Source organism: Condylostylus longicornis, unplaced genomic scaffold, assembly GCF_029603195.1.
Source record: "Condylostylus longicornis isolate FDR11 unplaced genomic scaffold, ASM2960319v2 ptg000011l, whole genome shotgun sequence".
Taxonomy (NCBI): Eukaryota; Metazoa; Arthropoda; class Insecta; order Diptera; family Dolichopodidae; genus Condylostylus; species Condylostylus longicornis.
Window position 1 is genome coordinate 3096164 of NW_026577980.1, and position 72089 is coordinate 3168252.

General features: G+C 27.5%; 7 protein-coding genes across 10 annotated transcripts; 3 read left to right on the forward strand and 4 right to left on the reverse strand.

Moving 5' to 3' along the window:
- The first annotated feature begins 7744 nt into the window (after nt 1-7744).
- On the forward strand, nt 7745-9252 carry LOC129619290 (putative nuclease HARBI1). Of its 2 annotated transcripts, XM_055534471.1 has the most exons (5): nt 7745-8093; nt 8150-8588; nt 8648-8673; nt 8731-8792; nt 8852-9252. In XM_055534471.1, exons 1-5 carry the CDS (start codon nt 7960-7962, stop codon nt 9229-9231), a joined length of 1041 nt encoding a protein of 346 aa, XP_055390446.1. In that variant the 5' UTR covers nt 7745-7959; the 3' UTR covers nt 9232-9252. The 2 variants fall into 2 exon arrangements, with proteins under 2 accessions (XP_055390446.1, XP_055390445.1); XM_055534470.1 differs by having other exon boundaries at nt 8648-8792.
- Nucleotides 9253-18491: 9239 nt separating this feature from the next.
- On the forward strand, nt 18492-22615 carry LOC129619255 (protein preli-like). Its single transcript, XM_055534415.1, has 5 exons — nt 18492-18673; nt 18976-19266; nt 21054-21267; nt 21333-21482; nt 21543-22615. The coding sequence occupies exons 2-5, from the start codon at nt 19169-19171 to the stop codon at nt 21786-21788; spliced, it is 708 nt and encodes a 235-aa protein (XP_055390390.1). The 5' UTR covers nt 18492-18673; nt 18976-19168; the 3' UTR covers nt 21789-22615.
- A 384-nt stretch (nt 22616-22999) lies between these two features.
- LOC129619254 (erythroid differentiation-related factor 1) lies at nt 23000-27543 on the reverse strand. Of its 3 annotated transcripts, XM_055534413.1 has the most exons (7): nt 27441-27543; nt 27259-27346; nt 26814-27031; nt 25709-26759; nt 24270-25629; nt 23782-24197; nt 23000-23716 (listed from the first exon to the last, which is right to left on the reverse strand). In XM_055534413.1, exons 2-7 carry the CDS (start codon nt 27277-27279, stop codon nt 23036-23038), a joined length of 3747 nt encoding a protein of 1248 aa, XP_055390388.1. In that variant the 5' UTR covers nt 27280-27346; nt 27441-27543; the 3' UTR covers nt 23000-23035. The 3 variants fall into 3 exon arrangements, with proteins under 3 accessions (XP_055390388.1, XP_055390389.1, XP_055390387.1); XM_055534414.1 differs by having other exon boundaries at nt 25709-26756; nt 27259-27521; XM_055534412.1 differs by having other exon boundaries at nt 27259-27521.
- A 674-nt stretch (nt 27544-28217) lies between these two features.
- Nucleotides 28218-31638, forward strand: LOC129619257 (zinc finger protein 729-like). Its single transcript, XM_055534419.1, has 3 exons — nt 28218-28888; nt 28947-30449; nt 30585-31638. The coding sequence occupies exons 1-3, from the start codon at nt 28258-28260 to the stop codon at nt 31613-31615; spliced, it is 3165 nt and encodes a 1054-aa protein (XP_055390394.1). The 5' UTR covers nt 28218-28257; the 3' UTR covers nt 31616-31638.
- Nucleotides 31639-31680: 42 nt separating this feature from the next.
- LOC129619264 (probable methyltransferase-like protein 25) lies at nt 31681-33306 on the reverse strand. The gene is made up of 3 exons (XM_055534435.1): nt 32938-33306; nt 32676-32870; nt 31681-32594 (listed from the first exon to the last, which is right to left on the reverse strand). The coding sequence occupies exons 1-3, from the start codon at nt 33304-33306 to the stop codon at nt 31689-31691; spliced, it is 1470 nt and encodes a 489-aa protein (XP_055390410.1). The 3' UTR covers nt 31681-31688.
- A 1-nt stretch (nt 33307) lies between these two features.
- LOC129619265 (protein LTO1 homolog) lies at nt 33308-33812 on the reverse strand. Its single transcript, XM_055534436.1, has one exon. It carries the CDS (start codon nt 33704-33706, stop codon nt 33308-33310), a length of 399 nt encoding a protein of 132 aa, XP_055390411.1. The 5' UTR covers nt 33707-33812.
- Nucleotides 33813-34491: 679 nt separating this feature from the next.
- On the reverse strand, nt 34492-41484 carry LOC129619218 (proteasome-associated protein ECM29 homolog). Its single transcript, XM_055534360.1, has 18 exons — nt 41406-41484; nt 41084-41214; nt 40750-40982; nt 40523-40672; nt 39970-40467; nt 39166-39898; nt 38944-39115; nt 38497-38859; nt 38289-38438; nt 37743-38222; nt 37492-37675; nt 37001-37434; nt 36721-36935; nt 36538-36659; nt 36257-36479; nt 36084-36200; nt 34845-36024; nt 34492-34766 (listed from the first exon to the last, which is right to left on the reverse strand). The coding sequence occupies exons 1-18, from the start codon at nt 41431-41433 to the stop codon at nt 34555-34557; spliced, it is 5625 nt and encodes a 1874-aa protein (XP_055390335.1). The 5' UTR covers nt 41434-41484; the 3' UTR covers nt 34492-34554.
- Nucleotides 41485-72089: the final 30605 nt, after the last annotated feature.

Genomic DNA, 72089 nt, shown 5'->3' on the forward strand with positions numbered 1-72089 from the left:
CTGAAGCCTGTTTGCAAACAATAAGATTTAATTTCTATTTTTGTGTTCTATTATGGATATAATTTTAACACTAAATTCTGTATAATTGAAATATTTAAAACACAAGGTTGTTTCCAAATTAAGAAAAAAAAACATCAAAATTAAAAGAAAAATCCGTCCTTTTTCCTAGAAATTAGGCGGAATTCAAATAGATTTTTGTATAAATCCTCTTATTTTTCTTTTTTTTTTTGGAATTTCGTTAATATATAAAATGGTGAAATAATTAAAAATATCAAAATACAGTAGGAACGGGATAAATAAGTAGATTAAAAGGATTACGGAATTAATTTTTGGTATTTAGAAAAAAAAATAGCAAAGAATAAAAGAAGATTTATAAAGACTTTTAATTACAATTGAAAAAATAATCTCAAAAAAAAATTTGGTGCAATATTTTGCCGCTCATTTTCGGAAATCTAAGTACACAAACAGAGAATAAAGAAAGAATAGCACTTTAAACTAAAAAAAATTTTAAATTTTTATTTGTTGTTTATTTCTTTTTCAAGTCGATTCAACATTTAAATACTATTTTTGAAATCCAACTAGGTGAATCAGATGAGTTTTTTTGATTTGATAGGAGATGATAGGATAGGAGTCGACTTTTTGTTGTCATTGTAGAATGTTTATGATAAGATAGAAAATTACTGAAATTCGACCTGCCAACTATGTCCAGTTAGAAGCAAAAGAAACTATTTTTAATGTAGTGAAAGAGTATCCTTCATTAGAATGACATTAGCGCTGATTGTATAGACACACATAAATTCAAGTACTAATGAAAGTAATTATGTCGTTCTGTTGTGGCCCAATATTTGAAATTTGTCTGTAATATAGTATTTGTACCAATTGTTTCAAATCTAATAACTTGTAGTAGATAATGTTGATTCATAATTTTTTTTTCTTTTTTAGATTCTGTGATGTCCAAAATATCCAATAATACGAACATAGTGCGATAGGGATATCTATCAAAATGTCGGTAAGACCACAGCTGCCGGTAAGGGCTTGGCTGAATTTGTAAGACGTTCAGAGAAATCGTCAGTAGGAAAAAAGGAACACTTAGCGAAATTAATAAACCAATTGCTCAAGGGTCTCCCCCTATAGAGGAAGTTAAAAGGAACCCGTAGAAGACTGTCTGAAAAACTCAACAAAAGGAAAATTTCCCGTTAAATAGGGAAAACCAATTAATGGTCGATTCGTGTATAAGCGATTTGGAAAATTTGTGTAAAGGGCTGAAAAACTAAGTCTGCAAACTAAAGTCAGAAAATTTAAGATTATTAAGTTAGCAGACTATAGTTTCAATTTAATTGCACTAAGGATAATAAACAGGATGATGTACGAAATAAATGAGAAGAAATTTTCTAGAGAAACCGAAATTAACTCAAAATTACAACTTTTTGCTATTTGTTGATAACAAAACGGAATCAATCTCAGGGTCTAGTCTAGTAGCTTTTACAATATTATTTGATTTGTTTTTTTTTTTTTAAAAAGAAACACTTTTTTTTTTTTATTTCGTTATCAAACATAAATGACCAATGTTTTAGTATATGCATATTACAAAATGTATCATACGTTTACATAAAATTTATTAATGCTCTTCTCCCTTACATTTTTTGCACAACATTCCAACATATTACATAAAATATTATAGAATATAAAAAAATACAACAAATATAATTTTATGTAATAAAAAATTATATTTCCGTATATATACATACACAATTAATGCATTTATACAAAGGCATTTTAACTCCTTTATATGCGCTTCTATACTCCTTTATCTTTTTAAAAAAATTCCCTATATCATAAAACTTATCAAAATACAAAATATTATAGGGTTTCAAGTAAATTTTTAGAAAACAAAAAAAGGGGAAAAAGCAAAAAAAAAAAAAGAGTCCTGCTGATGATTGATGAAATGAATTAAAGGATAACCCAAAGAAAAACATATAATACATACCTACGTGCACATTTAATTCAAATATGTTTGAATACATACAATAGTATTGTTATACCAAAGATGGACATCAATAATTTTCTATAATGTTTAACATAATATGTGTGTATTTGTATAAAAAAAAACTAAATTTACAAGAAAAACAAAATTTAGAAGGGTCAATATCAATATTAACTTTGCCATAATGTACAGTTATGAACAGTTAAAGAATAAAAATTGCACAATGATAAATTTTATTGAATTGAAAGAGAACGCAAAAAATTAATTTTTTTTATCTTTAAATTTATATCTAATTTTACAATATAAAGTCTATCCTTCTTTGGACAGTATGTGTATATATGTAGATGTAAATGTTATTCTTAACAACTATGAAGTCATCTGGACATATAAACCCAAAAAAAAAAGGAGAAAACAAAATTGAAGGGTTCAAAACTTAAAAAATCAAAATGGTGGAAAATTTTCATATACAAGGAGAAATTGTTTTATTTATATAAAAAAAATGTGAGAACGGACAATAAAATTATAAAAAGGGCCCAAAATTTTTATTACTTTAGACATTGGGTAAGGAGTTGAAAATATTTTTATGTCCACTCTGCCTTTTCTAATCCATTTGCTGGACCTTTTTGAAGAAATTATTGTTGATTTATTTCTTGCAAAAAAAAAAAAACGAATATCTCTGTTTGACTCTACATATTACTTTTTCCTCTTTTTATTTTTTTGTTGTTTATCTAAAATTGCATCAGGAAAACAACTTTGTTGTTTGCTTTAAAAAAAAAACTGATTTCTTAAAAACTACCAAGTTACCAATAACAAAGTAACTTGATAACCAATCTGTTTTTTTTTCGAGATGCGAAAAATAAACGAACCAAACAAAAAAAAGGTATAATGGACCACAAATCAATATGAGTTTGTTTTTTATCAGGACACTAAATGAAACAAGATTTTGTTAAAAATATTATTAAAAAACGGAAAGTATAAAGAAGAAGAAAAAAACGAGTAAAACATATTTTACATTTAAAAAGAAAATACTTATGTATGTGTGTAAACATGTAAAAAATATAAGGAGAAAGTTTCATTGTCCAGACACCAACAAAATTGTAAAACAAATTTTCTGACTCATGTAGCGATTTTTATCATCATTTTCTTACATAAATTAAAATGACCAGTCGTCTATGGATTACAAACTTATTTTATACAATATTTTTTTAGTCCTTTTTATTTTTAAGAATCGTATATTTTACAATTTATAAATTGTAAGTAGTTTTATTCGAATTATTTGAGAAAACTAAATTTTATTACAGCATATGAAATAGGGATTTAAGTTTTCTTAGAAAGGTATGAAAAATATAAAACAGATAAATTTGAAAGTTTGATGAGGTTAATTATAAGATATTTATAGGCATTATTAAAAAATCTTCTATATACATGCATACTTGTGGTTTATCGATGAAATCAATTTCGAATCTAATTACCATATCGCTTCAAAAGCAAAACCGGAGCCACGTTTTAATCAATTCAAGAGCCGTTCCATTATCAATAATATTTGGTTGAAAATGGGATGACTTTGGTTGTAGATGTGATTTCAACATAATGAATCTTTAAACAAATACTTGTAACAGTTGTGTAATTTTGTATTTCCAGATTATTTCCTATGGAGCTACGTGAAAACCTAAACTTATACAGATAAACTATTGGAACGTGTGATGCGAATATTGAAGATGTGACAAACCCAAGGGAAAGCTCCAAAAAGGGACCGAAAATTTGATATCCAGAGTTTTGTTAAAACTCTGGCTGGTAAAACATTTAATTTCATTAATATTTAATATCATTAATATTAAATTTTTGCGTTGTTTTTTAAAATTTCAAATATTTTCAGGATTTTAAAAATGTTTATGCATTCATCTTCTAATTACAAAATATAAAAGTGAGTAGAATTCCATTATTCAAGGCTTCCTTTCTTCTATAAAAATCCAGTATTATATTATTTAGTCAAATACAGCCCCAGGTGGTATACATGTAGATCAAATGTAAAAACAAATTTTTTGCGCCAAATAATTTTTCCTCTAAAATTTAACATTATAAAAGAGAATACAAAGCAATTATGGCCTGCAACGTTTACCAATTATTTTTTACGAAAAAAAGTTCTGTGCATATATTTTTTACTTTCGGAAAGAAGTTGTAACATCTTGCTCATCTACAGAAAGAAGATTTTTAATAAAATCGACATTAATAAAACTCAATCTGATGAAATGTGAGCAATTTGTTTTTAAATATTATTTACCACTTGGTGCATTAGTGACAAATCGATTGCCAATGTTCAAATATGTATTATTTTGGTTTTTCTACAGAAATATAACAGCTCTATTTAAAAAAACCTGCTGGAGGCCTATAAATAAAAAGCATATATACAATATATTTTTCATTATACCACCATTTTAACTCTAACATATTTTGCGGTTAAAATTTCATCCCAATTCCCGTTTTTAATGCTGAAAAGAAAATATTCAATTTTCACTTTAGATTAATTGGATTTTAAGTATGAAGGATTTAAATATTGTATTCTATATAAGTAATATGATAACAACTAATTTTTTTCAGATGCACAAGATTTGGAAGAACTTCTTTAGAATGTTGAATAATTATATGATATGCCGAGATATTACAAAATAATTCCATAAAAAAATTATAACAATTTGATATATGTGAGAATGCTAACTGACTGTCTATATACCACAATATATAAAATAAAATCAATAACACAACAATTAAAAATGATGCTAATAGGACATGTATAATAATTACCTCATTATCTCATTTTATTATAATTTCATAATTATAATTTCAAAAAGTTGTTCATCACCATATTTCAAAAGCCTACATCGCAATGACTAAGAATGTCTGTATTAAGAATCAGATTTCTGGAATAATCAAAATAATGTGGCTAAATAGAAGTAAGACGAAAGAAATGAGTTAAATTATTTGATAATCGATTACAAGGTCTACCACCATTAAGCAAAAGTGATTTTAGCATTATGGTATGCGTTTTTGAACTACACCTATAAATTAAAATTGAAATTTGTGATGCTTATCATGATTTTTGAAGAATAAACGTATATGCGCTTTACGTATACTCTAGAAAGAAATGGTAATTTTAAAAACAATTCTGCTACAATGAGTCTAATTTGGAAAATTTATTGAATTTTACATTTCTAGTTTAAAGGAATTTAATTGTGGAAGAGTTGCTGATGAACATTTTTCAGCCTCACATCTTCCAAGATCTTCTGAAATTAAAAAAAAAAAAACTAATTGCTGAAAACTTATTATAAAGACTAGAATTCTTAATCAAAATATTTTTGTATAAAAGATGAACACTTTTTTTTTGTTCTATATATGAGTTTGTACTCAAATTTTCTTTTTAATACTTTAAGGATAACTTTTTAGTTCATTTTTTAGAAGGCAAAACAAAAGCAACCTTAAGAAAAAGAAATAGTTTCTCTTTTTTATCGTATATAGCTTATTATTGTTATTATTTGATGTTCATTTTATGCTTTTTTCTTCAACTGGACATTTCATAAATCATTTTTAAGATGATAGCAATTCACTTTTTTCTTCTTTTCTCTTTTTTTTTTCATTTTACTCTTCCACACTGTATAATGGCTATATATAGTCACTTAGTTATCAAAAAAAAAGAGGAAAAAACAAAAAAAGGAAGTTGATTTTTTTCTTTTTATAAAAACTGACAAACGAAATAATAATTTATCATAAAAATTCAGTCATCATCATTATTAAAAATACACGAAACACTATGTAAAGAAACTACTAAAATTCAAACTCCTTTCTTCATATACATAATTTTTTTTTTGCTCATATGGCATAAATTTTCTTCAGGGTCTTGTCGTTGAATTATAATAATAGGCTCGACTCATCCATTAACCGAGTTTATTCAAAAAAGAAAAAAAAAATGAAAAACAAACATTGTTCATAAAAATGTCCAAATGAATTCCAAAACAAAAATCGAATAACAAGTCTCTTCTTCTCTCTCTCGAACATCATCCAGGAAGAACCGGAAACTCATTTTCAAAGGATATAAATTATAAAAAAGAGTGTTAGTATATTCTACGATATACTCAAGGATTATATCATATTCATCATCTAAAAAAAAAATATCATCGTATTAATATGGTTGCTTGTATCACAGTAATATTTTGACATGAGAAAACAAGAATTGTTTTCTTTTAAATTAAGTCTATAATAAATAATTTACTTGTATAATGTGCGAGTATAGGCATCTGTGCATATATTTCCTTAATATTTTCCCTTATGGGAAATCTATTTTTCATAAACATATATGCATATTTCCAATTCCTAATTTTATAATAACTAATAAGAAATAATTAGATAAAAATTATTGAAATTATTTTAATAAGAACCAAAACTTTATATTAAAATTTTGTAGCTACTTGTATAGCTCCCATTTAATTATGATATAGTTAATGTTTTAATATATGAATTCATTCTTAACATAGAATTGGCATAAAGTTTAAAGATGCATGCAAATAGTAAATATTGTATAGTTTAGAATTTTGGGAAAAATTACTTTGAATAATTTGAATTTTAATATGATGAAATGTTACATTCCATGCGCATATACATTTATTCAAGTATGTAATTCCATGTCTTTAACTGTATTAAATATTAATATGTAAACGGTTAATTATAATCAAGTAAATAGTAACAGAAAGAGAGTAGAAACCGCTTTACAGGAACATTCTAGGCAGCTATAGTCCAAGGCCTTCGATACGCGATTTAAAGTCTCGCGAGATGTTTGGCATTCTTCAGGAATCCCAGAAAGCTTTATCTAATTTCTGAACTGGAATTCTCCAAAATCAAATTTTCTCTACATCAACCGGAGGCAGTTCCAGAACATATGATACATTTTCTCTATCGCCACAACTTCATATCAATATTCAATCTATTGACTACTTTCCCAAAACATAAAGACAATGTTCCATAAAAGCATCGACTATTTTACTAGTCTCTCCTGCACGGCTTCAATAGAGTTATCGTTTTCGTTCCATGTTACTCCATAAAAAGCGTGTTTATGTTCAACCCCTAAGCACTTTCTCCTTTTTTCTCCTCTCCTTATCTATATAATGTTTTTAACTTTCAAGGATCCAATAGTTTTTAAAATCAAAACTGTAATTAAACATAAATGTGTTCTAGGCCAACCAAGTATTCTTTGAAATTTTTTTCATTTACAGTACAATTAAAATTAGATCAACTAAAATGTGCACCATATACAACTCTTCCCAAAATAATATAGGAAGTCGTTATGCTTCAACGATACTTTGGAATGAAGAAAAGAAATAAATATATTTTATTAATGAAATTTTTTTTCTTTGAATGTGTCAAAGATTATTTGAATAAAAATAATTTTCTCACATATAATGAGTTCATCATGACAATATGTACGTACATACATATGTGACATACATGTATATTTAAATAAGTACAAAATATCCTTTTCATAATTCCATAAATTATTTTAATAAAACATACATGTGTAAATTTTATTTTTAAAATTTTCTTCTTTCCTTTGAGTCCGTCGCGAGTCCCTTTTTAAATGAAATTTTTTTTTAAAATTAATGAAATTTTAAATTTCTTCAAATCACAGTTCAGAATATATACATACATACATAAAAATCCTTATTGTAAATGAAAATCCAGTGAATAAACTCAATGAGCCTTATTCTAGTTGTCGCGTCACTTACGTGACATTTGTCGTTGTCGCTGTCACGTCACTTGAAATGTGGTATTCTAGTTGTCGAGTGACGTGACTGCGAGAAATAAACGAAAATGAAACGTTTCAAGTGAAATTGATACATTTTAAAAAGAAATTTTGGCGAGTAAAGTTCAAACTAAAAAAAAAAATTCGGTGTATATATTTATTTTTTTAAATAAGAGGGAAATAAAAAATGTCGTCATTTGCATTATGGTTTACGGATTCATCAGATTCCGAGAGTGATGAAATCGAAAAAAAACAACAATTAAGGATCAAAAGATTTAAGATTAGGGACAACTCTAATCCATTGGATTTGCCAAATGGAGTGTAAGATAATAATTTTTTCAAATACATTAGTTACAAACATTTTATTTTATTCACAGATTTATAAGCTATTACAGACTTTCAAAGGAGGCCTTTCTATATTTACTAAATATATTTGAGGGAAAAACAAGTACCCCTAAAAGGTGTTTTGGAGTCTCACCTATAATTAAATTAGGAGCTGTTTTACGCTTCCTATCTGAGGGCAGCTATCAAAAAGGTGTTGCTAACGATTTATATACAGGTTTAGCGCAGCCTACGTTCTCTAAAATATTAAAAGAAGTTTTAGCAACTTTAGAAGCTGAAATTTGCAGCAGTTTGATAAAGTTTCCAGAAGAGAATGAAAGAAATGAGATTAAATTAGCATTCTACGAAAAATTTGGGTTTCCTGGAGTGATCGGCTGTGTAGACGGAACACACGTTAGAATTATAACTCCGTCAAAAAATCATCAGCATTTATATTATAACCGGAAGGGTTATCATAGCTTAAACGTTATGTTGGTACGTATAACATTGCTTGTTAAATATTTGTAAATATTTTAATATAATGTGACTTAAAGGTTTGCGATCATAAAATGCGCATCAGGTATGTTGATGCTAATAATCCGGGATCATCTCACGATTCTTTTATTTGGAATTACAGCAGGTTAAATGCAATACTTTCAAGAGAAAATATCAACGGTACACGAAATACCTGGATTTTAGGTAAAAATTTGATTTTTTTTACTTTTATGTTAATTTCATAAACAAAAATTGTTTTTTAGGGGACGCAGGGTACCCACTTAAACCATACTTGATCACGCCGTTCAGAACATATATAAACAGAGGTGACAGCAGTCAAAAAGGAAGATTTAATGAGCTTCATTCCAAGGTACGAAATATAATTGAGAGAACTAATGGAGTTCTCAAAAATACATTCCGCTGCCTGTTGAACGCTCGGGAGCTTCATTATACACCAGAGAAAGCCACACAAATTGTGAACGTGTGCTGTGCTTTGCACAACTTAAAAATCAAATATAACGTGCAAGATGAACCTGTGGAAATAGAAGATGAAAATGATGAAAACGATGAAGATTTAGAGCAGGATGAAGAAGATGCCTCTTTAATAAGAACAAATATTATGAACTCCATTTTTAATTTATAAATAAAGTTTTTATTAGCAGTAACATAAATAAAGGCGTTCTCCGTCATAAAATTCCCCAATTCTTCAAATTGCTTCCTTGTTGTTACTTTTACGCTAAAAATAAAAATTAAATAATATATTATATGGTTTAATTTATGTATTAAATTACAAAATTTATTATTTTTTATATTTTTATTATATTTTTATTAAATTGTTTTGTTTAAACTTACATTTTTGGTGTATCCATCTCGCTTGTCACTTGTTAAATACATTTCGACAAAAAACGTCGTTTCACTACGACATTTGTCGCTCTACAACGACAACTGGAATATACCTGAAACACATTTTCCCGCTATTCCACGACACGTGTCACTGTAATCGCCATTTAGAATACCAAATTCAAGTCGTGACGACAATTGTCGCTCTACTTCGACAACTAGAATAAGGCTCAATTTTTTAAAAAAATAAATATGTAAATATATTTACGTTTTATACATCGGCACGTAAGTAAAAAAAAAAAAATTGTAAAATTGATAAATTATCATAAATGGAACCAGGAATTGAAATTTTCGATAAACTAAACTCAAAAGTCTTATAGATGTAACAGAAAAAAAAATAGAAAACTTTATTGGAGCACGCTGAGTACCTTGCTCATACACCAACGCACCATTATCACTGTTAGATCGCACACTTTTTTAAATATAATTTTTGTTTTTGTATATTATCTGCTCCGTTTTGTTTTTGTTTCTTTTTTTGTAAATGTCCTTTGACATTTTTTGGATTCCTCATTTGCAACAGCTTCCTGTTTTCAAAAAAATTTTCATTTTTTAGACCCTTTAAATTTTATTTTTTGTTTTTTCTTTAAATTAAATGTAAAATTTTACTTATTTTAAAAAATTTTGTTTATAGTTATTTTCTACATATTGACGGTTTAGAGGGTGACTTGATTATACTGATTAGGTGCTAAGAAATATTTCGACTCTGAATCGATTTTTCATTATAATTTTGAAAACGAACCCTTATTATATGTAAGAAAATAATTTTCCTTATATATAGCAGATGGTTTTTAATTAAAAATTATTTATTTTTTAATATTTTCAAAATTCATCTTTATTAAAAATTAAAAATTCTTTAAGAAATTTTTGTATTACATGTGCACTTACTTACAGTACCTAATATTGTTCGTGTATGTAAGTAAGTAAATTTGTCGTAAAGCATTTTTTGAATAAATTATGAAAAACCACCAAAAAAAATGTTCTATATTTTCATTGAAAAGTCATTTGGGTACATAAAAATTATGTTTTTAATTAAAAATAAATAATTCTTATTTTATACATATACTACATACTTATGTACCTAAAACACCTTTTCCATAACAAAAATATTATATACACGTATAATAATTTATATTAATAATTTATGTTTAAAAATTTTGGAACAATTATAAAATAAATTTTTATTTCAATTACTTTAATTAACTTTTGTACATTAAAGCATAAATAATTGCTAGAATGATTTTCTTTTTTTAAATCAGAAATTGTTTTAATTACAATTATTTAAAATTAACTCTACAATTTTAATGCGCGATTGATATTTTTAGAGTAGATATGTACATAGGCATTCTTAAAATATTTGATTTTTATATGAAAATCATGAAAAATATAAAAATTAAAATTCCCAACAAATAAGTGTTAGTCAAATAAATAGTCAAAATGAATAAATGGAGTTGTGTCGCAAAAAAAAAAAATTGGATTCTGTTGCATTTCAAATGTTTGGCACGTCGCCGCATCTAAATTTCAGATTTCCTATCACGCTTATAGATATAATTGCATAGACGTTGTCGTAATTTTAAACAATATGTCTATCACTTTAATTTTTGGACAATATTTCTTACCCAAAATTATTACATATTTATATTACAATAAATTTAATATTTGAGCAGCTTTATTATTGCAACAATTAAAATAAGGGCTCATAATTTATTACTAACTTAATACATGTTTAGGAGCCAGTATGAATCTCCTTGCTATAGAAAATTATATAACAACAAATTGAAATATAAAATTTAAACCAATGCAAAAAAATTAACTATGAACCTTATAATTTTCTAAATTTTTTTGTGCCGTTTTTCTTGCAAAATGATAAATTAACTGTAAATTACTACAAATTAACCTCTTAATGAATCCTTTTCTTTTTTACTTTCTTCTTAATTTTGTCTTTGTTATTTTATTTTTTTCTTAGTTGGTCATATTTATTTTATTAATATGCGTGTATACTCAAGTATGAAAACTTTTTTTTTTTGATTTCAGTTTTCTCTTGTAAAATGCTGTTTGTAAGTATAATTAACTTATACGCACTAAATTATAGAATAGAATTAGAAAATCAAAACAAAATTTATGTGGAATTTTTTCGAAAATCAATTCTTAACTCATAACCCGCATAATACTTATGTACGTACATACAATGCTCAATTTTTTGCATGTTTATATTATGAAAATATATAACGTATACATTATCAAAATCTATTCAGAAAAGGATCTTAGTATATTAATGTTATATTATTATCCTTATAGATTTGAAATAAAACATAAGATGATCAGTTAATTACATATTTCTAAAAAAAAAGAACAAAAATTATATACAAAAAGTTTTAAGGCCGAAAATTACACAAATTTCAAACTACACATACATACAATAAAAAGGATAACAATATAAAAGTAAGGCAAAAAAAAAGTACAAAAAACAAAAGGATAAAAACTAAAAGGATAATAATTATCATTAATTTTAAGGATAACAAACGTATATTTCATTATGTGTACACGAGTGTACATGAACGTATATGAGAATTCATTTGAAGTATCGCCCACATCATCATGTGTTACGATGCTAGAAGAGAAAAACAAAAATATAAATTTTCGAAATAATAATGGATCTTAGCTTTCGGCAAATTAAATACTGACTTTTTTCCTTTTTGGTTAACAGCCAAAAAAAAGGATAGCAAAATATAAAAAAATAAAAGTGGTAACCATCACACCGGCCGGATATTTTCAATTCGGAAATCAAACATCTATCACCGCCTTCTTTTTTTTTTATATTTCCAATTTTTTTTGTTTTGAGCCTAATTTTAAGATAATAAGTGTAGGTATTTATATACATATATGCATGTATGTACATAGGAAGAAAATTACATATTATGTGAAAGAAAATTTCGTTTGCTTAAATACTATAGATCCTTGCATTTGGTTTCCTTTCAAAATTTTCAAAACAGCTATATAATATAAACTGTTGAATCGGGTTGTTTAACCGGGTTGAATCGATGAACTTCTAAAAAGAAGTAAAAATTAATAATAAATCCTTTTCTAAATTTATTTACTTGTGTTCTTGTTTATTATCCTTTTCTATAATACCATATTTTATAATTTTTGTTCATTTAACAAAATATTATCCTTTAATTTTGAATTTCCACCTTAAAAAATACCTTTTATACGTCGAACTAGAAATTTTTATATTAATCTTTTTTTCAAATATCTTTGATTTATGTATTTCATTTTTGTTATTCTTTATAGAACTAAGAAAATTTTAGAAGAATAAAACTTCCTTTTTCCGTTTATATTTTCTTTAACTTTTATTTAATACTGAAAAGGTGTTGATCTCTATAATATTAAGAATAAAATTTATGAAAATGTTTAATAGAATCCTTTTATTTTTCTTCTAAAAATTTTATTTCAAATGAAATACTTACATACTTTATGTATCTGACCATTCGTCAAATAATTCTCATGAAATTTTCAAAATTTTTATAGTTGATTCTTGACAATTTAAAGAAATAAATTATAAAATTTCATATTGTAGTTTATTTAAGGCCTGATTTCATTGTTGAAACTCATTCTCGAAGCTGAACTGATTAACAAATAAAATAACAAAATTTTATTATTTATTATTCGTATGAATCTTTCTCAAGTTTGTGTTAAACGATACTAATAATAAACTTCAAATTTAAACGTAGACTAATAATTTAAAACATGCAACACGACATCCAATCTCAAAAATTCTTTTAAAAAGTGCCATAACGCGTAATTGTTGCATTTGTATTGTAAAACAAAATCCTTTTCTATTATCCTTCAGTGTATACCAGTGTCCAGTTTATTGTATTTTATTCATATTATATTCTATGACTAGAGTTAGGACAATAGATTATATATGTGTGCATAATGTACATATAAAGATATACATATATACATACACATGTGAATTTTCATGATTTTTAATCTAGAAGTGTAAGTACGTAGTACTAAGCTAAAAGGGTACAATATTACTTCATCTATATAAATAAATTCTTTTTTTTTTATTACCTGCTGTTTACCGTGTTCATATACTTGAATAAAACTATAATTAAAGAATTTTTTGTATGAATGCATGATGCACATATTTCCGTGCATGTATGTTTGTTATTGTCCTGACTGCACCAATTACCTATTTTTTCATCCTTCGTTTTTTTTGTTTATTATTGCTAATTAAGAGATAACACAAATAATAAGGATGTACATACACAAAAATAGTGTAGTTACATTTATTTTATTTTATTTTATTTTGTGATTATGGTTACGTACGTACATACATAAATTCAGTACCCATTAGGATCTAAAAGATACAATGAAAATTAGAAATAGGGTAGCGTTTTATTTCCTACTTTCTAATATAGATATTTTAAATCTTACCTTTGCTTTTTCAGTGATTATTCATGGTCTCCAATTTTGATCAATTATCGAGATTAATTAGAAAATTATTCTATATAAAAAGTGTATTACTAAAGTCGATCATGCGTTAATTTCTTTTGCTTCTGTTAAGAAGTTGACATTTATTTTCTATACTAAATTATTAAGTCACCTATCGGAATAAGTGCGCATAATAGCTTTTACTAATTACTTTTTTGCATATAGACCGGCGTCCCCGAAATATACATCCCTTTAAGACGAAACCACACGACCAAATTGTTTTTCTTTTAATTTAATTTCTACATGATTGTGTATGCTATCAAAATTACAAAACGCCAAATTTTGAGATAAAAGATGGCGTTAAAGATTTTCGATTTGTATAATATAAAAGGCAGATGATTTATCGAAAAAAATCAATTTCGATATGCGAGAAACCAATATTTTGAACTATTGTACACTTGCAGTAAATCTAGATATCTCTACATAATATCTGTGTGCCATAAAAATAATATTAACTCAAATTTTTTAAACTTAATTTAAATTGAAATTTAAGAGTTTTAATAAAAGTTTCAACTTGCAAATGCATATATATATAGATATGTATGTGATTTTATATAGTGCTTATTTTATTGTATGAATGTAGTTCTTTGAAGGACTTCATTTCAAAGAGCTTTAGACAGAATAATTTCTGTATAATTTTATGTCCTTTGAGTTTTTGACAATCTTTTGTTATGATTTTTTTGGTTTTCAATTTTTTCTTTTTTGTTTCATCAGAAAAGATGCTTCAAAAAGTATTCAACATGGTTTCATTAGATTTTCTAAATAATTTTCAAAAAATATTTTTTGAATTTTTGTTAAAAAAAAAAAAAAAAAAACCAAAAAGGGACATAGCTTTTAAGGTTATTTTTTTGATGGCAACCGAAAAGTTATCAAAAGAATTAAATAAAACTTTTGAGTTTCATTTTTTTATTTTTTTTTTGTTGTATTTTAAAGCCCATCAAAAGAAGTAAAAAACTCATTGAAAGAATTTTATACACAAACATATAAAAATTACAAAAAAAACACTTACCTTACATGGTATTTTTAAAATTTGTACAAAAGTTTCAGTTTACGACCGAATACCGTTCGATACGGAGCTCGGTAGTCGAATTTTGTTCGCTTATCAATAGAATGATTGGATCGCTCATCAAAAGAATCTATTGAATGATCAATAGATTGATTTTTATTTTCGATAAAAATGCATATAAGTTAATAGTAAGATTTAGATCAAGCCCGGCGACCGAAACGGAGGCGCTACTTCATTGGTATAAAACTATTTGTTATAAATCTTTATGTATGTATGTTTGATTAATACATAAAAAATTTTTTATACACTTTAGTTCTCATTTTTCTCGCAGTTATAAGATCAGTTTCAACTGCAGTGTATTTAAGTAAAACTTTTAGTTACTATTTTATAACTATATAACTAAATCTTAATTCCTTATCCTGAACCGAAACATTTTAAATTACAGTTAAACGTTGTTATCTATAGCTTAAGCCTTATCTATGAAAAGCTTTTAATGAGTATGCATCAAAGTTTCTCAAAGAATACATTTGAAAGTTTATATGGGAGAGATGTAGAAGAGCATATACATATACGATAAGATTAGATGGCTATAGAAGAAATTTCATATATATGAATATAAGTTGATAGAGTTGTTGTACATCAAACTTGTATATCAGAATATCATAGCTAATTACTTTTCATTGATGTGATAAACTATAAAGAAAAGAAGTGATTGGTGTCAAAATATATTGATGAATTCGACTATTCTTCGTAACAAAATTTCAGTATGTATACATATGTATGTATATATGTACATTTGAGTGTTATATTGTATAGATGCACATAAATTATTATAGAAAACAAAGCCTATCTGTATACAACACGCCTAAGATCAAGGAAAATGTAAGAAATTAAAAAAAAAATAAGAATTTTTTTTTGTTTTGAAAAAGGATATTTTTTTAATCATTTTGAAGTTCTTTTGAATTTTTATAAAAAAAATTGTATGATAACTTATATGCGTATATATATACATATGTATATGCATAAATGTATGTACTAATATCTGTGTATACTTATGTATAAAATGTATATAGCTACATATATGTATGTATGTATATAAGTACAAAATGAAATGAAAATGAAAACTCATTCGGAAATAAAAAGTTACCCTAGCAACCCCTTTTTCTACTGGTCATTTTTGCCAAAAACAAAAAAAAAAAGAAAAGATTAAATTGTTTTGTTTTTTCATTTTATTTTGCTTTTAATTTCATTTGTCATTTCCCCTTGATTTGGCATTTTGAAAATTTTGTTGAAAACTTGTGCTTCTTATAGGACCTTTTTGAACTCATGCTTCTAAAAAGCGTTATAAAACATACGTATGTATGTATATATGTATATATTTATTCATTTATTTAAAATTGTATTTAATATAGATTTTATTATCCTTGCTCTTTAATTTTCCCATTCTCTTCAAAAAAAAAACAAAGTACTCTTTACTCATCCATGCTCCTTATTGTACCAAGAGCTCAAACCACTTTCATTTTCTTCTCTCCTACAATTGAAAAACAAAAAATAAAATAAAAAATAAAATTAAAAAAGAAAATTTTATTTTTGTTGACATTTTTTGTTTTAGATTTTATTTGTTTGATTGTATGTTTTTTGAAATTTTCCTGCGATTCTTATATACTTATTCTTTTTATATTTTACCATGGAAATTTACAAAAAATACAATATAAAAACGAAAAACTTTCATTTTTTAAGAATTAAAAATATTTTTTTGTTTTGTTCTTAATTTTTTTATTTTACTTCATACCTTCTTTCCTTCGTAAAGAAAAAGAATATTTTCTAGATTTTTTTATTGTAGGAATGTATGCAGTATCTATTGCTAAATTGTTAACTTAAAATACAGTTCCCTTTTTTACCAACTCACATCACTCAATCACCAAATTTCATCGTGGTAGAGAAGCGTAAATAACCTATTTTTAGAGAGATCTTCGGTTTTTTGTGTGGAGTTAATTTATTTGGAAATATCAGGCCTCGAAAACCGAACTTAGAGCCGATATAACATTTCTTACCATATCTACGAAACTAATTGATGGAGTTGGTACCAAAACTAAATGATAGGTGACATTTGACAGTTGACAGCTGACATTTGCAAGACAAATTTTGACAGGAGAAAACTGACAGCTGTCATTTGACAACTGACAGGTGACATTTGATAGAAAAGGGTTGATAGTTGAAATTCGACTGGTGACTTCTGACGTATACACTTATAGAATTTGTGCTTCACCCAGATGAAATTTCTATATACCATTGTTCGAATCTTCAAAATAAACTATGAAAAATTAAAATTTTTTTTTTTATAACATTTTTCAATTGGAAAATTGATACTTAGAGTAAAGTACCTGCGCGTGTTGGATATTTGTTTACCTATTTTAATAAAATATAAAAATATATACATATAATATGTAGAAGTCGAACTCTATATATATCCACGCATTGTCTCTCAGGGTGACGTATCAACTAGCAAGAGTAAAATAGTAATTAAACCAATGTTTTATTATTCTATTTAATATGTACTCTATTACATTATGTATACAATTTTTAAATAAAAATATTGATTACTGTTTAGGTGTCTCCGATATTAGGCTTACGTCAATTATACATACATACGTGCATGTAAAATTGAATTTCTCAATCATTTAGTTTTTGAAAATATTTTAACCCTTAACGCAGTTTGCAATAAAAATTGAATTTGTAAATTATTTATTTAGTAATTTACTCACCTCTGAAAAAAAAATAATTTAAAGCAATTGTGTAAATACGGACACAAACAATACTTTTAAAAGATTGAAAAAATATATTTAGACAAAAACCAATTTCAAATAAATTGGTTTGTGTAAAAACTGTTATCTGTTTCAAAGTGAATTTGTCTAAATTTAAGGAACACCTGTCGGGAATTTTCCAAAAAAAAAATACTATGTTTCTGCTTTTAAATCAAGAAAATGAGCTTTTCAGAAAGTTCCGCACGAAATATATATTAGTATTTAGTACAAATAAAAGAGTAAATATAAGAGTAATGAATAAGAATTTTTTCGAATTTAACAAAATATTTTTTTTCATTTTAAAAAAATTTTTTTGGTTAATTTTTCCGTTTAAGCTTTTGTAATATCGAATTTGATTTTACAATGGATTTTTCTACATAAGTTAACAATTTTTAAATTAATATGAAATGTCTTTTAAAATAAACTTTGCCTTTTAGCCTATTTGTAATATAGTAATATAAAACTACGAACTAAAATTAACCCTAGATAATTTGTTCAGAATTACGTTTAGATTTTTTACAATTATAAAAAAAATCTAATTAATGTAGAAACATTAAATTAAAATAAGTTAAAAACAATCAGAATAACATTTTAGTACATTTTAGTAATCAAAATTTTAGAACCAAAATAATTAAAATGCCCATCCCTAACATTATCTGCCAAAAGTTGACATTAAAAATTTTATTTTACCAAATATCAAATACCAAATAGTCGGATAGTTGTCTCGATTCAAATTCATCGTGTTTATTGTATTGCTTTGCTTTTTCCCATTTTCCAAAAGAAAAAAAATTAAAAGAAAAAGCATTATCTGATTAAATTTATTAAAAAACCGTCTTATTAGATTTCATTCTTGGTATAAATTTAATCTGTTTAATTAAGTAAGTATCCAGCTAAAAAATGCATTTGGAAAACTAATTGTAAATTGTAAAACTAAATAGTGAAAAAGATTCAAAAAGAATTTCAAATAACAAAAATAGAAATGTTTGTAAAAATACCATTAATAACAAAGGGGCTAAATCTGTAAATGTAATTTTAAAGAATACGTAAAATACGTAATTGGATTTAAAATTTACAATATATTGGAATAATATTGATTTGTCAAATAATTAAATTACAAAAGGAAATTACAAAAAAAAAATTTGAATTATCTTTATTAACATAAGATTTTTTTTTATTAAAGGGCAAAATATTTGACACGTGCAGCAACTCACGTACATTTATAAATTTCCACATTGAATTTTAAAATCAACAAAAATAATTTGTTTGGATCTTTGGATGGAGCCACATTTAATTTTATTTAACAAGCATTCGCAACAAATATCAAAAAAAGCATATAAAATTTTAAAAAATAAGAAATAGAAAATTTTTTAAAAATGGTTAAAGTTTCTCATTACGAAACAAGTTCAACATTTGATTATTCATGGAAACAAGTTGTGCAAGCATTTTGGAATCGATATCCAAATCCCTCAAGGTAAACTAATTTCATTCTATTATTATATGCTTAAATAATTAATTATTATTAGATAATTTTTAATGAATACAAATTTAAGGTTATATTAGGAAATTAAATTAAATTAAATATAACCAAATAAATTTATTACATACTTATGCACCAAATTTATGTTCATATATAGATAGGTATGTATATATTTATCTATCTATTTGCATATCATCTTATAATATAAGTACATAGGTACCTACCTATCCACCAAAAATATTATTATTGGCTTGCCGATTATAAAATGACGTCACAAACATTCTAATAATATATTATTTAATGAACTTTTAATTTATATAGATTGGTAGGTACTTGTCTACACCTACGTACGTTAAAGACCAATTTTTAATAAAGAACAATATGGAACGAATTATAAATAAGGAATTTTGTTTTAATATTAATCTGAAATTTTTATAGATTGTAAACCGAAATTTTTGTTTTCTAAAATAGATTTAATTTGAACATGAAGGCAAATTGATTATATAATGTGAAACATTTCATTTAAAAAAAACACAAACTAAATAAAATACAGTTATACAAAAATTGAATTAAATTTAAAATAAGTATCTAGTTAATATTTTTATATTTATTGGGTAATCCTACTTCAGTAGGGACCTCCCATTTCTTTTGTGACTACTTTGCTTTACACAAAAGAAAATTGATCTTAAATATATTAATTACATTATGTAGTTATTATTGCCTGTTTTCATAAATCTAATTATCTGAACTTTAGCTTAATTTAAAAACAAAAAGGAATGTTATTTTTGTAGATTTGGAAAATTAGGTCAAGTATCTTCATTATGTACAATTTATACACATATTATTAATAATAATTCACGCCTATCGTTTTTATTGATCTTCTATCTAGCTAAGATAAAAACAGAGAATTTTATTTAATTTTATTTTCAATTTAATTCAAGGTTATTTTACTCAACGAAATAATTATAAAAAATTGGATATTATTTAACTAAATATCTTTTATTACAATATTGAATTAGAAGTCTTAAGAATCGATAATGTAAATATAGGTACCTACAAACATAAATACATATGCTATATATATTTAAAATAAAATCTAAAAATAGGATGACACAAAAATACAATTTAAAATAAATTCATATAGATAACAAAATATTTAAATAAATTACAATACTAGATGTTTAAGCTTATATGTATGTTAGAGTATGTACAAAATTTATAGAATTTATATCAGTTGCCAGATCATTAACTTATGTTAAAATTAGAATCATAACATATGATAACGATTAAATAAAAAACAAAATTAAAAAATAATACTAAAAAGGATGAAAAGATCATTCTATATTAATTAACATTTTGGAAAATTAAACTGTATATAAATTTGTAAATATTATCATAAAATTAATGCCGCTATTGTAGAAATTAACAATATTTATTTATTTTTATCAATTCATTTAAGTCAATATACTTGAGTTATTAGCAATAAGTAATAAATTTATTTAGCTACAAAGAATTTTATAACAAGCACAAAGAATATTTTATCTTCAAAAAATTTTTTGGGAGAGTTATCACTTTATTTATTTTTGAAATAAAAGAAATCTTTAATATTGAGAATTATCTTATTAAAACATACGCCTTCTCTCAAATTTAAAAGCTACAGTCACAGCATGCAAAGTCTATTTTCTTTATTTTTTGTTTCTGATTAATGTAATAGTAAAGTATAGGTATAAAGAGTTTTAAACAAAGAATTTTTTTTATTTTAAATATTATTGTATTTTTAGTGCTCATGTATTAACAGAAGATGTTGTTAAACGAGATGTAATTGAAGGCAAATTATATACAAGACGTTTATTATCAAAAACAAATCCATTACCAAAATGGGGTGAAAGATTTTATAATGCAAAATCTGTAAAAATAATTGAAGATTCCATATTAGATCCAAAAACTAAAATTCTTGTTACATACACGAGAAATGTTGGTTTTAAAAAGGTTATGGTATGTTATTTTTTTTTCTTAATTTGAACTTTCTATTGATTTTCTATTTTGATTTTATTTAATAGAAAGTGGATGAAAAAGTAGAATATCGTGAAACGGAAGATGGGAAAACAATTGCAATACGTTCAGCTTGGGTTAGTTCACAAATTTTTGGATTCTCGGCTGCAATAAGAGCATTTGGTGTTGAAAGATTTAAATCGAATTGCAACAAAACGGTATTTTCATATTTAATTAACAATAAAAAATGTATGCGATAAAAAAATAAAATTTTTTAGGTTGCCGGCTTTAATTATGTATTATGTAAAATGTTCCCAAGTAAATTAGATAGTATAAAAGCAAATGAACCCTCTAATATACATTCAGCTTCTCAATATATACAACAACATCAATTACAACCGCAATTACACAATTTACAGCAATCTTCAAAAATAACTAAAATAAAAAATGCTGGCCATGCAACGTACATTTTCGTTAAAAATCAAGCCAACAAAGTTTATCAATTATTTTCTGTTAGCAATTGATAAATTAATTTTAAATTTTTTTTTTTTTACATAATAAGAAAAATTTTCAAATACATATTTGTATATTAGGGACAAAATTCAAATTTTAGATTTTATTTAAATTTTAATTTTAATTATTTTGGATTTGGGTTAGAAATTTTATTATTAATTGTATAATTAGAATATAGATTTTGAAGAAAAAAAAAAAATTATTAAATTTTTAATTAATATTATAAAATTAAGTTATAAAATTTGTAAGTCAATCTATTTTAGTATTTAGTTTCCAAAATAAATGAAATTAATGACTTAATAAAAATACTTGATACAAGTTATGTATTGAAGTAAAAATAAATATCTAATTGATTAAAAAGAAAAAAATTTACAAAATCAGTATGGAAACTAAAAAAATGTTAATATTTTAGGAAAATTAAATGAAATTAAAATTAAACAAATTATAGTTAAAAAATTATTTATGATAATTTTTGAAAGATTTCTGTTATGCTAAAACAAAAACATCAATTAAAAACAAAACTCATTCCAAAGTTAGTAAAAAGAAAATCTGTTTAAAATATATAAACTTAATTATTCCTTATCGTGAATAAATAAGTTGTGTTGATACTACAGACAAAAAATTTTATGTATATACAATGTAAGAATTCAAAGAATTAAATTGAAACAAAAATCAATTAATTTTTAGCGGTAAAAAAAAATTGTAGGTATTACAAAATTGAAATTGTTATGATAAACAAAAATTAAAAATATTCCTTTTAAAGCGAAATGTATGTTTATAGATTTTAAGCATTAAATTTCAAAATAAAAGTTTAACAAATATAAACTATATACGTATATATTTTGTGTATTTTCTTTAAATATTCTAAACAAGAAACAAACAATTAAATAATAATTCTTGCTTTCTTACTTTTTTATATGCAATAGTTAAGATTATAAATTGTAAGGCTAATTCAATTGTTTCAAGTCTCATTCTAGAAAGTGTATATACTACAATTCTATTAATTTAGAATATGCCTTTATATACAATGTATATACAATTTATTACAAGAGGGAAATTAAAAAAAATGCACAGATTTATAATTTAAAAAATGAAATTTTTATTCATAAAAAATAAAAAATAAAGTCACAAAGTTAATTAGTTTATTGTATTTTAATAAATACAATATATTTTATGAAAACTTAAAAATAAATAACTATTTTCACCATTAAGAATATTTAGCTGTAAAGGTTTAGAATTGCAAACTTAAATAACTCATTTATATTTTAAAAACTTCATTTATTTTATCCAAACAATTAATTATATTTCGTGCAAAATCTTTATGATTTTCATTTGATTTCGTATTTATTGATACATTATACATATCAGCATATTTTTTCATTTCTTTATTACCAATACTATTTTTATTATTATTAGCATTTTTTCCCATATTTAATTTTGTTAAAGTTTTCAATAAAAATTGCAATCTGCTAAGAAATAAATTAAATAATTTTAAAATTTCATCTTTTGAATTAATTTCAATATCATTTATTATAACATGCATAAATACTGTCTTTGTTTGCAAACAAATTTCCAAAGCTCCTTGTAAAAATTTCATTTTTTTATTTACTTTATTCGAAACTTCCGATAGAAATTCTTGTAATGCTATACGTTCCAATTGAACTGTAAGATAATCTTTTATTTCTTTTAAATTTTGTAAAATTTTAGCTGATTTTTCATAATGTAATCGACATAATTGTAAACTTGTTTTTGAAATATTTTCATCAAATGATTTTCCCAATTTTCTTAATTGACTATGATAAAATGATCCCAAACGTTGATGTATTAAACCGGACCTGTAAGTATAAAGAACTTGTCTTGATCCGGGATGTTCTGTATCACAGAGTTTCAAAGATTTTTGAAGTAATTCAACAATTTCTTTTTCAACTTCTTCTGATGGCTATAAATTTCAATTTGTTAATTTATAAATTTTTTATAAAAATAAAAAAAAAACAATTATCTTACACTTTCAGCGCTACTCCAGTCTTGAACTTGTTTTGCTAGTGTAAATGTAGCTGTCGATAAGTCCCAGTTAACCATATCCCAAAGTTCTGGATTTAATTTTCGGTTGTCTAAAATTCCTAAAGCCCGTTGGTAATACGAAAATGCTTGATGATAAAAGCGTTTTTGATTTCGCATATCATTAGGTTCCTCGCCCTTCATATGAATGTGAGCCCTAAAGCGCATGAAACGGCCCATGTTGCACAACAAAAATGCTAAATTTACATTATCATGAACTTTTTCAAAAGCACAAATACCACGTATTAAATTGTCAAACGATTGTTTTGCTAAGAGTTGATACTTTGGTTCTTCATTTTTGTCACTTTCAACCCCTTTTTCAGCTTCGGAATCGTATTTTTCCATATACTTAGTATATTCCTCTAAAAATATATTTGTTTTTATAAAAGTATCTATTTTCGTTAAAAATAATCTTGAATATGACTTAAAATTACCTTGTGCACAATACATATATTTCAAACCTAGTTCATTTCGAACGCTACCCAATTTCCTCATTAAGTCGTACTTGATCTCCTCATTCATAGAAAATTTTAAAGCGCTTTCATAAAAATCACAGCTTTTAACCATTAGTTGTTCGATACTTTTAACAGGTTCAAAATCAAGAGCTGTTGTTGTTGAATTTGTTGATTCTTTTGTTAATTCCCGCAGTATGTACTCATAACATCCGTTATAGTAATTTAAAAACTGCTCCAGATATTTGTCAATTTGATCATAGTATTTTACAATTTGAAAGAAACAATCACCAGCACGTTCTAAAATACTTGCTTTTTGATTTGAAATGGAGCTCAAAAGTTCTACGCCTTGACATTTAAAGGCAAATTCTATACATTTGAGGCATATTCCAAACTCTTCTTGACTGTAGCTTGATTCTGCTTGAATTACAAAAGTTAAGCAAGCTTTTTCTAGAAGCAAAAATTTTAAATGTACATTCCACGATGTTACACGTTTATTTTGGGTTTGACTGCTCGATTCAATTAATTTTTGTTTTGAATTCGCCGTTACGCTCTCTGGTTTTTCTTCTGAAATATTTTGTTTTGCCATTTTTCCTTTTTTCTTTTTACCGAAAATTTTTTTATTAGACTCTATTTCTCCATTTTTACTTTCTGAATTTTCCCAACCCATTGGAATTGCTATATCAGGATTAGTCATTTTAGGTTCAGGTTTTAGAGATTCATATGGTAAAGGAATAGGCTGAAACGGTTTAGCCATATGTGGATTTTGTTCTTCGTGAATAATTTTACGTTTTTCTTCAGCTTTTAAACGTTCTGCTAACTCTTGATTTATATGTTCTTCATTTGTTGAAAAATATTGCAAACAACTTAAACCTTCTGAAATATGTTCCAATGATATTTTACAACGTTCGTCAAGTGTAGCTAGCAATGGGGAAGGTCGAGTTTCAGAGGAATATTTTTCATCGGAAAAGTTTCCTCTATTAACCGTTTCTTTAATAGAAATTTCCTTAAATATATTTGAATTATTGATGATAGTAACATTTTCATTTGCTTCTGAATTCTGAAAATATTCGCAATTATCATTTTCATCATTGTCTTCATATTCATAATCGTCCTCATAGACAGACGATTGCGTGTCTGAATCACAATCATGAAAATTTGGGCATTTAGGGTTAACACCAGCAGGAATATGTAAATCTGCTAACATATAGTGAGATGAAGTAACTATCTGTGGATATTTTTCTTTTGGTAATAACTTAAGGCAATTTTCTAGCAAAGCTTTTATTGACCCTGCTTTCTTTGCTGTGATTTTTTCTGAAGCGTTTCGCAAATTTCTTGCCACCTAAAAAAAGTGTTTTCATCATATTGATGTGCATATTTTGTATATACACGTTATATATTTCAATATTAGTAATACTTACACTGTATAAAAGCATGGCAACAGAAACCGTAAAGGGATTTTCATTCTTTCGATGTGGCATGTTTTCTTCTGAATTCAAATTTTTGTCCTTTTCAGGATCAACTCCACCTTTCGCTCCCTTATCGCTTTCGCAAAGTGTAGTTAAGTCATAAAGTTTTACAACGTCGTCATTTTTGCCTTTGAATAACCAATAAGTATGACCTGCTTTTGTTGCATTGGCTTTCAAAAATGCTAGTATATTTTGTGCAACATTTCTTATTATTTGTGGAGAAAATTGAGAATCTTCCAAAAAAGGTAAGTCTTCGGTTTTAATTAATTCATATTTTTGGACTATACCATCAATATGATAGCACATTACGACCTCGGGAACATTACACATTAAATTATCCAGCCAATAATCTATTCCTGTTAAAATATTTATTGGTTGTGTCATATCTCTGAGTCTTAAGCTAACACAAGGTCGAGTTCCACCTCCGAAAATTGGCATATCAGTACCAATTAGCATACGAATATCTTCAAAGGTCCACACGATATTTCTATTAAACACATGGCTCGAATTAGGATCAGGAACATTTTCTTCGATATTAGGTTCAGGTAAAACAGGACCTAATAAAGGTAATAGAGGGCGACGGTTTTGAAAGGGTGCATTAGATTCTTTTTCAATTATTTCTTCTGCGTTTTCATCTACATTTACTGGTAATGAATGTTGCAATGTGTAATATAAAAATTTTGATAGTAAATTTCTTCGGTGAACTGCTTCCCTACTTTTATCTTTTATACAAATATTTCTTGTTTTGTCACCCCCAATTTTTTTTAATTTTTCATTTATAAAAGTGTGAAGCCAATTCCAATCATTTTCACTTTTTCGCAATAAGTACTTCTGAATATCAAATTCATCTAATAATAGAGTGTTTCCAACCTTATGAACTAGCATGCTTATTACAGTTTTTGGAGAATACGGAAGTTTTAAGAGAGTTTTAATATTTTCTGCATCTGAAACAACGTCAACATCTTCCAAGCAATCAGAAAACATATGCGCCATTTTAAAACTACTGTAAATAACTTATGTACATATTACTAATTCAAGTCGTAAAACATTGTATTACCTTGCAAATCCAACTGGGCCATGCAAAGGATAAATTCCGTATTGAGTTCCAGTGGTACAAAGCCAATTCGATGGTGGCATATTGAGGTTAGTGTTATAATCTAATAATTTTAATTTTGCTGGAGCTTGAACATTTGAATACTTTACGACAGCATTTGATTTAATGGCGCTATCAGATTTAGGATTTTGATCATGTTCAATCTTCCTTGTTTCAATTTGCTTCAAAAAGGTTAAATAAACATTAATTCAAAAACGTTAGTTTTTACAAAAAGAATTTATGTCATCAAATTAAGAGTTGTTTCAAGCTTATAAAGCTTAGGCCATTTTAAAATTTTTTTATCTAAACTAAATAATAAAGCATACGTTTTATTTACACACATAGATATGTACCTACATATTATATAAATTTAGTAACATATATCACTGTTCAGTGATTATAAACTTACCTCGCTACTATCGTCTTCCATGTCCGAGATTGTTGTCAAATAATAATCTTCTATAGTTCACAGTTTTCCTTTATAACTTTTAGCTCACCTAAAATACAATGCATCAAAAATATGTAGCTTATTCTCGAAAGTCACATATTAGCAACTAAAAACATTCTAGAAACATCCTGTACAATTTTTACCGCAAGTCGCAATTGTGTTAAATTGTTAAATACAAAACATATGATAGTGAAATATAAAATATAAACAAAATCGAATTATATCAGTCAAAATAATAGGGAATCACATTTTCAATATTCTTCCTTTGACAACAGGACCATAGAGAGAGCTTATAAATAGACTGGTAGTAGAATCTATTTTTCTTTTCTTTCTAATCGAATTACCTCTCTGTCCTTTTCGGTAAAAATTTTTATCAACAACATTCTGTTAGTCGTATCAGTTGATGTGCTGAAAAGTAGAATGCATTTCATAATGCATCATTATCCCGAGTAATGCGACTAACAGAATAAGGATGTATATTTCGGGAACTTAAATGATTTTGACGATCTATTATTCTAATAAAATAAATAAAAATTTAAAATTGGTCTTTTTAAAAAGATTCCTTAAAAGATATAACATTATGAAAATGGGCGAATTTAAAAATGGGAACTCCGAAGTTTTTCAATTTTGGATGGAAAACATTTTTGTATTGCCAGTCTATGTTACTTACTCTATTCGATTGAGAAGTCTGACAATTAATGTCTGTCAAGCGATAAACATACGAAATTTCAAAACACCATCAGCTGTACATGTATCAGCTGTTCTTGTAATTATGTTTTCTTATTTATGTTCAGCACGTTAAGGTTTTTTGTTTACCTTTTCATTTTTTATTTACGTTATGAATATAGAATAATATGTACGTATATATATACATGTCTGTCAAATTATTTGTCATGCATTTGAGCAAAGAAATTGTTAAAGTAGCATAACAAGTGTAGGTTTGTAAACTCTTTAACCAAAATGCTTGAGGAAGACATCGAAGATACTCATTTATGCATTAAATGTAGTACTACTATTGTGGGCTTAGAAAATTATATTCAGCATAGAAAAAATCAGTGCACCGTAAAAACCAATTCACGTATTATTCATCAAGTATCTGAAGAACATCATCATCGTTCTCATTATGAAACTTTTGACTTTACTGAAGGCCAATCCTCGAGTTTTGCGAAGCATAGCGAAGAAAATGAGAAGTCAAACAAATCTTTATCAGAAAACTATGATTTGCCATATGATTTGGGTGCCGACATATTTTTTCAATCATTAGAACTTCAAAGCAGTACCAAACGTGGTCATCATCACTCTAACAATTCTTCAACATCGATTCCCCCGGCTATAAGTAAAACATCTATTAATTTAAATAATTTACCAAATACTGGAGCAAAAGTTTCATCCTCTAGTGGGAAGGGAAATCAAAGGAAGAACGGAATAATTTCTGGTTTAAGTCATAGAGATGAATGGATTCACCCAACAACGCCTGATAATTCAGATAATCTAATGAAAGCCGTTCATGATTTAAGTGGTACAAAAAAATGTGACTCAATATTTAAGCTGATTCCTTTTCAGCATGATTCTCCAGATCAAAGTGATGATGGTAAAATAATTATATTAAATTAAATCTATGAATTATAATACGCACATTAATTTTTTAGGGCGCGAAGATGACTTAGAAGAAGAAGATGAGGAAGAATTAGATGATGACGATTATTTAACAATTCCTGCTGATCATACTGGTGGCAAATGGAAACCAGAAAACAGTTTAAGAAACAGCCCTGGATGGGAAAATAATCATTGGTCGGATTTTAAAACAAATCATAAGGAGTTAGATTATTTCGAAAATTACTTAATCAATCCTCCACCTGGTCATACAAAAGGAAAATGGGTACCCGGCACCAAAGTCGTCAAACTTAACTATAAAGAAGATACAGAAATTGAAAAAATTTTTACTCATCAATATTGGTGTAATACATGTAATCGAAAATTAGCTTCAAAAATATTGTATGAAAGGCATTTGAAATCTAATTTACATTTAAAAAGAGCAAAACCGGAACAAGAACTTGAAAAGGCAACAGTGCAAACCATGTCTGAACGGCTAAAGAAACCTTCAATTTACCTCAATGCTACTATATATACAACGGGAACAGAATTACCAGCAACCCAAGAAATTCATGATGATAAAAGTCAAACTAAAGTTACAAAACGAAAACGACGTAAACATTTTGTAAAATGTAAAACATGTAACACTCGTCTTCCAAAATATTTACTTGGAAAACATTTAATTTCACATTATCATTATCGTCGTATGATTGCAGATCCTAGAAACTCACTAGATATGATTTTAGAAAACATTCACAGAATAGTACAACAGTCACCATTCCAATGTCAGCCCTGTCGATTTTATTGCAACATTGAGGAGGATTTTGTATTTCACTGGAATAGTATTGCTCACTTAGATTTAACTGAAGGTCCTGGAAAATTTTGGTGTACATTTTGCAAATTTGAATGTGAAGATAATAATCAAATGCGACGTCATTTAGTAAGTCTTGACCATAAAGAGGTTATATTAGCAATAAATCGATCGGTTCCAATTGTAATACGAAAAAAAATCATAATTGAGTGTACAAAATGTAAACATAATTTTCGATATAACATAGAATTAAGGAAACATGCAGAATTATGCTCGAAAGCACCATTAGGAACAGCTTCAGATGACTATCAATCTAAATTTGTATGCGAAATGTGTGGAGATACTAGAAAATCTCAATTATCTTTACAAAAGCATGTGAAAATAAAGCATTCCAGAAAATTTTACTTTTGTTCAATTTGCAAAATACGCTTTAAAACCCCTTCAGAATCTATTAAACATCGAAATACTTCGAAACATAAAATCATGGTGAAGAAATTGAAGCAAAAAGAAAACGTTTCTAAGCAATGCAGGATATGCTCAAAATTTTATTCTGATTTGAATTCGTTAAAATGCCATATAATGAAATCTCATCCCGATGAAGCTTTTTCATGTTCTTATTGTGGTGCAAAATTTGCAATATACCAATCATTGGGCAGGCATATTAGGGATAAAGTATGTCAAAAACAAAGGTTTGATGAAATCATAACACAAAATTCTCAAAGCTCTAAAAACATAAAAAATACTGAAGGTAATTAAAATAATGTTATTAATATATGTATGTATGTTTGCACATTTAAATAATGTGTATATGATACATAAAATGCATGTTTAAGAAAATTTTCAATCCAAACAAGTAATATAAATATTTATATTTCAATTTTAGAAAATCTACATGAAACTTTACCTGAAAAATATTGTAAGAGTACGCGAGCTGCTGAAGATGTAAAACTGTCGTTAGAAAACGCAGAATATTTAAATAAAGAAATTCATTGTATGAAAAATCGGGAGCTAAAGGAAGATGCATTATATCTTGTTTGTGATTCTTGTAATTTTAAGACTACGTCAACAGCTGAATTAATTTTTCATGAAATACTACACAATTTACCATCCAATTTTAATTATAAACTGTCGAAGCTGTCGTGTCCCATGTGTTCAAAAATGTTCCGAAAACATTCATTGAGATTGCATTTAAGAATTCACACAAACGAAAGAATCTTTGAATGTCCACATTGTAAAATGGCTTTTGTACGAAAATATAATTTAAAAGAACATATTGATTATATCCATTTGAAACTCAAACCTAAAGGTAAAACTCATAATCAAAATGATGTTGAAATGAATCTGAAAAAATTTAAATACAGTAGTTGTAATGAATCCTTTGTTTGTGATAAAAAATTAAATGAACAAAAAAAGCGAGATGAGCGATTTAAATGCCCTTTCCCGAAATGTATTTTTAATGGAAGAAATTCTCATGATTTGAAAATGCATCAAACAACTCACAGTGATGAAAAAATATTTGAATGCACATATCGTAATTGTACTTACAAAGGGAAAAATGCAGTCAATTTAAAAAAACATGAAAAAAGTCACTTAGATTTAGAAAAGAAATTCGCATGTACCGAATGCAAATTTGAAACAAAATATTCAACACATTTAAGAAGACATTTAGCTATACATTCCGGTGAAAAAGCTTTTAAGTGCCCACATTGTTGTTATGCTAGCAGCAGTAAGGAAAATTTGAGGAAACATATTTTAAATACCATAAAGCATAATGGTCGATTTCTTTATGAATGTAAATTATGTGACAAAGCTGATGAAAACAGGTTTCAATCGAATTTCGAGAAAGACTATAGAGCTCATTTGATTTTGTTCCATAAAATTGAGAAAGATATAAATGAAATATTAAAGAGTTAATACAAAAAATTAAAAAAAAATTAGCTATTAATAAAACACATAACTATTATTTTTTTGAAAATATATTTAAAATTTATTTTTTTACAGATACAATTGCATAACACCTTGGTGAAATAACAGGATTAAATAGCTTAATTAAATAAGTTTTGTTGAAATTCTCCTCATACAAAAATAATAGACGATCTAATAATATTAAACTTTCAATAATTGGGGCCATACACATTCGTAAAAAGTAAAACAAATTTAATTTGTTTTGTTCATTATGGTACTTTTTTTCTATTGTTGACAAATATTCTGCACTTAAATGACTTAGGTTTAAATTCAATTTTTCATTACATTTTTGAAAATAATGTTGAAAGTTGGTAAATTTTTTAATTTTTCCCACTTGCACCAAATTTTTTAAAAGAGGGTTCTCTGCAACAATAATTTCTTCTAATAAAGATCTGTAGAATAATGATATGTCTGGAAGCTCTTTATTAAAAAACGTTCTGTGAACTGACTGTGAAGCCAGCATTCGAGCATTTCGTCCCAGTACCAATTTGCTTTCTTTCAGATAATTACTTAAAGGGAATCCTAAATCTTTGTTCTTTGAACTGATATTTTTATTAACAAAAAAATCATCTTCACAAAATTCTTCATTGAGTAAATGATAACAGCATCCAATATTACATAAATATTTAATACAGGTTTGGTCTTTAAAAATTTTAAGACAAGTTGGTGCTAAATTGCCACAAGTATGTAAGCCAGTAAGACAAATATTAATGTTTTCTTCATTATCCATTTTAAACTGCTCTTTAATCATTGAAATGAAATTTGATTTTGGTGAAATAAATTCGGTAACGACTTTATAGTTTTCAGAAGCGTTACTCGTATGGTTTGTTTTATTTGTAGAAGATTGGCTTTTTTTCGCTCTTCGACGTTCTGGCTTTTGTCCAATGCTGATTATATTTTCTCTTTCAACTAAGCCTTTCCAAACTCTCTACAATAATTATGTCGAGAAAAAACCAAAATTTAATTTTGAAATTTAAAAAATAAAAATGCATATGTATTGAAATATTACCTGCAACTTTCTGTTTCGTTGTGTTGCTCCTTCGGAATTAGTTTCATTACAATCAATTCCTAAAACTTTTAGTTGATGTTGCAAAGCCATGCGAGATGACAAGTAGCCCTTCCCATCACCTGCATCTACAATGTAAACACCTTCACTGTCAGATGATTTTATAAGGTTAGCTATGAAATTGGAAGTAATTTCCACCTATATAAATAGACAAATATCCATTATAATACAAAATGAAGCAATTACAAATTTGATTCATGACTACCTCATGTAATTTTTTCTCGTTCATAAATCCTTTAACACTCAACGCATCTTCTGTTGGCACTGATTTTATTATTCTATAAAAATCTGGAAGATCAATTCCTATATTCAGATTTTCAAGCCAAAGAGATTTGCAAGAATTAACATAATGTTCAACCGGGTTAAAAGAGTTATTAGTTTGTTCAAAAAATGTTTGTTCTATTAGTTTCCCTATATTTGTCTCGGTAACATAATTTCTGATTTCTTCTGAAATCAAATTATTCCAATGATCATTAGTGAAATAGTCGACCATGTGACAATTTATCAAATCAAAATATTTATTTAAATAAACAACAATTGAATCTATATGATGTCGTATTTGGGCTTGATACATTTTAAAACGTCAAATCTTTTATTTTTTCCTCTTTGTCCGATATTTTCAAAATTGATTTAATTTTTTTATATTGGGTTCTTATTTCTTCAACTTTATCAATAATATCAATAGTTTCTACATTAGTTCTAGGGAACTCATCTATTAAACTTTTTAATGCTTGCAGTGATTTTAATGTTTTTTCGGAATTTTCCAATTGCATATAAGCTACAGTTGTACCATAAATTCTCCCCAATTCTTCTCCCAGTTCGATGCCTTTACTATAACCTAAATGGTATCCTTCAAAACTTCCTTCCTTAAGACCATCCGAAAAACCTTTTTCATAAGATGTTTTTGAAAAATTTTCTTCAATAAACACTATTTCATCAAATATATCATTTATGTCCCTTTCATCACAAGACATATTTTAAAAATTACTAATTATTTTTTATTTCTTTTAAAATAATTCAATATTCAATATTATCTGCACATTAATTTTGTTAAATGAATGTAAAATTTTGCTTACTATGTATTTGACAGACCAAATGCAATTTGTTGTCACAAATAGACTTCTATGTAAACAATAAATCTAGAAGCTCTTGTAGAAATCGTATTAAATTATCGTAATTCGCAATTGACAATGTCACTTTGATGGCTTTACGTCAATTGTCATAGCTGGATATTTGTTTACATTTATTTTATATGATTTCAAATTTAAAAAATTTTGCCGAAAAAGCACTTTATTAAAAATTGTTTTATTTTGTGCATGTATTAAAGACGCAAATGAAAACAGAGATAAATTGTGGAAAAAACCAAAATGATAACATTGAAAAACTGAAAGAGCAACGGGTAAATTGTGTAGCTTTAAGATGGGAAAGGAAAGATAAGTTATAGCTTGTAAAAAGGCAAATGAGGATATACGCTTAAATATATTGCAGGTATATTCTGGTCATTTTATGTCAATTGGGTGCTTTTAAAAAACCATAAATATTAAATTTTAGTTCTAAAACTTTGAAGTAAAATTTTTTCGGTTTGCAGTCGAATTTCCTCAAATTATACTTTATTAAAAGAAATTCAATGTCAAACTACCTTTTATCCCACTAGTTAAAAAACTGTCCTCACAGGCAAACATTCGTAATCGTGATTTTACAAAGTTATAAAGATTTTTCAATATTTAGTTCATTTTATTAATAGATCAATAAAACGAAATAAAATTAAAAATTTTTAATATAGATAAATAAAAGTTATTGAAAATCTCTGCCTTAATTGTCTTTATGACACTAAACTTTTTCTTAGATTATCTTCGATGTCCTTAATACGGCAACGAATTTCTGGAATAGAATCTTTTTGGTAAATTGTTAAGTTTTCCTCAAAGCATTTTTTTACTCCCTTTAAGTGTTTTAAGTTCTCTTTAGAGTTGAATTTTTTAATCAAAATTAAAAAAATATTTAGAGATTCCTTTTTTAATCCGGAATGTGGCATTTCTAAAATAAAAAAAATTTGCAAAAAATTTGTTAGCCCTCAAAATGTGAATTAAAATATTTAAAGATTTCAGCACTTACTTGAAACATCTACTATGGCCGTTAAAACTTCATTACATATTTTTTCAATGATTTCATCTCTATTACCTTCACAAACCCTCGGTTTCTTTTCTTTATTTTCTTCAATATGAGTGTTGTCGGCGTCAAATAATTGCAAGCGTTCTAAAAATTTGCCTAAAGCGATTAAGAGACTAACTTGAACTTGTCTTGTGCTATCTTTCAAGCAGGTGGAACATTTCTCAGCTAATTGTAATTGAAATTTGCTTTGTGTTTCAGGTGAATTTTTTGGCCATGATTTCCCTAAAGTTTCACAAACCGTTTCTTTTAAATTATTTAAAATTGTCAATTTTTTATTTTTTTCATCTGCTGATATACCATCATTTTCTTCGTTCAAACTTTTAAGATCAAGTAAATGCCACGTCATTTCATAAACTTCCTCGAAGCGATCCGCTTCTAAAGACTCTAAAACATCTCCCAAACTTTTCAGAGCTTGAGTTCTATAAATTGGTTCTTCTTTTCGACTTTCTTTCATGACGGCATCAATAATTTTAACACAAATTTCATTAGATTTATTCAAACCTTTGCAAAGACTTGCAATAGCTTGCAAAAGACGTTCCTTTCCTTGAAAAGTTCTTCCCTGAATTGAGCCTAATAAAAGATTTAATAAATTCAGTCTGTGTTTTTCCTCTAGATTCTCGCTTAATCTAGTTGCTATTGTATTAATGGCATTAGCACTTTGAGCTTTCTTTAACCAACTGGAATCTTCTAAAGATTTTTCCAATTTCGGAATAATAGCATCCAAATTCATTCGTATGCCTGCATCTCCTGGGCTTACATCAATCCACAGTTCTTTCCACTGTTCAACTATAGCTTTATTTTCTTCAGTAATTTCCTCGTGCATCGCAAAAAATATTAACGGAACAACATTTTCCATATAATCTTTGAGAAGTTCATGATGTCGTTTGTTAATAGAATGTATTGCTAAAGGAATTCCTTTATTTGTAGGGTTTTCAATATAAAAATCTTCCAATTTTACAAATAAGTTTTTTATAGATTGCTCTTTTGCAATTCCGAAGAGATGACCAATAGCACTTGCATAATATTTTCTGACAACAGCATTTCGATCTTTTAAACCTCCAAACGAAGCTGCCAAATATTTTCCGACTAATGGAGTCATGTCTTTACCTATGCGAACGCTTATCTATTCAATAATATAATGTTAAATTTATTGTTACTTCTTAAATTTTTGTATGAACTTACCAAGCAAATAAAATGTGCACAAGCAATTTTAGTCCCTAAATTCATAGTACTTTTAATTAGTTCTAATACAGACGGGGTCATCTTTTCCAAAGATTCATAATCCGCATGTCTTATGCACTAAAATATTATCATATTAGAATAACGTTTTGCAATAATTTGAAGTGAAAAAAAACCTTGGTTATAGTTTCCATTGTATGATGAGATTTCGCAGCATCGGCTCTTATAGAATCGACAACCTCTTGCGCCTCACTATCTGCTCCAAGTCGCGTAGAGAGGTAGGATAGTTTTTGGGTTTCCAGTTCCCCAGTAGCTTGAAGTAAACACGGAATAAGCGATGGCAAATTAGGTTTAATCAATGAACCAGACGACTCAATTAATTCTGATATAGTTTTTATACTGCGAATAAAATATCATTAAATTATTCGCAACAATAGATGTTTTGAATGAAATATACCTTATTTTACGCACTTCAGGTACAGTATTTGTTACTCCAACTTCAAGAATTAATGGTATTATGGAACTAGAAACTGCCATTCCTGATTTACCATGCTCACTTGACGATGCTTGTACACAAATCTAAGCAAATTTTAAAAGGTATTTAAGCTTAATAGGATCTAATGATAAATACATTTTATACTTTGCTTAAGACGGTAGCGGTGCCTTCAGCCGCTAAACGTGTACCTTCATGAATATCATCCATTACACGAAAAAGTTGGTTCCATAATTCTTTTAACTCTGGTTCAGGGACTTCGCCATCTATTTTTAAAGCGATTTTATTAAATTCGTTAATAAAAAAGGAAAAAAACAAATACTTGCCTACATCCATTTTTTCTGCTCTTTCGCCTTTTAAATCTATCAAATAAAAAGAAAACAAGAAAAGTTGAATGAAATTTTTTGGAAACTTCTCAACTGGTTACCTTTCTCATCTGATCTCAATTTTAATCCATTTGGTCGCTTTAATAGATCTCTAACTGCCAAACAACATGCGATTCTTACACGCCATTCATTTGTCGTTAAATTTGTTAAAATTTCTTTCATAATGTCCCAGTAGTACATCTCAACAGCTTCTTTGGAATCTAAAACTATTGAATCCCATATTGAAATCATTGAATTTTGGATTTTTGGGGCTGGATCATATTTATAGCGAAAAAGTCTTGGAATAATTTTTCCTAAATACGGTTGCATTTTTGTTTTTGCATCTTTCGATATTGATTTTAAGCCGAATGCAGAACCTAATTTGCTATTCCAAGTTGCGTTATGATTAGCTAATTGCATAAATTGGTAAACCATATCTGGACGATTTAAATCGGACGCTAAGCTACACAGTTCTTTATAAGTTGTAATATTACCACTAAAATTGTTTAAATTTCAAATAAAATAGAAAATGTTTTATTTTAGAAAAAAATACCCAGTTGGGGCTTTGCCTAGAACTCCCTCAGCGAATAGTTCTGTATCCTCTTCAACTTTTCTTACTTGTCGTTTACCGCCAATTAATTGATTGAGCAATAAGTTAGCAAGATCATCCTGGCTATCAGAATCTGAAAGTGAATATACCAACCCAAGACCACGAGAAGCTACATCTTGAACAAAATCTTAAATGAAAGGAAATTCTTGTAAAGATTGAACATTAAATAGAAATATATTTCTAATCGTATTTACCACTGTCATCAGATAATAGTTCTGTAAAAGCAAATTGCAAATGTTGCTTTTTACTGAGTAATGTAGCCCGATGAGAACAATGTTTAACAATTCCAAGTAACCAAACTGAACACGATTGCCTTGAATGCGGATTAGTATCGGTGACAGATTTAATCAAACGATTCAAAAAATTATCGAATGTTTTATCATCACAATACTGATTTATAAAATTTTCATGTGGGGGTCCTTCATTTACATCGTAACCATTTAATGTACAAACTATAGCTTGTGAAATTGCAATATTTAATGCTGCATCTTTATTAACCTTAAGATAAGAAATAAACTTTTCAAGATTTTTTGCAGTGAAATAAGCCCCGTCTCCAATTGCCAAATTTCCTAAACAATGGGCGGCTTCTTCTCTTATATGTGCTCGCACAGAAGACGATTTTAAGAAATGAAAAACTGCTTCGAAAATTAATAACTTCGTACTGGTTTTATAATCTATTGACAAAAATTAAAATTGGCTAGTAAAATACCGGAAATATATTTTAGAAATTTTTCTCCTACTTTCTTCCGTTTCCATTTCTTCTTCGTCTTCTGGTTGTATAATCTGTTTGATTTCTACTTCAATTTGGGGAATTTCTGTCGATTTACCAATTAAGGAAAATCCTTTTATAGCTGCAGAGACCAAAAGTTGTTGTTCACATAACATTTGAGCTAATCGGATATTCATATTTATATTTGATTCTTTTTTGAATGATCGAAAATATATTACCCAATAATTTTACGCTATTTGTAAATACGTTCCATTGACGAAAATTCTTGTCTTGTTTTAAGTTTCCCATTGATTCAATTTTATTACTAAATGCGTGTCCAATTACTAACAACCAACCGTGCTTATGTTCTAAGGATTTTTGCGAAAAGGAATTAAGGCATTCTTTGAGTTTTTCATCAAAATCCTCATCATTTAAGCCATAACCTAGTAAAATACCATAAATTTGTGCCACATTTATGCGAGTTGTTTCAGATACATCCTTAAGAGAAATAGCTAAAGGATCTAAGAGATGCATTTGTGATTTCGTCAGTAATCCAGGGGAAGCCTTTAACAAATCATAGAGACATAACAAATTTGTTTGACCTACAAAAAATTTATACATTTAGAGTTCTTTTTATGTGAAGGAAAAAAAAAGTGAATAGGGAATAATTTATTTTACAAAATTACCTCTCTTTGCCTCAACAGATGTTTGAACCAAATTAAGATAACGATTTATTTCATTTTCTTCTGAGTCCTCATAATTTTTCAGAATATAGTCTCTTAGCTTGGAATTTTCATCATTACCTGGTGTTTTAACTCCAGCGGAGAACCATAAGCACAGACGTAAATAATCTAGAATCTGAATAAAAAACATAAAACAAAGTTTTATACACATTACAAATATTTTACCTCTTCGTAAGTATTCAAATTGAACGGCAAGGTTTTATTTCCAATTATAGTCTTAGGAATTGAGCTTGCCATACGTCTTTTGCTCATTTCCCAAATATGATTAACCAACGGCTTAAAACCTGGTAAAACAACTCGTCTTTGTTCCGAAAATAGTTTATTAAAATCATCTGGAACATCTTCTGGGTGATCAATAGAAGATAACATTGTATAATTGATTTGATCTTTTTTTGAAACACCGTATAAATGAGAAATAATACTCTCATGCAAAGACGATCTATAGCCGGCTATTAATAATAATAAATATCGAGCCGGTGGATAAGTTTCTGGAAAACAAGTTGTTAGAAATACGCTCGTCACATTTTGAACGATTTGAAGTTTTGATTCGGCATTATCAGAGAGCATCGCTAAGAGTAAATTTTGCTGTGGTGGCAAAGTAAATTCTTTGTTTTCATTTTCGCTATTGAAATTCCATGAAAATGCTGGAGCCATAGAAATTAATGCTTCTCGGATTGCGGTATGCAACTCGATAGGAGCCGAAGTCAAGTGGTTAAAGTACAGCACAACAAGCTTCAAATCCTGATTGAAAATTTCTGGGCAAGTTCGGGCTAGCTGTGCTACAGCTGAATACGCCGAGTTCTGTATTTCGATCGGTTCCTCTGAATCTCGAGCGATTAGTTTTGTTACACCAGTAAGAATTACTTTTGAAATTTTCGATAAAATTTCTTTCGGGGAGCTGAAATTAATGTTAAAATTTAGAAATTTAATGTTTAGAAATCTTATAAATACTAAAAAGAAAAAACTTACTCTTTAACTAAATTTTCACAAAATTTCAAACACAGAACTTTACATTTCTGATTTGTATTACCACCAAATAATCCTTCGAAAATAACTTTCATACCCTTTATTGTATTAATACCTTTGCCATGACATTTAATGAGATATTGCAAAAGCTTTTGACGGACTCTCGCACTACACGGAGTAGTTTTACGTTCTGCAATTTGGGAATCATTTCCCGAAAACAGCACATAAAGTGGAGCAGTGACATTCGGGTCCGTAAAATCTAAGGAATTATATACCTTACTTAACTCCGCTATTGCCGGCGTTGCAACACTAAATCTAGTATCAGAGGAAGCCAGCACTAATAGTGTAAATGATTCAACCTCATTAAATATGCCGCTACATATAAAACGAACTACACCTTTTTTCATGCTTTCTAAATCTTCAGCACTCCAATTATTAGCAATTAATCTTTTAAAAGAAGAAGGACTTAAACCCGGAGGTACATCTGCTTCATGTGTGACCCTATGTTAAAAAGATAGGTAGAATTATAAATTAGATATACTTATATATGTTGTACCCGTAGGGAAGCAATAAAACATCTTGCAGCATATTTAAGAATAATTTTTTAGTGTTTGGCTTTTCATCTAAACCAAATGTTGCTTTTCTTTGATCAGGATCGTCAGGAATTTTTATTTTTTCCAGTAATGGTAAAATTAACAGTAGTAACCTAAAATTAAAAAACTTTTAAGTTTAAACCTAAAGGTTTGAAAAATTTCATAGTTTTTAAATAATTTTTCAACTTGCTTATCTTGATGTATTTCCGCCTTGCCTTCCAAGCAATTTAGTAAATTCGGTGCTAATTCAGACTGTTTATCTATTGGTAATCTGGGATAGCCCATTTTAATATAAATTATTGAAAAATTATGCAAAAATGCTGAATCTGAATCTTTAAATTGATTTAAGAGAGCTTCTACAGGTATTTGGACATTTGAACGAGATTTCAATCGTTTATTTAAATGAGTCAAAACTTCAATGACCTTAAATTAAAATACAAATACAATTTTATATTTTTTATGTACATAAATAAAATTTGAAATATAAATAAAAATTTGTAATAAAAATTTTTTAAAGTACTTACTTTACAGCGAACATTCTCATGAGGTGAGGTTATTTTAAGAATGACGGGAGCAAGAAATTTTCCAACAGCAGTTTCCAATTTTTCATCCGTGTCTGCATTTCCAAATCTTAACAGAACACGTTCTAATAATTCTGAAAATTTATATAGTTTATTTTAAGATTCGTTTTAAAATGAAACTAATGAATTATTTTATTATATGTTAAGATGTATAACTATTTTCTGAAATCTTTCATAAAATACTTTACTATTAAAAACTAATTGGAAAAAAAAATTTATTTAAAAAAAATGACTATTTATTATACATATTTTATATTAAATTTACCAATTTCTTCCTTGGTTGATGATGACATCTTGTTTTTTAAAGAAGTTTTCCTTTAAATGTACCTACAATTTTACTGCAGCTGTCTCTGGTTAGTTAAGTTTATTTTTTGAAATGTCATTGGATTACATTTAAAGTCAAAATGACAGTTGTTTATAGACAAAAAGGGTCTTTCCACACTGTTTACATAATTTATTAAACATTGAAGGTTACAATAAAATTCTCCTATAAAAAATTATACTCTGTGTTTACACTTTTCCTGACTTCAAAATTGTAGCAATAAAGTATTTGTACAAAATTCAGTTTACGAGTTCTAATGACTGAAATATGTATTTTTACAGTATTGCTGTAATTTTGAATATACGCTTTCTATACATTTAAATTGTATATTTTAATTATATATGCATATGTATATGCAAGATTTTGTTTAGATTGACACATATTTCTTCAAATTCTAGATAAATTCGGCATACTAACTACTTTATCATGAAGAAACATTATCAGTATTATCAAGAAACTTGATAAAACTATTAAATATAAATTATACTGACAGTAATACAAATTATCAATGTTTTTTACTTGATCTTCAAGAAAGATTCTTAACGCTAACTTCAAAAATTTTTGTTAAAAAAAGATTGGTTATAATATAGTAATTGAAAATTCAATTAAAGATTAAACACGGTCTTGAATTTTACAGACTGAAACTTTTTTTGCCAAGTTTTGATAAAATGCTACTGAATGCTTCTAAGGTTGCTCGATCATGTTTTCATATTGCGCACATGAAACGAGTAATTAAATTTTATATTAAAGATTCTTTTATATGTATGCTAGCCAACTTTTTTCGCTGGATTCATTTTTTTATAAAGATAATGCAGTTTATAATGCTTAAGTAACTTATAAAATAAATTTTTTTTGAGCTTTTTCTACTACTACTTACTAGAAAAAAATAAACTTACCAAAATCTAATCTAATATACCAGACTTACAATTCATACCTGTTATCTGTAATTTATAATTAACATTAAGAAAAAAAGAAATTTGTTTATTGTTTTATTTATATTTATCCTTTTTCTATTTTACAACACTCTTTTATACATATCAAATATACAGGATCTACTATACTTAGTCCTAACAGATGTGGCAAAATAACACTAACAGAGTTCATTCATTGAGTAATCATTTAATTTAGAAACATAACATTCAACATTGCAAAGCTCACGACCTTTTTTTAACATAAAGCCATTTTCATACAAAAAAATTATTAAAAGTTGTTTTGCCTTGATCACTTTCCCATTCTCTCATCTTTTGTTCTTTCTTCTCATTAAAATTAGAAAACGGAATTGTTGTTGCAATTGGTTCTAATTTATTATTTATAACCATTTGAATAAAACAGAGATAAAGAAAAATATTGCAAATAAAAAACTCAAAATGTGATATCGTGGTTCGTGAGATCATAATTCATAGAGATATGTATACATTTTTTTCTCTTTCATAATGAAATGAGTGATAATAATATATTTCATATTTTATGTAATTGTATGTACATATTAATATTAATATAATTGGACATTTCATATTTAATTACACAAAATTAATTACATAAACAAACAAACATTAACATTATCTTATTTTCCCTTTATGTGTGAGTTGGAAATATTTTAATTCATGTAAGGAAGAGCTAAAGAAACTAAAATTGCAAGTATATAAAGGTGAGTGAACTAAATATTAATATTTATTTTAGAACATCTTTGATTCCATTTTATCATAATGTAACAATTTTTTTACTTTTTTTTTAGATGTAGCAGGTATTTTAAAAAGGTTTGGAAGACAGCGGTCCAAACTACCTATCTATCTATCTGGTGTTTACTTAACATTCTAAGGCGCATAATTAATACCTTACCTCATCTTATTCAAATAAGTATATACTTTTTCTGCTCTAATAATACATATACATACCAAAAATAAGATTTTACGTCAACTTTCCTTTTTGATTTTTTGTTCATATCAAAAATAAAACGAATATCTATGACTCGTTTGAGAATAGAGTTGAGTGGAGTTACTTAGTTTCTTGAAAACTTATTAAAAATCTGTACGCATTATGTAGATACATACTAAATAAAATAATACGAGTACAAGTTTCTGAAATGAAAGGACATATTTTGTAGATGTATGCATTATGAGTAAGTAAAGAAGTAAAGTTGACGTAAAATCTTATTTTTGGTATATGTATTATTAGAGCAGAAAAAGTATATACTTATTTGAATAAGATGAGGTAAGGTATTAATTATGCGCCTTAGAATGTTAAGTAAACACCAGATAGATAGATAGGTAGTTTGGACCGCTGTCTTCCAAACCTTTTTAAAATACCTGCTACATCTAAAAAAAAAGTAAAAAAATTGTTACATTATGATAAAATGGAATCAAAGATGTTCTAAAATAAATATTAATATTTAGTTCACTCACCTTTATATACTTGCAATTTTAGTTTCTTTAGCTCTTCCTTACATGAATTAAAATATTTCCAACTCACACATAAAGGGAAAATAAGATAATGTTAATGTTTGTTTGTTTATGTAATTAATTTTGTGTAATTAAATATGAAATGTCCAATTATATTAATATTAATATGTACATACAATTACATAAAATATGAAATATATTATTATCACTCATTTCATTATGAAAGAGAAAAAAATGTATACATATCTCTATGAATTATGATCTCACGAACCACGATATCACATTTTGAGTTTTTTATTTGCAATATTTTTCTTTATCTCTGTTTTATTCAAATGGTTATAAATAATAAATTAGAACCAATTGCAACAACAATTCCGTTTTCTAATTTTAATGAGAAGAAAGAACAAAAGATGAGAGAATGGGAAAGTGATCAAGGCAAAACAACTTTTAATAATTTTTTTGTATGAAAATGGCTTTATGTTAAAAAAAGGTCGTGAGCTTTGCAATGTTGAATGTTATGTTTCTAAATTAAATGATTACTCAATGAATGAACTCTGTTAGTGTTATTTTGCCACATCTGTTAGGACTAAGTATAGTAGATCCGTTTTTTATTCCATTTTTTAATTTAATAACATGAAAGGGGAAAAAATGAGAGAATTTGAATATTAAGGACTTATTTTGTTGAAAGGTCATGAGTGTTGTTTTTTTTTGTATGAAAATGGCCTTATTTTTGAAAGAGGTCTCTACTCTTGGAATGTGCACATTTAGTGGTTGTGAGAGGCATTTTTCCAGTGCAAAATGTACATTTTTGTGCATTTTGGTTTGTGCTCCTTTTGGACGAAGTGTATGCCGCTCAGAAAAATACGATAAGAGTTAATTTTGAATTAGATTATATTTCATTTAGAATTTTAATTTTATAAAAGTAAAGGTAAGTAAAAATTTTCTTTAAGGCAATAAAATTTTTTATAAAGATGTAATTGTATATAAAATTTCAGCTTCATATTTTAAAGGATGTAGAAGTTTTGTGTAAACAGACGAACAGAACTGGCAAAATGACCGACTGGATGAAAGGACAGTATAAAACTGATAAGCCCATTTTTCTTTCCATTTTTTTTAGATACATTTTATTTTCATTTTCTTTTTTTTAAATTAGTGTATGTCAGCATTTTTTTTATTTATTTTCATTTCTTCCTTTTTATTTTTATATCGGAAAAAAATATTACATCATATAAGATTGTTCGTTGTCTCTTGTTTTTGGTTTGTTGCAATTAAATAAATTTAAAGATCATTTAATATCATAAAAAATTTATAAACTTATGGAACTGCTTTTCATTGTATTAATAAAAATTTTATTAATGTGCCGACTTAGATTCCTATTAAAAGTGCGGTATACAAGTAAAGATTTCTCTTTTATACAGATAAAGAATTTTTATTAAAATAAAATTAAATATTTTTAATATTTTAATAGTTAAGTTTTAAAAATTATGTATAAAAATAATATTTAATTTTATGAAACATTGTTTATAATGTTTTTGGTTTGAATAATCCAAGCAAATAAAGTTTAATTTTTAATATTCAAAAGCGTGTAATTTTGCTTACATCGCACCCCTAGTACAATCGCTTAAGAAGTCAATAAAAATTCATTTTCAATTTAAGCATAACGTTAAAAACACGAATTATCTTCTCCTTATTTTAGTCATCATTGCAATATCTAAAAAATTAGGTCTTTTGTTTTTGTTGATTGGCTGAAATTAATTTTAATTATAAAATTGCAGTTTTTTGTATTATCCCTACCCTATAACTGAATTTTTACTATGTTTTGTTCTATTGCAAATTGAGAAGAAATATTATGATTTCATTTTGCTCAAATTACATACTGAATTAACTCAAAACTAAATTCGAAATATTCCGGTATTGTTTTCAAGGTGCAATATATTTCCCGATTTTTGAATTAAAGCTTGTTATAATTGTAGTTAAATTTAATAAAGAATAAAAAGTTTATAATATTTGGAAAAAGTTATATTGAGATTTTTATTATAGCATAAAAAAAATTTTAGTTGGACTTAAATGTAAGTGATTTCTAATGAAAAATATTTCTAAATATTTTCCATGTACCAAATGTAATGACAGGTCACTGACAATATGTATCAGAAAAATATTTCAGCAAATTTCAAAATAGTTAAAAATTTGGCAAGAAGAAAGTAGATAAACATACATATTTAAACAGAAAATTTTAATTCTTTTGGAGGAATTATACAAGGATACAAGGAATTAGACAAATAAAAATTTGGTCGACGTACATTTACTATGTATATGGTATATGTATGTCGAAGTTCAGAGGCTACTTAACTACTCATTCTTTTTAATGAACATGCCATGAATAAATAATAACCCATTGAAATTAAACCATTCTTTGTATAAGTATGATAATTAATAAAATACTCACAGCGAAGATTTCTATTCTATATTGTATTTTTCTATTGTAAATGTTTTCAATTTTTCTACTTCTCTTTTGTATTATACTCTTTAGATATTTTAAATATATTAATAATTTTTATAACATTTAATAATGATGAGCAATTAAGGAGCATTTTTATATTAACACTTAACAGAAGAAGATATCGCTGGAATCACTCATAGATCAAATTTAAGAATCAATTTCTTATTCAAATCGAAACAAAAAAAAATTTTCTCAAATTTTCTAATATAAAAAATTTTTACGAAATAAAATCGAATAAATTAGTAGAAACTTTGAAACATGATAAAATTGCGTTTGAAAATAAAAAGTTTCAATAATAAATTAATTATTTTCCGAAATTATAAACAACTTGTATTCCCACAATGAAAATTCAAAAAAAAAGAAAAATTCTATTTCTAAATCTTTTATCTTTCGATAAATTTCTAAATCTATAAAAGTCTAGATTTCTGCGGAAGCTGGAAAAAAATCATAAAAATATTTTTTCTTAATTAATAATTACATTTTTTCTTTTTCAAAATGAATTTGAAATCTTTTTTGAAGAACCACCGACGTGATGATTATAAATAGAAAATAGGATTAAATTAATTTTTATATATACAATTTTATTATTATTAATTTTGCTTGAAGAACAAGATTTAAGTACATAAAATAACGCCATACATATAACATATTGTGAAAAGAAAAATAATTAAAAATGATTTGTTTATACTTTAAGGTCTAAGATAATCTATATTATTGATGAAGAATAAAAAATTTTTGATGGTCAATGATTTCTTTTTTCTTATAAATACTCAGAGGCTTTGAAAATAAATTACAAAATGAAAATGATCTTAAGTCACGCACAGTTGTAATTTTATTTAATGATGTATGTATGTGATTTCTCCTCTTTTTATTCTCATCTATACTCATCTATATGTATTTAAAATAATTTATTATATATCTGTATTAAGTGTTTAAAGAAATTAAATTTATGGAATTATAAAAAATTTTATGAAAATTATGTGGAAATTTCTAACACAACCCCTTGAAAGTTGGTCATACCGTTTGGCCAAGCAGGTTGGTTATTTATTTGGCCTTGCAAGTTGGTCATACTCTTTGGTATTTTATTGATCATGACTTTAATCTTTTAAGTTGATGTGCATTTAAATTGATAACCAATGTACATTGAAAATTGTGTCAATGCGGAAGGTCTTGCGGAAAATTCAATTTTACGAGCTTTCTACGTATGAAGTTTTCAAACCAAAATTGAAAGTCGACAAATATACGTTCATACGTAAGGTATTACCCCAAAGGTCTCGATGATCACCAATAAAGCACGAATGATCGTCACTACGGTGTTAACTGGATCTTAGAAATCCGTGCTTCCAAATGGGCAACTATGTATTGGCTAAAACAGGAAACAAAAAGTATCGTATATCGAAAAATGAGAGAAAACATAAAAAAAAGTTTTGTTTATTTTCTTTTGTGTTAGCAGCGATGCGCGGCTCTAGTTTATAATAAAAAGGCATGTATTATGTAAAAGATTCGTATCCTAAAAGTATGCAATATTTCTATTTTTATTTTAATTTGTGCCGTATGATGTTTTTTAATGAAATTTAAATTAAAAAATTAAATACTATATAACTTATTTAATTAAATTAAACGTATCTTATTTTATTTAAATCTCATAACTAATTTTTTTCGATAAATTATGTTTTAATATTAAAATCAAATATTTATTTTAATTTTATTTGCGTTGTTTCTATGTACTATAAGCAATTTTCATATTGTATATACTATATATTATACGTTGCATGCATTAGATCTATATAGCTTAAGGTAAACTTAACTTAACCTTGGCTTTTAATTTTTTTTAAATATTATTTTTAAAATATTGCATATGAAATATATATGCAATATATGAATATCATAATATCCAATTATTTTTTGTTTTGAATTTTGCAAACAAAAATATATCAATTACGTGTTATATTTGCATATAAAATAAAATAAACTAATTAATAATTTCTCAAATGAAAATATTATTTAAATAAATAAGTTATTATCGTTTTTGTTTTCTTTTTATAATATAAGCATTTCTATATGCATGAGAACACAATTTTAATTATAATAAATAATAATAATTTTCAACTTATATCGTGTATTCATAAATATTTTATTTTATTTTATAATTGTTTTTCTTTTTTAAATTTTAAATAAATAGTTTTTTTATTTTTCCCCCTCTCTTTTTTATACTCGTACAAGCGTATGTCCGAAAGGTAATAAAAATTTGCCTTACCATTTATAACGCTTTGCCGGACTGTTATGTGTGATAAAAATCCTTGAAATTTCTAGATTGCTTATACTGTCGCCATACAACTTTAATATGTCATACCTTAGAAACTACTTACAGTACAATACTGAAATTTTGTATTAAATAATATGGTAATATGGCAACTATGATTTCCGTGTGAACGTTTGTTCGAAGTGTATAATATATTCGCCACTTCGAAATTTTTCTTCCTTATTTCCAGAGTAATTGGTGGAATACAGCCGGATACTAAAGATTCAACACAACGTAGATATTTTATTTCAATTCTTTATAAAACAAAATTAGTAAAATTAGAGGTATTTTCTGTCTCATAGTCAGCTATGGGATATTTGTTCGCCCATAGGATAATAAGTTCGTGGTGGTATCACAGAGTTGACACGGTCAACTCTATTTTTTCTCGTTTTTTTTTAATATTTAGCTTTTTACTGTGTAGCAATAATTGATTTTTTTTTTATTCTATTTACATATTATATTTTGCTTTAAAAATAATAATAAATAATTGAGTTAATTAAAATATCAATCACATTGAATTTTATATACCTTAAAAAAGTTTATCTTCTCTTTGAAGTTGCTTTTTTCATATAAATTGATAGTTAAATATAGAAATTAATTTCTTTTTAAATGAATTTATATAAAAATTTGAATAAATTTAAAATCTTTTTAAATTAGTCTATAGAAAGTGGTTTGGACATCAAAGTTGACTAAGGTTTTATGGCAGTAGTTCATAGATTTTTCATAAATTTTTAATAATTATTAATAAATTTATTATTGTGGTTTATTGTGAGTGTCAAATTACTAAGTGATATTTGTTGTAAGGATTCGAGGATCATCATCAATGCCTCTACAACCCGGACCGGGTCTTGCCCTCCTCTAAAATTTGCCTCCTTCGGCCGCGTTTCGTGAGCTTATTCGCCTTGCATGATTATCTACGCAGTCGCTTCATCTCAATTCTTCGTCTTCTGGATCCTTCAAGTCTTTGTAAAAATATCTTCTTTGTGAGATGGGTTTCCCCACGTCGGATGACACATCCCGCCAATCGCAGTTTTTATATTTTCCTATTTTTGGCAAATTTCTTAAAAATTTTGCATTATTTACAAGGCATTGTTTCTTTTTAACGCACATTTCGCCTTTCTCAACACATTATAACTCTTCAAGGTCGTGATAAGCCGAGTAACAAACTACTTTATGAGGACAACGAATACCTACAATTAATTACCTATAGTACCGTGTATATAATAAAAATTTAAGCAACTTCATAAGTTTTATTGTAGTATAATTCCAAGTACATAATTGAACAGCCCTTAAAACAAAGAAAGGGATAATTATATAAAAATTTCATTTCATTTGTATTACAATCAAATAAACAACCTTTCTTGTTAAATTTAAGAAGATGACAACTTTTCTAATTTAAAGTTAATACAACATAAATTTTTTTACTCGCATATTATCTTATTTTGTTTACATTATATACACATAAGTAGATTATCCTCCATTTATTATATAATCATATAGACCCAAGTATACATATCCATATATATGTAAATATTTGTTGTTTACAAAATTTTATATAAAAGAAAAACTTTCAGTACGGCTTCCGTTGCAAGTATAAAATGTAGTAATTCTAAAAGAGAAAAACAGCTACCATTTGGAAATTTCTTAAAATTATAGGGTAATTGCATTTTATATAAAATTGTTTCACAGTTTTAAAAGTAAAATTTTTGATTATTTTAAGATTTCATTTATATGAGACGATTTCCTAGACAATATATTGACTTATCTCAGCAAGTATTTGATAAATTTCAAACTTCAATTTATATAAGACATACTTTAGAATAATTTTAGTGGTGGGGATATGTTGGTAGTTAAATGGGAGAGGGAGAGGAAGTTTTACCCTCCTCTCTCAATTTTTTAAATGCTATTCGACAGTGAGGAGTTGCCGTCGATAATGAATTTGAAACAGGTTTTGGATAAATAGACGAATTATGTGATAATGGAGTGCGATGCAAATGCGCATCAATCGCTTTTTGGAAGTTCTAATATAAGTAAACGCGGTGACTCTTTTGTAAATTTTATTAGTGGCGTACTAGTTTTAATATATGCAATACAAGTTGCGATTCACCATTCATAGTTAAAAATATAGAAGTAAGATGCTACATTTTGCATTAACCAATAAATATGGGCTCTTGAAAATTAGTAATTGTAGGGTTCGGAAAGAAGCTTTCTTTCAGATTATTTTGGGATTCACTTTAGGATAAATTTAGTTTGATTACAATTGTAAGAGCATAACGACAGCACCAGGCTATATAAATGGATTGCAAATGTAAGATCAAAAAGGTAATTTGTGATATATGAAGAATTATAAAACAAAAATCTATAAAAGAATTCAATAACATTTATTTCTACTCTTACAAATTTTCTATGTTCTTCTATTATTTTTATTCTATTTTGTTTTTATATAGAAAATTAAGGATAAAAACTTTTCAACGAAAATTTTTTTAGAAGTTTTTCTTCCTTTCAATATATTTTATTTCCTTTACTTTCCTTTTACTTTTATAAGACTCTACATAATATGTATATGGGAAGGATTCATATTATAAATGAAGCCACATATACACACAATCAATATAAAAGGATAACGAACTTTTGACACAATTTATTGATCTTTTATTTTCTTTTTTCTTTGCTTTGTTTTTATTGTTTTTTTTTGTGTAACAATAATTTGCGCTTTTCTTTTATTGTTCTTTTTAGTTAAGAAAATTATTTCTTAAGTGGTAAAGAAAACATTTTGTATTTTGAAATTGAATCCTTCATCGGAATGCATATATTGGAATGTATGTGTTGATGTGTAAAATAAAAGTTGCTTAAATCTCGCACAACCAAAAAAAATTTTCATTTTAGGACGATTTTCTTTTATACTTTTCCACACATAGTTGTATATGTAGTCGCTGTATTTAAAAATGCGATAAAAAAGTTTTTTTATTTGTATTTATTTGGTATTACAACTTTGATTTATTTTTGTACCTTGAAGGTGTACACAGAATAAATTTTAAGTGATAATACGTGAGTTTATAAAGATTAGTGTTCTGTTAAATAAAGTTTTTTCATTAATGTTTTTCTTTTTGTTGCCTATATGAAAATTTTACTGGAAGATAAAAGACAATAATGGGTTCGAAAAAATTGCATGTCGGTGTTTTAAGGTGGGCGGGAATAATAGAAGATTACTTACATAATGACACGCGTGCCATGAAAGTTATGGACAGAAAAGCTGCAGAGGATGATGTAGCTCATTAAGAAAAAAAAATTGGTATGATTTTTATATTCCCTTTTTATGTTCCATCTTAGACAGATCTCTATTGTATGTATTCAGTAGGAAATACCACATTCGTGCTCATATATGGGTTCTTTCTAGCCTACATCCGAGGCCTCGAAAAACTGAACCACATGTCAGGAAACACTCCTTCGTATCCAACATAGAAGTTATATCGCGGGAGACAGACGTCTGAGAGGACTATTCCGAGAACAGAGTCGCTCTCGACGAAAGCAATATGAGTGCCGTGGGCTTATCTTTCCCTGTGACAACATCACCGTTAACAAGTCGGAAAACTGCTAGTTAAGCTTACCCAACAGTGTAGAAATGCAACTGCGGTGGTCCAACGAATGCCTTTAGAGCAGCTGTGGTTTCACCCTGTAAAAACTATCCTTAGACGTTATAGTCACCCAACCCCACGATTTTTTCCAAAAAGAAAACTGTAACGAATCGCCTCCCGAGAGGACCACTTGGAATACACCACTTTCTTTGTCATTTAAAAGTGTTCCGTAAGAGATAATTATCAATAATCAAATGAATTTTTAATCTCAGTTCTTTAATTTTAAGTATGAATTTATATTTTTTACATTTAGATTAAATTTGAAAATTTTTACAATTTTTTGGGTTACGCATTGAAATTCCAAAATAAATTATGATTTTTCAAGAATTTACGTTTCACATATAGGTGGTCCTGTGTAGTTTTTTAATAATTTACAAATTTCTAAAAATTAAAAGAACAAATGCATAAAAAACATAAAAAAAACTTCGTTAGTAATTTAAATCCCATGGGGGCCGAAAATTTTTCAATAGTATTTTGTAATTCATGTTGTGTTCTAGCTCTGTTTACTATTCAACATTATAACCAGTTTTCTATTGTATAATTTTATTTTTCATTTTGATTTTAAACAAGTTTTCTTTTTTTTTATATGCAGGAAGAAAATCATTAAAAAAAAAGAAATCATATGAAAACAATAGAAGCAAAAAGGATATACCAAATCCTTTTAATGGTAACCGGATATGTATAATATTTTTATATTTTCTCTTTTATCCTTTTTCTCTTTCTCGCTTTGTTTCTAAAAAAAAAAATCCAATTTAAAAAAATATACAATGAAAATTTGACAAAAAAAATTCATCCTTTTTTGTTGCAGTTTTTCAAAAAATTTTTCTTGAAAAAAAAACATTTTGTTGTAACATCATGTACGATCTGTTTTCTAAAAATCTTTTTTCTTAATGTGCTTGTATGTACATATGTATGCACATTCTCCTCTTGAATATCCTACAATATATTTGAATCAAAATATATTTTGGTATCTATATAACAAATAAAATAAAGCAAACAATAAGCATAGAAAAAATAGAAAAATATAGAAAAACAAATATTCAGTTGGTTTATTCCAGGTGCATGGCACATCATTTTGAAAAAAGAGTGCTACAGTATATTGAATCTGCGATAGCTTTATAAGAAATAGTTTACAAACCAGTTGGAACAAAGTAAATATCAAAACCAGTAAGATGTGATAAGAAGTACTAGTCAAAATAGTGCTTCTAACACATACTAATAATAATCAATTAAGTAATAATTATTTAAAAACCCAAACAACTAGCTACCTACCTTAGAAAATTAAATTATTTATAGTCTACTTAAAGAAAAACAACACAAGGGACTAGTTCATCTCTGACTTGCAAATTAAATAAAGATAGTTTGAAATTTTCTGATGAAAAGTGTTATCGTAATTAGCTAATTACATTCAATTCTATGAAAGAGAATAACGATTCTCAGATGGGATACTGACAGGTCCCTTTTCTTTTTTTTCTTCCCCGGGGACTGAGGCCCTCCGGTCCTTCTCACATCGACCCAAAGGATCTTTTCCACCTACATTAGCCCTACACCTAGGCCTCTGACAAACCGCAGTATGGCAGCCACATCAAGCTGCGAAATCCTCTCCGGGGTCACAAAGCCCCTCACGAAGCATCTCAGTCGCAGATGAGCAACCGCCTCGCACAATAAGTGCTCCATGGCTCCGTCCTCCTCCAGACACAAACGGCAGACTTTGTACGCCACCCTACCCATCCTTTTCAGATAGACCCCGAGAGGCAGTGCCCAGTGAGAACCTCCACCAATAGCCTCCCCCCGTCCCGGAGGCACAAATTTTTCAGAGTGCGACTAGCTCGGGCAGCCGTTCCAGTGCTCATTCCTGGTCCGGTCCCTCCCTGGCAAGACCATCAGCTCTCTCATTCCCATCTACACTGTAGTGTTCCTGCACCCACGTCAAGGTTAATTTGTTGTTCCCATTCCTTCAGCAGCCTGCGTCCGACATAATAAAGCCCGCGCCGTCGTCTGCTCAGCCTTCTGCCACTATATGACAGAAGAATAAGTTACAATTGGTTGACAAATTGCAGCGTAGATCCAGTAGACCATTTTAAGTCTAAGACCACACGTTTTTCCGTATAGCTTCGTCGAAGCAAATAGATCCCGTGTGGCCCTGACGATGACTCCATCAAGATGAGGGTCCCAGCTTAGTCGTTGATCCAGGATTACCCCTAGATATTTGACCTCCTTGGAAGGCTGAATGCTTGTGCATCGGGCGCAAACTAAATGTCCGCCGCCTAGCAAATGGTACAATGACTGCCTTACCCAGGTTAATGCCAAGACCCTCGATCTCCGCCTAGTCCTGTATGATGTTCAGGGCCCCCTGAATTCGATCAGCCACAACGTCATCGTGCTGGCCCATTACAATGACGACCTGATCATTAGCGTAGCCCTGCACATTATAACCGCTATGAGATACAATAGACCGTCCATCACCATGCATCACAGTAAAGGTGACAAGACCCACCTCTGCGAGCAACCACGCATGGCCCGCATAGTGATGTTAGCGACCCCTACAATGGCCATAATATTTCGGGAGCCCAGCACGGCCTGATCTATTTCAGGGTTTGTGCCTCAATTCCCTTGCTTGCAGTCGTCTTCATTAGTGATCCAAAAGAGGTATTGTCGAAGACACCCTCCACATCCAGAAAGGCCCCAAGAGCCATCTGCTTGACCTCCAACGTCCTCCCTATCTCTTGAGTGAGGCGGTGCAGAGCAATCTCGGTAAACATTCCCGCCCGATAGGCGAATTGCATGTTCATATCTAGCATCTTCTCCATCGACTTCAAAAGAAACGAAGTCAGACTTATTGGCCGGTATGACTTCGGGTGAGTGACTGGCCTTTGCGATTGGCCTTTGGTATGAATACCACCCTCATGTCTCCATTGATAGGTAAGCGTATATGAACTATTTTTGGCGAGATGTCTGTCAGTGAGTGTGAGTCCGCCTGTATTTCACGTTTGACTGAGCCGATTTTGAGGAAAATTTATACATAAGTTTTCTTTGGCTATGCCACGGATTGTTCAATTTTTGATTGGATATGCCAGACTTCGGGAAGTAGATATTTTTACAATATTTAACAGATAACTTGAAAGGGCTTGGAAACAAAGCTAATGTCGGTTTCTTATCGCTTAATGTCTAAGGAATTAATTAACAGAATTTCTTGAAATTTAATATTTGCGGAAGTAACTGACTTTTTGTGAAATTCGTATGGCAAAAAAGTAATTTCTTATGAGGGACGAATTTACTTTGTAGATGTGTTAACTAAAAGTTCGCCGTCATACTAAATATTGTGTTTACTAAATGAAGTGTTTAAAAGTAATTTCCATTGTGTAGCATTGCACAATACATCTTGCGATCAGTTCTGTGCTGATTTCATCAGATGTTTTTTATTTTTACATAATTTTAAAAAAAATATTTTTTTTAAAGCTATTGTGGAATCACCCACATTGTAATTTATTATTATATAAATGAATATAGCAACCATTAAATATTATACATCTATAAATGAGAACAAATAAAGAAACTAATAATTTTAGAAATCTCTGTGGTCTTTCGTTTTTTAATGCAGCAGCTGGATTATTAAATGGCTTATGATGACTATTATGATAACAATGACATACAATAATAATGACAATTATAATGATTATATTCCAAAAAAAAGAAAATAAAAATTTATAGTAAAGTTATTTTTAATGGTACAATTTTTTATTTTCCAATTACATACATAAATATATAATAATTTTATAGCTATATGTTTATTAACGTTTATTATATACTATGGTTTATTATAAAATGTTCTATATTCTTTAGAATAGAACCGTTAGTATTGACTAGTTTCATAATAGAACAGAATAGTTTTTTGCTCTTTAAAAAGGTATTTTTTTAATAATATCTTCAATTGTACATAATATTCTATCAGCTGTCTTCGTTATAAGCTCTGCATATACGCTCCTTTTTTCTAACCTTTCGGAAGTTCGCTTTTGCAATATATATATATGTATATATGGTACATACGTATAGTATTATGTTGTACAATTCACATAATCAAGCTTGACACATCATTTCAAATTCTCTTATACAGTGACTCAAAGAGGGATATATGGAGAGCTTAGAGGTGATGGAGATAGAGAAAAAAAACAGTTGGGAAAGTAGATACCTAAATAACTCAAAATAAATTATTTATTCACTCACCAACTCATTAATTACTTGCTTTTTCTTTTTAATTTTTTTACTCTTCTAGTTCTTCTATACTGTGAATTGTATTGTGTTCTGTTGTTTTGTTTTATGTTTTGTGATATTAACAATTAGTTGTCTGTTCCAGTGGGTTATTGCATTTATATAAAAAAAAAGAGAAAAAAAAAAACAGATGAAAACAAAATTCAAAAGCAAAATGGAAAATATTAAAGCAAAAAAAAAAAAAAAATATAAAAAATATCAAATAAGGTGAAATAGAATAGAGGAGAAAACTTGAGCTGGCTCGACGACTGCATTATGAAAACTCTAATACGACGAAAATTGTCGTATTATGAATACTGCTATGCAGCAAGTAAAAAATTTTTGTTGCTGATGGATACTTTTTATTTATGTATATTTTTATAGTTTTATATAATGATGGTTAAAAAATAATAAAAAGAGATTTTTGTATATACATATATAGCTACATATATTAAGTATGTCTATATATGTACGTATATTACGTATGTTTGATTTTATTCTCTATACTGTACTCTACAGTAGAAGAGAAGAATAATTGAAAAATTGGAAAAAAATAACAAAAATCTAACAAGCTAGTTGAAATTCATTTTATTTAATGATTTTTTTTTTATGAAGGATATTTTAAGAGGATTGCGGGTCACTCATTTTTTATTTTGAATGAGTCATTAAATTTCTAAAATAAAATAGATTTTGTTTTGGATATTTTTTTTTATTTTTTTTTGTTTTTAATTTAATTGTCTTTTGTTATAACATTGTACAGATTCAAATTTTGTTTTTTCTTTTTCTATTATTTTATTTTTATGATTTAAATAGGAATATTTTAATTTGGTTGTTTTAAATATTCAAAATTAGTTTTGAAAGAGCTATATTTACTGTTTTAATGTTCGTTTCCGATACTGCTAAATTTTGTTATTTTTCATACGGCAGCTTTCGCCCAGATTACACATAAGTTGACTGAAAGGTTGCAATAAGAAATATCTTGAAGATACAGATTGCAATTCTCGAGGTGATTTACGGTGCTATTTTTCTATCAATATACCACCGAACTATGGTAGAACTCGTGGCATATTGTTAATTACTGAAGAAAGATATGGGTAAACGAACTGCTCAACTTCGACCACCATAGTAAGCCATGACCATGGTGTTAGGTAAATATACGAAGATATGTCTCAGGAAGTTAGACGTTAGCTTCTCAACACGAAGAAAGCCCCGCCTTAACCATTTACAACTCCTGACAGCCAGAGCAGGACAGTCACACAGATTGTGTATCCGTCTTCTCATCGCCCGTCTTGCCGAGTTTGTGCAAGTAATATTTCACTATAGACATTACCCAGTGAAGAAGTTAATAATAGTACGAACTTGATTTTGAACCATCCCTCGTAGCTCTGAAGAAAATTACTTTGAGCAAAATAGAGGGAATAGCTTCGCAGGATGACATCCTAATGGCATATATTGATAGTCTACAGAAGGGGACAGGCTGAACGAAAGTCACTTTAGATCTCCTATGCGCCAACTCGTGAGCAATTTTGTTGCCCGTGGGTTGACTGAAACGCCGACAACGCCGCGCTGTGGTTTGAGGGCACACAGATGGTGCGATTTTTATTATCCCTTTTCTAAGTTCACCCTCAGACAGATCCCTATTGCATGTATTTTAGCTTTAAACACCGATCTCAAAACCTGAACACTATCTAAACACATGGTGGAAGCAAGCGACCGAGATGGCTGACAAGTAGATTTCCGAGATAATATAAGTGGTTATCCGAATTTCTCGTATAATGTAGAGGTGCAACGACGGCAATCCATCGAATAAAGTAGCCATGGGAGCCGTGCACATTGTTCTAATCATTCCCAGACAAGCTAGCCTCTGAAGCTTTCCCAAGTTGGTCTGTATACCCACTTACTTGACCTTTCGTCAAGTAACAATTCTAGAAATAATGAGCACAATGGTAATGGGCGATAAGCTTTATATTTGTAGTATTCACATGGCAGGATAATTTTTTCAATTCATCGATTTTGTTAGGCCAAGGATATTTTCGTATCTACCGAAACAAAACAGAGAAAAAGTGAGGAGTCTTTAGTTTGAAGAATAGAACGAAAATATTTGAAAGGATTCGCTACACCAAAAAGCATCGTCGAACTAATTTCATAAAATGAAGAAAAATGGAATGTAACAGCAAGATTTTAAGAGCAGGTCTGCATTAAGGGATGATGGCTATTATTAGGATAAGAATACAATAAGCTATTTATATAAACGGGATGATTTAAATTTAATATTAAGTTGTGATAGTTGTTGTTAGTTAAATATTGTTGTTTTATATTATTGGAAGAAATATTTTACGGCAATCTTTGGAGATACGCGTTTATTATGCTTTCTCTAAAACTATTATTTTTTTACTGATTATTAAATGTTGTAATTTAATGCTCTGTAGTTATGAATCTAAAAAAATTTAAGAACGATTTATTAAAGTTATTATGAATAGTTTTGTGTAAATGATTGGCATAACAAACAATAGTAATGTATAAAAAATCAATAATTTATAATTGAAATTTCAAGCTCTAATTATTCTTGTTCTAAATTTTTATCGTATTATACAAAACATAGATTTGTATATGTGGATATAACTATGTTTTTAGTGTTGCCATTTTAGCTAAAAAGAAATTTAATAATTAATATGTTAAATAAATTAAAAGAATGTGAAATTTTGCATGTGTGTATAAAGCGAAAAGTTGCGCGTAAAAGAAAAAAAGGGGGGATCTTTTTTATTTTTTTTTTTACATTTTGCTTTTTAATTTTTATTTTTTTTCTACTTGTATATCGTTTAATTTTGTGTGTTGTATTTTTATAATGATTTTACGGCATAAATAACTGTATTGCGAATATTTTTGAAAGTACATGAAAATTACTTGCGCAAATTTTTATACTCTTCGTTACGGTATAATTTGTTTTTCCTTTTTTTTTTTATAATTTTGCTGTTATTATTTTTTCTATCGTTCCTGTTAAATTCGATGTCGTTATGTCTTGTGTTGTTACTTGTTTGCTCTGTTGCCACAATAATAATTGTAAACACTCTTATATATATACTAAGTGAATTTACAATTTTAGCACAAGGGATTTCGGACTGCTTCTTGTTATTTTTTCTTTTTTATTTCTTGAGTAATTTCAATTTTTGTGGATATTGTTGTGCGTTTTTAATTTTCATTGTACTTTATGTTTTTTTTTCTTATATCCATTATAGCTCTTCACTTTCTATATTTTGTTCTGGTTAGGTTTTGTTTTTTTGTGCTAAGGTATCCACTGCAATGCGATTTTTTTTTTTACATTCCATTTTGTTATTTTCAAAAATTTCATTATTAAATTTTGTATGTATGTGCATATTATGTATGTGAGTACAAAGAATGAATATTACACACTGTATGTATGACTTTTCACCACATTGTTCAATAACTGTTATATTTAATCCTTTAAGCTCATTTTCATAAGATATTTTATAAAATAATCTGCTTATGCATACATCAGAGTATTACATACTTACATATTATATTATACATATGTATATGATAAATTTATAGTCAAATAACATAATTTTCTTCTAGTTCTTGTTAATAGAATTTTAAACCTTTAATTAATTATTTTTACTTAAGGAAGGTCTTTTTTAATAATGTGTTAGTTACAAACTTAATTAAAATATAACATGTTGCGGTTCAATTAAAATTACGTAAGATTATAACTATTATGTGTATGATTTAAGAGTTATATTAGTATAGTATTTAATGATTTTAAATTAGAACTGTTCTCACTAGCGAATCTAAACCAGTTCCCGAACTTTGCCGTATATATATGAGTTATACCTTAATTCTATTCATGTTTAAAAGAATTTTTTAAACATTTTTCAATCACAAACACAAAACAACTTAAAATTATACCAATTACAATTATGTACATTGCTAATGATAAATGTTCAAGACTTAAAATAATGCTCCCATTAACAGAGTTTTCTGCTGGTAAATAATTCAAAAATTTTATTTTAAACATTGCAACTTCCGTGTCATAAGCCCATTTTTGTGTTAATATTCCAGATTCAAATAAATTTCCAATGACTTTGTCTAATGATTGATGAAATGGGCTATTAATATGAACTGTAGTTGAAAATTGCGTTGGATTTATTGATTTTGGAATAATTTTGAATAAGGGACGTGCAAGAAGTTTTTGTTGTTGTAACGTATGTTTACCAGCATCATATATAGTTGTATAACAAAATTTTGTATTCAAAGCATTTTTATTTTTTATATAATATGCCGATTTACCTGGCTTAAATAGTTCTATTAATTTTTCTGGCATTACTTCTCGATGCGATAAAAAAAGTGGCAATTGATGGTCTGGAATCAATATTGGTATTTGTGCATCGATTATGTCATGTAAAGTATTCAGTTGCTTTGTATATAGTCGACTTGTAAGAAAACTTGATAATTTGGTCAGATAGAAATTGGATAACGTAAAACCTAATATTGTTACTTGGATAAAAAGGGATACATTTTTCATTGTGATATTATTTGCATCAGGCATAAATGGTATATACGCGATCGAACTAAATGAATCAACAAGAGATCGTCCTATATCAAGCTTTCCGTAATACAAATATCGTAGGACCTCTGTTGTAAATGTTAAATAAAAAATTGAAAATATTACACATATCCATGTAGCGGCTGTGAATGGTTTCAAAAAATATAAACTATTTGTAATCTCCCTGGCATATGGTACCATGAAAAACCAGCCGGAATCTACAACGACCCTACAAAAACCAACTTTTTCAAAATTATCTAAAGTGTGTGGTAGCTCCATTACTGTAAAATCAATTTGATTCGTTCGTAACAAATAAAAATGTTCTGAAAAATTTCCAAATTCGTCAGTATATCTATCATAGGTTGTACCATTAATAAATTTAACATATTCTAATAGTAAATATCCACTTCTTCCGCTATAAATTGTCGTATTTGTTTCTTCATCTAGATAACGCAAAAATCGTGGCGGGTCTTTTACAGATTTTATTTTCAAATTGTATCCATAAAGATTTTTAACTTTATTTGGATAAAATTTCCAATAATCTGCGGAATCTGAAATTGCAAATATTAAATGCTATTTGAATTTTAAATTAATCAGTTTTGTTACCTAAATAGTAAAAACGAAGTTTCGGAAATGGATTATAACTTGCAATTTTGTATTCTGTCTTATAATTATTAAACAGTTTCTTCCCGAAATATGCGATAACATTTAAGAATTTTGTTTTCCAACACCATTCAAATAGCCACCCAACCTCCTCTAGTGCTCTTATATTGTAATCCAAATAGAATATAATTTTAACATCATGTATAATTAATAAAGTTTCATCAATAACTTCAAAATAGTTCCCTTTCAAATTCAAGTTGTCCCTGGTCTGATTGTCTACAATAACCAAAATTAGATTGTTCTTATGCAAGTGCTCATAAAATTTAATTTTTTGTTTGCGGCTTATTATCAATTTTGGAATTGAATTATTTTCTAATAAATGTTGGAAATTTTCATCAAATTGAGTGTAATTTTCCGGATGATAAATTAAAATATTTTTAAAATTATTTAAAGTTGTTAAATTTTCAAATATTTTAATGAAATTACATGACATTTTATGAAATAAAAATAAAAGGAACATAAAAATTTTTAGATGCATAAGCATTTTTTAATAATTGTAATAGTTTCGGCGATTTTACAACTTCGTGTCAAATCTGTGGAAAGCATCGGCGTATTACAACCCAGTAAAGTAGAGAACTCTTCCTTTATATATCAATTTGTCTTGAATAAAACTACTAAAAATTCATTCCGAGTAATATACCCATGTTGTTTCCATTCCAAAAATGCGTTGATCTTCATGCAAATTTAGAAATTAATTGATATTTAAGTTAATTTAATGATTCGCATTGCCGTCGGATTAACTCTTAAAGATTGTTAAAAATTAAAATAATTGAAAATCTCTGAAATTTTCTTTTTTATACGAAATCATTTTCAACTATATACTAGACTAGTATATTCCAAATAAATGTAATAGAAAACTAGAAAATCATTTAAATATTTTTTAAATGGCTTGTTAACATGAATTGGTTTAAAAAATTATGTTAAATTTAAAGATTGCGATTAAATTTAATCTAGTTAAGTGGATATTTGTACATTAAAAATAAAACTATAGCTATATTTTAGGGATTTCAACAAATTAAAAAGTACAAACTTTCATTGTTATACAATAATTTCTGTATATTTCAAATTGCGGTTCCATTTTCTGCAATCGACCAAAGTTTTATAATGGTTTATAAACTAATAATTTTATTTAAAGAGAATTAGTTTTGCTTGCAGTAGAGGAGACATTGAGACCACGCTATGAGTCTCATTTGAGGAAAATTAGGAAGCTGGGTAAATTGGGAAATTATGATGAGCATAGGTCGTGAATCACAGGCATTTTTAAAATAAATAAGAGCAATTTTAATTTTTTATTCTTAATAAATTTGGAAATTTTTAAAAACATTTATTATAAATTATTTTCTACAAATTTTTAAATACTTCTCAGCAGCAAAAATTGTACAACTTAAAAGAATTCCGATCACAATTACATACATTGCTAGCGACAAATGTTCAAGACTTAAAATAATACTGCCTTCAGAAACTGCAAAATCTTTTGGTGATAAATATTTTAAAAATTTTGCTTTAAACATTGCAACTTCCGTGTCATAAGCCCATTTATGTGTTAATATTCCTGTTTCAAATAAGTTTACAATGAATTTGTCTAGCAATTGTTTAAACGGACTAATGGATTGGATTTGAGAATTGCGTTGGATTTATGGCCTTTGGAATTATTTTAAATAATGGTCTTGATAGAAGTTTCTGTTGTTGTAATGTATGCTTGCCAGCATCATATATACTTGCATAAGAAAACTCAGTATTTAAAGCATTTTTATTTTCTATATAATCAGATCTATTTACTTGAAGTAATTCTATTAATTTTTCCGGTAATATTCCACGAGGTGTCGTTAATAGTGGTATTTGATGTTCTGGGATTAATATTGGTATTTGTGCATCGATTATATCCTGAATAGTATTCAATTGTTTTGTATATAATCGACTTGTAAGAAAACTTGACAATTTGGTTAAGTAAAAATTGGATAACATGAAACCCAATACCGTTATTTGGATGAAAAGAAATATATTTTTCATTGTAATATTGTTTGGATCAGGCATAAATGGTATATATGTAATTGAACTAAATGAATCAACAAGAGATCGTCCCATATCAAATTTTTTATAGTTCAAATACCTTAGAGCTTCAATAATTATTGTTAAATAAAAAATTGAAAATATTACACTTAACCATGTAGCAGTTGTAAATGGTTTTAAAAAATATAGGCTTTTCGGAATCTCTTTGGCATATGGTACCATAAAAAACCAACCGGAATGTAAAACAACTCTACAAAAACTAACTTTTTCAAAATATTTCAAACTGTTTGGTAATTCAAACACCGTAAAATCAATTTGATCCGTACTTAAAAGCTGAAATTGTTCTTCAAAACTTTCAAATTCCTCAAAATACGGACTATTTGTTGTACCATTAATATATCGAATATATTCAAATAGTAAATATCCACTTCTTCCACTATAAACAGTTTTATTTGTTTTTTCATCTAGATAACGTAAACATCTGGGTGGATCGTGTACTAGTTTTATTCTCAAATTGTATCCATAAATATTTTTAACTTTGTTTGGATAAAAGTTTAAATAATCTATTGAATCTGAAATTATAAAATATTTTGATAATTTTCGAATACACATGTGAACCTCCTTAAAACATTTATATTGATTTATATCAAAAAATTGTTACCTAAGTAATAGATTCGAAATTTTGGAAATGGATTATAACTTGCAATTTTGTACATTGTTTTAGAATTTTGGACCAGTTCCTCCTCGAAATATGCAATAACATTTAAGAATTTTGTTTTCCAACACCATTTAAAAAGCCATTGAATCTCCTTCAGTGCTTTTATATTGTAATCCAAATAGAATATAATTTTAACATAGTGAACAATTAATAATGTTTCATCAATAACTTCAAAATAGTTCCCTTTCAAATTCAAGTTGTCTCTGGTCTGATTGTTTACAATAACCAAAATAAGATTGTTCTTATGCAAGTGCTCATAAAATTTAATTTTTTGCTTGCGGCTTATTATCAATTTTGGAATTGAATTATTTTCAAATAAATATTGAAAATTTTCATCAAATTGAGTGTAATTTTCCGGATGATAAATTAAAATATTTTTAAAATTATTCAAAGTTCTTAAATTTTTAAATATTTCAATGAAATTACATGACATTTTATGAATTAAAAATAATAAAATGAAATTTTTTAAATACATAATTATTTTCCAATTTCTTTTATATGTATGTATGTATATGAAAATTTGTAATTTTATTAACCTACTATGAAATTCCTAGAAATATATGGTTAATTTCTTTTGTTAATTTTCTGAACCTTGTCGCTTTATCTTATTGTGAATTCAATAAAATTACCAAATATCAATATTTGTTTTCAGAAACACGGTAATATTTTTATTTACTCTACCGTCACTTAAATCACTTAATTATTAGATGAAATGTAATTTTAATCGTTTTTCAAGCGTTTTTCTTTTATTAATCAAATTGATATTTCAGCTCATTAATCACTTGAAATACATAAATAAATTTCTATATTGTTTACATATTAAAAAGCACTAAATATAAAAAAATTTGAAAAATATTTTCACAATTTTTTCAATTAATCAAATAATAATTTTAATGAAGCTGCCACCAATTGAGCTCGAACAAAACAATGTTTACCACGGGAGGCACAAACTGTGGCAGGCACTATAGGAGTATCTGTAAAAACTAGACTGTATGTTTTCCGTCAATGTGAAGCTTTTACCCGTAAGAGGAGGGAGTTTTATTGTCATTACATACTCGTAACAGAGTTACGAGCATATGTATGTGCTTGGATTTGTTCGGTATATCTCCAGGTAAAACATTTACTGTTATATATTAAATTACATGTAAATAATTACAAATAAATAATCAACTGTTTATTGAACAACTTTTGAAAAATGATTAAAAAACTGAATTAATTTTTAAAAATATCTTTATTTTTGTATTAGAGTCTACAATAACAATAATAATAAAATAAAATTGAATGAGCAGTTCATTACTTTTGCTTTTGTCCTCCAGTATCTATTGTTTAAGAAGATTAAAATTTAATAAAAAACGATCCATTGAGATTCTTTGATTTTAATTAAAAACTTTACACTTCCAGATTTGGTAGCGTGTGTTGCTGTGAGGGCGAAACTTCCTACGGCAAAACTTGTATTGTTGTTGCAGATATCTTTGGTTCGAAGAACTCTGAGGTATTTTCTAGAAATTATAATTTCAAATACTTCAAGCTAATGTGGATTTATTCGAGTATACTTTATAAAGAACTGTTTCCTACTTAAAAAGAGCATTAAGTCAGCTCTCAAAAGCAGAAACACGTGAACGATATATAAAAAGAAAATATTGGATAAATATCTTTATTTTACAGCATTCAACAAAACGGAACACTCGTCATAAATTTTCTTTATTTTATTAATTCAGTTTATTGAATTTGTCATTCGATACCAACAAGAAGATACCAACAAGAATTTTCGATTAACGATATACAAAATTACAACATTAATTTATAAATAAATTCATTAACATAATAAAAGAAAGTGATAATTTGATGAAGAGAAATTTCAGATGGCAATCTTTGGGGAATATAAGATCCAAACTCTCGCCCTCCAAAGTTTTCTAAATATTAATTAAAATACTAGAATTTGCTGATATTGGAATAAAGTTGAAATGAAATCCAATTAAGAAAAGGTAATTTTCTTCTATTTATTTTTTCTCTTATATAAAATATGTAATTGGGAATTACATATTACACAATTCAAAGTTAGTTACACAAATATTTTCAAAATAAACTGAATCAGATATTTAATGTGTATAAAGTGTACATAATGCATATGGTTGTATGGGGTATATATACAATATTATTTCATGTAGGAAGATTTATATATTGATTAGTTAGATACAAGTAGTATAATTATATAATTTTGCCCAGTATGGATAAAGAATTTTGCTGTAAAAGATTTTTGTTATACAGGATTTTCCAGACTCCTGAAGAAATTCCTTCACACGAACAACAAACACCCAGTGGTGTTTTGCTGGGGCTTCTCGTATTAAGAGGCCCTGAGTTAAGGATTTCTGAAAGCAGTCAAATTTTTACACTTTATTGATAGCTGAGGATATATAATAGGTAAGTATATCTATACATAATAGTTTGCATTTTGAAGCTCATGAAATGCCACTTCTAATAGTGTATCAGCGATGTCGAAGACATTTTTAGTTTCAAAGATATTTAAGTGCAAATAAATATTTTTGAAAAAATTTTCCAATAAATTTACTTTTAATCATCATTTATTCATGAATACACTTTACTAACCTATTGTTTTTTTGTTTTTTTTTTTAAAGGAAGTGGTGCTTTGTATATAACATATTGCTGCAAAAATCTCAGGAATAATATATCTATCAGGCAAAAATCTCAGGTCAAAATATTAAAACTGTATAACTAAAACATTAAAAGTTAAGTATTTTTAAAGCAAAAACAAAGTTTTTTAAATTCTATTTTTCGTAGTCCTTATATCATGTGGTGAATGTATACCATGATGGTGATGCCGCTTCTAATATATGGTCAAAAGCCAGTATGCTTACGAGTGCGGGGGTGTTTGGGTCAAGAACCAAATTCTCCGAACCTATGGGAATTTTTCCAAGTGTGTTTCGTGCCGAGTTGCACGCCATTGAAATCTGCGTGCGGTTCAGCCTGGAAAAGGGGTATCGGAGACACGAGATAATGATCATTCGCGGCAATATGGGGCTGTCTTGAGAAGCTCAATGAGTTGGGCAGGCGCAACCGGGTCACACTGTGTTGGTTCCCTGGCCATGTGGGCGTGGAAGGAAATGAGGCTGCTAATGCGCTTTCAAGGAAGGAGACAAACACATCTCTTCTTGGGCTGGAGAAGTCTTCAGGAGCTGCTTCAAGCCAAGAAGCTCCTGGGAGATTATGACCAAAAGCGATTTAAGAAAATTATAGAGATGGGTAAGAAGGTAAGAGTCCTTACTAGCAATACATCCTTATACGTGGTCGCGGTGCACTGTTGCTCCCGTTGTACAAATCTACAAATCTACAACATATGGATAGTTGGAGAGAGGACCACGCTTGAAAGTACAAAGAGGAACTTAGAGAAACTGCACAGGTCGACTTGTGTGTGCATGTGACAAAAGGCCCTGCTCTACGACGTCAGTGCAGATCATTCTCGACTTATTACCGCGCGTAGAAGGTCACTAAAAGCGGGGACTATCATTGGAGAAATTCTCTCGAGGAGGATTCCATTTCTCTCTCTGCCAAGGGATGATGTGATAAGGAGGTATAGCTTTGACAAAAACCTCACTTCAAATCTGTGTGACAAAAGGGTTGGAGAGGAGAGTCGGTTAGCTATAGGATTAGAACCTGTACTATCAGGTGGTACGCCGACGGGTCGAAAATAGGTCTGAGTACTTCGGTATTTGGGACAAGAAACAAATATTTTGAGCCTATGGGAGTATACCTAAGAATCTTTCAAGCACAAATACACGTAATAGAAAGGTGTGCTCAATTTAATCTGGATAGGAGTTACTGCGGGTGCAATATAGCAGTATATGAGAGTTACGCTGCCATAAAGGTTCTGAATTCTTCCTGGGTAGTGTGTGACTGTTTTAGCAAGCTCGATCGGCGATGCATCACCCCAATCCACAATCTGCAATCTACAACCTACAATTTTTATTATTCCGAATGCATTATTAATAGTGACTTTTCTTTTCAAAATGAAAGATATTTGCTCACCTTTATTTCATTTCAAAATATTTTAAAAAATTTAGTTAAGCACAAGTAGATTAGCGTAATTCAAATAGAACAAATAGCTTATACTTTCACAATTAAAAATATGAAATTAGTGTCTTTCAGCTCTCATTTATTTTAAAAAACAAAAATTTATAAAAATAATGCAATTCAAATCACTTTAGCTGCATAACTTCTTTTCAAAAACCTGTTTTTCCAAAAATTCAATAACTCTAATATGAAAATTATTAAACTTACGATGAGACCACATATAATTAAATTCATTGCTAACATTAAATGTTCAAGACTTAAAATAATACATTCATTTTGATTGGGTGATTGATTCGTTGGTTGAAGATAATTCAAAAATTTCTTATTAAATAAACCAATTTCAGTATCATAGAACCATTTTGCACCATATATTCCACTTTCAAATAAATGTAATACAAAAGTATTCAATAATTTTTGAAATGGATTGTTGACATGAATTGGTATAGAAAATTGTGCTGGATTCAAAGATTGTGATAAAATTTTAAATATAGGACGTGATAAATATTTTTGCTGACTTAATATATTCCAACCAGCTTCAAGGACAGTTGTATAACAATACTTTGTGTTCATTGCATTTTTATTTTTTAAATATATTTCGGTTTCAACTGATTTAATACGTTCAATTAATCCTGATGGTATTACATCAATAATTGTAGGCAATATAAATTTAATTTGTGTGTCTGGTATTTGTATAATATAGTCAGTTCTTAATAGATCTTCAAAATTATTTATTTGTTTATTGTATACGCGACTAGTTAAAAAACTTGATAATTTACTCAAATATAAATTTGATAAAATAAATCCGAATATCGAAAGTATAATGAAAAGAAAATTATTTTTTAAAGTTAAATTGGTGTCATCCAAATTAAATGTTATATAAAAGACAATACCAAGTGAACTTATAAATGATTTTGCAATGTTATTTGTTTGATAGAAAGTATATCGTAAAATTTCTGCAATAATTGTTATATATATTACCATTGCTATTATGCATAACCAAACATACTCTGTAAATGGTTTTATAAAATATAAACTCTTAGATATTTCTTGAGCATATGGTACCATTATATACCAACCACCTTCAAAAACAACTCTTATAAATCCAATTTTATTGATATCAACATCAGTTTTTGGAATTTCAGTGCAAGTAAAATCATGTGTTCCATTGTAAAGTAATTCTAATTGTGAAGAATAATTATTATGTACGTTTTCATGTATTGAATCAGTTGTCGCATTCAAAAATGCCAAAAACTCTAGTAAAAGCCAAGAATTTCGGCCAAACGAAATATTTTTTCCCGAAGTTTTATCGTAGTAGGGAAAACACCTTGGAGGATCATTAATTAATTTTAATTTAAAAATATGACCATTTAAATTATTTAATTTATTTGGAAAGAAATCTTTTCCCCCAATAGAATCTGAAAAGATATAAGAAAAATTTTAAGTACATAATATTATTTAGTGAATTAATTTTAAAAATATTAAATTTAAAAAATTCAAACACCACGTAACACAATGTAATTCAAAATTTTATTATAAATTATTTTTTACATTTCCACAAAAATATTTCAATAATAAATATCAAACAACTTAAAAGGATTCCAATTATAATTATATACATTGCTACAGATAAATGTTCAAGACTTAAAATTATACTTCCATGTGGAATTACGATATCCTCTGGTGACAAATAATTTAAAAATTTAGCTTTAAACATTGCAACTTCTGTGTCATAAGCCCATTTTTGTGTTAATATTCCAGTTTCAAATAAATATTCGATGAATTCATTAAATGATTGTTTAAATGGGCTATTAATATAAATTGGATTTGAGAAATGTGTTGGATTTATAGACTTTGGAATTATTTTAAATATCGGTCGTGAAAGAAATCTCTGCTGTTGTAATGTATGTTTGCCAGCATCATACAAAGTTGCATAACAAAATTTTGTATTCAAAGCATTTTTATTTTTTATATAATATGCCGATTTACCTGGCTTAAATAGTTCTATTAATTTTTCTGGCATTACTTCTCGATGCGATAAAAAAAGTGGCAATTGATGGTCTGGAATCAATATTGGTATTTGTGCATCGATTATGTCATGTAAAGTATTCAGTTGCTTTGTATATAGTCGACTTGTAAGAAAACTTGATAATTTGGTCAGATAGAAATTGGATAACGTAAAACCTAATATTGTTACTTGGATAAAAAGGGATACATTTTTCATTGTGATATTATTTGCATCAGGCATAAATGGTATATACGCGATCGAACTAAATGAATCAACAAGAGATCGTCCTATATCAAGCTTTCCGTAATACAAATATCGTAGGACCTCTGTTGTAAATGTTAAATAAAAAATTGAAAATATTACACATATCCATGTAGCGGCTGTGAATGGTTTCAAAAAATATAAACTATTTGTAATCTCCCTGGCATATGGTACCATGAAAAACCAGCCGGAATCTACAACGACCCTACAAAAACCAACTTTTTCAAAATTATCTAAAGTGTGTGGTAGCTCCATTACTGTAAAATCAATTTGATTCGTTCGTAACAAATAAAAATGTTCTGAAAAATTTCCAAATTCGTCAGTATATCTATCATAGGTTGTACCATTAATAAATTTAACATATTCTAATAGTAAATATCCACTTCTTCCGCTATAAATTGTCGTATTTGTTTCTTCATCTAGATAACGCAAAAATCGTGGCGGGTCTTTTACAGATTTTATTTTCAAATTGTATCCATAAAGATTTTTAACTTTATTTGGATAAAATTTCCAATAATCTGCGGAATCTGAAATTGCAAATATTAAATGCTATTTGAATTTTAAATTAATCAGTTTTGTTACCTAAATAGTAAAAACGAAGTTTCGGAAATGGATTATAACTTGCAATTTTGTATTCTGTCTTATAATTATTAAACAGTTTCTTCCCGAAATATGCGATAACATTTAAGAATTTTGTTTTCCAACACCATTCAAATAGCCACCCAACCTCCTCTAGTGCTCTTATATTGTAATCCAAATAGAATATAATTTTAACATCATGTATAATTAATAAAGTTTCATCAATAACTTCAAAATAGTTCCCTTTCAAATTCAAGTTGTCCCTGGTCTGATTGTCTACAATAACCAAAATTAGATTGTTCTTATGCAAGTGCTCATAAAATTTAATTTTTTGTTTGCGGCTTATTATCAATTTTGGAATTGAATTATTTTCTAATAAATGTTGGAAATTTTCATCAAATTGAGTGTAATTTTCCGGATGATAAATTAAAATATTTTTAAAATTATTTAAAGTTGTTAAATTTTCAAATATTTTAATGAAATTACATGACATTTTATGAAATAAAAATAAAAGCAACATAAAAATTTTTAGATGCATAAGCATTTTTTAATAATTGTAATAGTTTCGGCGATTTTACAACTTCGTGTCAAATCTGTGGAAAGCATCGGCGTATTACAACCCAGTAAAGTAGAGAACTCTTCCTTTATATATCAATT

Coding starts and splice junctions, on each gene's coding strand:
- LOC129619264 (XM_055534435.1), bottom strand. CDS start 33,306: ATGTATCAAGCCCAAATACGACATCATATAGATTCAATTGTTGTTTAT. Junction 32,871..32,937: donor ACGAGAAAAAATTACATGAG/GTAGTCATGAAT, acceptor CTATTTATATAG/GTGGAAATTACTTCCAATTT. Junction 32,595..32,675: donor AACGAAACAGAAAGTTGCAG/GTAATATTTCAA, acceptor TAATTATTGTAG/AGAGTTTGGAAAGGCTTAGT.
- LOC129619257 (XM_055534419.1), top strand. CDS start 28,258: ATGCTTGAGGAAGACATCGAAGATACTCATTTATGCATTAAATGTAGT. Junction 28,889..28,946: donor TCCAGATCAAAGTGATGATG/GTAAAATAATTA, acceptor TTAATTTTTTAG/GGCGCGAAGATGACTTAGAA. Junction 30,450..30,584: donor AAACATAAAAAATACTGAAG/GTAATTAAAATA, acceptor TTTCAATTTTAG/AAAATCTACATGAAACTTTA.
- LOC129619218 (XM_055534360.1), bottom strand. CDS start 41,433: ATGTCATCATCAACCAAGGAAGAAATTG. Junction 39,116..39,165: donor ATTTGAATACTTACGAAGAG/GTAAAATATTTG, acceptor TTTTTTATTCAG/ATTCTAGATTATTTACGTCT. Junction 38,439..38,496: donor AAATAGCGTAAAATTATTGG/GTAATATATTTT, acceptor ATATCCGATTAG/CTCAAATGTTATGTGAACAA.
- LOC129619265 (XM_055534436.1), bottom strand. CDS start 33,706: ATGTCTTGTGATGAAAGGGACATAAATGATATATTTGATGAAATAGTG.
- LOC129619255 (XM_055534415.1), top strand. CDS start 19,169: ATGGTTAAAGTTTCTCATTACGAAACAAGTTCAACATTTGATTATTCA. Junction 19,267..21,053: donor CGATATCCAAATCCCTCAAG/GTAAACTAATTT, acceptor TTGTATTTTTAG/TGCTCATGTATTAACAGAAG. Junction 21,483..21,542: donor AATCGAATTGCAACAAAACG/GTATTTTCATAT, acceptor AAAATTTTTTAG/GTTGCCGGCTTTAATTATGT.
- LOC129619290 (XM_055534470.1), top strand. CDS start 7,960: ATGTCGTCATTTGCATTATGGTTTACGGATTCATCAGATTCCGAGAGT. Junction 8,094..8,149: donor TTGGATTTGCCAAATGGAGT/GTAAGATAATAA, acceptor TTTTATTCACAG/ATTTATAAGCTATTACAGAC. Junction 8,589..8,647: donor ATAGCTTAAACGTTATGTTG/GTACGTATAACA, acceptor TGTGACTTAAAG/GTTTGCGATCATAAAATGCG.
- LOC129619254 (XM_055534413.1), bottom strand. CDS start 27,279: ATGGAAGACGATAGTAGCGAG. Junction 25,630..25,708: donor TTGCCATGCTTTTATACAGT/GTAAGTATTACT, acceptor CACTTTTTTTAG/GTGGCAAGAAATTTGCGAAA. Junction 24,198..24,269: donor ATATATGTATTGTGCACAAG/GTAATTTTAAGT, acceptor ATATATTTTTAG/AGGAATATACTAAGTATATG.